Source organism: Monodelphis domestica, chromosome 3 (assembly GCF_027887165.1).
Source record: "Monodelphis domestica isolate mMonDom1 chromosome 3, mMonDom1.pri, whole genome shotgun sequence".
Lineage (NCBI taxonomy): Eukaryota > Metazoa > Chordata > Mammalia > Didelphimorphia > Didelphidae > Monodelphis > Monodelphis domestica.
In genome coordinates this window covers 227,983,500-228,055,588 of record NC_077229.1, presented here as the reverse complement: position 1 = coordinate 228,055,588, position 72,089 = coordinate 227,983,500, and the positions used below count along the sequence as shown (strand labels likewise).

Genomic DNA, 72,089 nt, shown 5'->3' with positions numbered 1-72,089 from the left:
TGTAAAAACATAGTTTTTTGTAAAGTTTAAGTGAAGAAAAAAAAATAAGTTCATTTAATCCAAACAACAGTCATCGATCTGGGGTATCTAGAAAGCCAGGCCTAGGGATGGGAGGTCTTGTGTTAAAATCTGTCCACAGTCAATTCGTAGCTATGTGTCCCTGGGCAAGTCACTCAAATTCAGTTGCATGGTCTTTGCTGCTCTTCAGCCATAAAAGTGATATTTATATTGATTATAATACAGAAGGAATGGGTTAAAAAATAGAGCCAAATGGAGATTTAAAATGAAATTCGAAATACTACTTGGTTGTAGATACACAAAAGATACAAGTACTTCTTAATTATGTGCAAGACAGTGATAACAAAAAAAAAATTCCCAAATTTCTCTTAGGAAAAATTATATTGTTAAATCATGTATTAAGAAACTAGGAAAAGATAGGATTAATGAAGAAAAGATGAATTTTAAAATTATAAAGCCAACAAACAACTAAAACCAAATATAAAATAAGTACAAAAGGGAAACTATTAAAATTAGAGGAGAAATAAGCATTTAGAAACATAAAATACTAGAGAAATGACAAATAAAACTTAAAGTTGTTGGAAAAGAAAAAAAAATTGATAAACATTTAGTCAACCTAAAGAGAAAAAAAAGAATTGACAAAATAAATGATACAGGTAAAATCACAACAAAACAATAACAAATTTGGAAAAAAAATTAGAACAGTAGAAAGAAATTTATGTCTTCAAATATGAACATTTCCAAACTAACATTAGATTAAATAGGTATCTTAAGAAATTCAATATAATATTCAGTAGAATTAACTGTGTAGGAGTAAGAAAATGGAACAGATTCTGTTGTTGATTTACTAACAGGAGAATTCTATCAAACTTTTAACAAATAATTTGTAGAAAATATTATACTAATATTCTATCCTAGACTCCTTTTATGAAACAGAAACAGTGTTAACATATAAACCCAGGAAATGTAAAACAAAGAATTATAGACATATAATTAAAATATTTTCAAAAATGTTAAATAAAAATTTCAAGAATACAGCAATTCACTAAAGAAACAATTAATTATGACCAAACTAGATTTATAATATAGATACCAGATTAAGCATATTTTTGGGGCAACAAAGTATATAATTGCTCATAATAAAAAAAGAGATTCAAGACCACACAAAGAGATTAACTGAATACATGTGCCGGGAAGATGAGGGTAGGAATGGATCTTTAACAATGTATAAATGTGCTCAAAATCCTAAAAGGATCAGTTATAGAAGTTTAAACATCTTCAAAATAACACCTAGAAGTAAAATCAAACATAATTTATAATGAGGATCTAATGAAAATTTCCCAATAAATGTGGGGTAAAACAAGGCTGTTCACTATCACCTCTGTTATTTGATGAAGTTTTAGAAATTTTAGTAATGACAATGCAAGATGAATAATTAAAAGAAATAAAGGTAGCCAAGAACAGTACATACAAATTTCCTATTTAAAGATGATATGAAGGTTTGGAAAACGTAGAGATGCATCAAAGAAACTACTTGAGACTTTTCAGCAAGATTGCAGGCTATAATAAATCCATAAATATTGTATTTCTATATAATGATAAAATCTTAAAAATTATTGAAATTAAAATTTCATTCAAAATGCAAAAAAATGGAGATCGGTAAGCTAAAACACACAAAACAATTCGATAGATTGAATTATAATAGAATTTGAATATAATTTTTAAAGAAATAAAAAGAAAACAACCATCTTGAGTAGGCATAGGATTACTTAATATTCATGTATGGGATAAACTAATACAATTAAAAGTGACTACTACCAGAGTGAATGTACTTTTCATACCATGCCAATCAAATTTACAATGAGAAAATATACATTGGATATAATATTTAACAATCCATTTGGAGAAACAAAAAAATTAGACTATCAAAGGAAATTATGAAAACACAAGAATAAAGAAGGAATATCAATTCTAGACCTCAAATTATATTATAAAGATGTAGTCTTCAAAACCACTTGATAGTAGCTTTAAAAACAGAGGTAATAGCAAATTGGCTCATGTGACAGTGAAGGAAAGTAATAAATATTGGAGGGGATGTGGCAAAGTTGGGAAATTAATACATTGCTAGTGATTTTGTGAATTGATCCAACCATTTTGGATGGCAGTTTTTAACTACTCCAAAAGGGCACTAAAAGACTGCCTGTACTTTGATCCAGCCAAGCCATTGCTGTGTTTATATCCCAAAGAAATCATAAGGAGAAAGACTTGTACAAAAACTATTTATGGCCACACTCTTTGTGGTGGCAAAAAATTGGAAAATGAGGGGATGCCCTTTGATTGGGGAATGGCTGAACAAATTGTGGTATATGTTGGTGATGGAATACTACTGTGCTAAAAGGAATAATAAAGTGGAGGAATTCCATGTGAACTGGAACAACCTCCAGGAATTGATGCAGAGTGAAAGGAGCAGAAGCAGAAGAACATTATACAAAGAGACTTATTCACTGTGGTACAATTGAACGTAATGGACTTCTCCACTAGTAGCAATGCAATGATCCAGAAGTATTCGGAGGGACTTATGAGAAAGAACACTATCCACATTCAGAGGAAGATCTGTGAGAATAAAAACTCAGAAGAAGAACAAGTGCCTGATCACATGAGTTGATGGGGATATGATTGGGGATATAGACTCTAAATGATTATCCTAGTGCAAATATCAATAAAATAGGTCTTGATCAATGACACATGTAAAGCCCAGTGGAATTGCATGTCAGCCACAGGAGGGGGTTGGGAGGAGGGGAGGGAAAGAACATGAATCTTGTAACCATGGAAAAATACTCTAAATTACTTAATTAAATATAATTTTCCAAAAAACAGTAAAAAATAGAGGTAGCATAATGGAACATACCAGAAAATTAGAAACAATGAAATAGTAACAGTGGCTGATAAATTGAAAAACATAAAACTATTTAAAAAGGAACTCCCTCTTTGAAAAGAACTACTTCAAAAACTGGAATGCAGTTAGGCAGAAAATAGGTTTAGATCAGTAACTTATATAAATTTCCAGAATAAATTCAAAATGGAACATAACATTAGAAAATAAGAAGAAAATCAGATTATATATCTTTCATAGCTGGGTAAGAAAAATATTCTTAAGCAAAAAAAGAGATAGAGGTAATTATAAAAGAAAATAGTTAATTTTGATTATGCAAAATTGAAAAAATATGCAAATATAATTAATCCACTTATAATAGGGGAAAAAGTAAAATTGGACAAAAATATTTGTATCTCATTTCTCAGAAAAGAAGTTGTTATTCAAGATTAGTGAACTAATAGACCAAGATATATAAATAGATAGTTAAATGCATACATACCTACATAGAGAGAGAGATATATCTGAATTTGTTCATATCCTTTGACCATTTAAAGATTGGGGAATGGCTATATATTGAAAAATAGATATACACTAAATGATTGGTAGATTAATAAATATGAGAAGAAAGTAAACAAGTATGTAGTAAATTCCTACTATGTTTCAGACACTGTGCTAAAACACTTGCACAAATATTGTCTCATTTTATCCTCGCAAAATTCTCAGGAGATAGGGTCTATTATTATCTCTATTTTGCAATTGAGAAAACTGAGGTTTCATACAGCTCATAAGTTTCTGAGATTGACCTATCCACTGAATAACTCAGATTCTTTATAGATATAAAGATGATAGAGGAGAAAAATGGTATCGATCAGACCAAAAGCCTAGTGAACAAATGGTCAAAGGACATAGACAAATATCATATTAAACATATACATATTTACACATATATGTAAGTACATATATGTGAGCATACATATATATGTTTGGTTTTGCCTACATTTATGTTCCTCTCTCTCTGTCCCTCTCTCTCTCTCTCTCTTTTCCTTCCCTCTTTCTCCCAAAAGCCATTCCCTAATCAATAAGAACTGTGAACTATTAGTCCCATATGAAATAATTTTCCAAATCACTAAAAGAAAGAGAAATAGAAGTAAAAATCACTCTGAAATTTCACCTCACACCCATCAAATTGGCAAACATGGTCAAAAAAGGGAAGAAAATATGATAGAAGTACTATGAGAAGACATACATATTAATGTATTGTTGGTTGGGATATAAACTGGAACAACTATTTAGGAAACTAATCAGAATTATTCATGTTGATTCACTAAAGTAACTGTGTTATTTGATCTAGAGATTCCACTACTAAACATTTGTTTAAGAAATCATTAATAAGAAGAAAGGTTTGACATGCATTAAAATATTTAGAGACTTTTGTTATATTGGAAAATAATAGGAAACCAAGTAAATGCCTATTGATTAATAGGAAGTTGTATTATATAAATGTAATGGAATTATTGTGCCATAAGAAATGATGAATATATGATGAATATAATGAATATAAAGAAGCATGAAAAGACTTATATCAACAGATCCAAAGTACAACAAATAGACGGAAACATAAAAATTCATAACTACAACAGTTTAAGTGAAAAGAACAATAATCACAAAACAACATCAAAAGGAAAATTACAAAATTTCAAAGAACCAGCTTATAGCCCCAAAGACAAGATAAGAGAAGATACCTCCCTCAATTCCTTTGCAGAAGTGTGATATCCATGAGTATGGGATAATGCATGTATTTTAGATTATGTTGATGGATTATTGATCAGTTCTGATAATTTCTCAATTTTTAAAATTTTTGTATGGCTCTGTGGGAAGGGGAAAAATAAGAAAAAAGAGAAAAGCAGTCAATATAAAAATAAGAAATAGCAGTAAAGTTTATTTTTTGAAATGAAAATTATGTTTATAAGAACAATATAGACCATGATTATGATCATAGCTAAGAAAAAGAATTGATGCCTGCTGGTCTCAAAAACCTGTATTTTATAATTTGAACATGAGAACAAAAGATTTACAATCATCCCCCTAACCTGTGTTTTGCTCTAGTTCATGCAGAAAATGCTAGATTAACATTTCCTGGCTGTGACATCTGACAGGCCTGGGCATACAATCAGCTGGATCTTTTAGTCAAAAGAAGAGATAATCCTGAGGTTAAAAAAGACACATATTACATGATCTCTAATGTAGTTATTATGCATCTGATAAATAGGAAACACAATAAACCTGATATGGTCATAATGATAGAAAAATGGAATTCAGTGAGGAACTCAGATCAGTCCCTTCTTTAGATGAATAAAAATTCCCTAACCAGAACTATTAAAAAATGTAATTGACAGCCTTGAGAGGTTGTGGGTTTGCCCTTACTGAAGTTCTTTTAAAAAATGCTAAATAATTACTTGCTAGAAATGCTGAGGGCCACTTCTTTTTCAGGTAAGACATGGCACTGAAGACATGTCTGGTTCTGAAATTCTGAGAACTTTATTATTAATGAAATTGCAATGAACTTCCTTTGAAGTCTTTTGTGAGGGAAAGAGTGTTTGAGGTTATGTCTTCTGAGCTAAAAATTGATTCAAAAGAGTAAACATTATAATTCTTATTGAAGGATGATTTGGAGATCATTTTAAAGGCACAATAGTATATATTTAGAAAACTGAAAAAGAATGTTATTTTACACTTTGGGAACTCTTTTTTTTTTTAAAGTTAACCAATAAAGAAAACAATAAATGAGGGGAAAGCTATAGGGAAGCTGGGTCCAGACAAGGAATTTAAAAATATTTTTGATGATTTTATTTAAAATATAATTACTTTCTTTTGTAATTATACACACACATATATGTCTACTTTTGAGAAATATTATTCTGAGGAAGCATCCATAGATTACCAGACTACCAGAAGGGTGAATGACACAAAATTTTATAAGGACCCCTTTTGTAATGGCAAATTTCCTTACATCAAACTAAAATTTGTCTTTCAATAATTTCTCCTCATTATTTCTAGTTCTCCCTATGTTGATAAATAGAATCAGTTTAATATCTCTTTCATGTAATAGACTTTTAAATATTTGAAGACAGCTACCTTGTAATCCCCTTAGATTCCATGGTAAACATCCCTACTTTCTTTAACCAAGCTCCAAGTTCACAGGATTGTCAGTATGCACACCAGCATGTCAATGCCATTCTTTAAATTAGGTGCCCAGAACTAAAGACCCCAGATGCAGGCTGATTAGGGCTGAATATTGCAGGAATACAAAAGAATAACCAAGTGTTGAAGCAATTTGGCCCTGTTTCTTTCCTCTTGCTCAGTGTTTGTCCTATATCATTTTCCAGGTTTACTGTCTGATCAAGTTATATGTATTGACTTAATATTATCTATAAAATATTTGATATAATTATAATAACTCATTCTTCATATTTTTTCTTGCATAGAGCTCTAGGTTAATTTTTTAATGATCATAAATTCCTTTCAGGAGTTGCTGTCTTAACTTTGATTTCAGTGAAATCAGAATAATTCCATCCACAATATGGGAAAACTGAAGATTCTTAAATTTTGTTTTTTTCTTTTTTTTTCTTTCTTAGCTTTTCTCTTCCTTTTTCTTTGTTAGGTTCTTTCTTTCTTTCCTTCCTTTTTCTTTCCTTCTTTCTTCCTTTCTTCCTTCTTTTTTCTTCCTTCCTGCCTTCTTTTTCTTCCTTCCTTCTTTCCATCTTTTTTCTTCCTTCCTTTCTTCTTTTTCTTCCCTCCCTCCTTTCCCTGCCTTCCTTCCTTCCTTCCTTCCTTCCTTCCTTCCTTCCTTCCTTCCTTCCTTCCTTCCTTCCTTCCTTTCTTTCTTTCTTTCTTTCTTTCTTTCTTTCTTTCTTTCTTTCTTTCTTTCTTTCTTTCTTTCTTTCTTTCTTTCTTTCTTTCTTTCTTTCTTTCTTTCTTTCTTTCTTTCTTTCTTTCTTTCTTTCTTCCTTCCTTCCTTCCTTCCTTCCTCTCTCCCTTCCTTCCTTCCTCTCTCCCTCCCTTCCTTCCTCTCTCTCTCCCTCCCTCCCTCTCTTCCCTCCCTTCCTTCCTTCTTTCCTTCCTTCCTTCCTTCCTTCCTTCCTTCCTTCCTTCCTTCCTTCCTTCCTTCCTTCCTTCCTTCCTTCCTTCCTTCCTTCCTTCCTTCCTTCCTTCCTTCCTTCTCTCTCACATCTCTTCAAGATTTTGAAATTCTTCTATGTGAATGGTAGCAAGAGGGACTAGATTTTTTTCTGCTTAGGACCAGAGGTCTAAACTAGGAATTATTTGGGAAGGGAGATTAGATTTTGTAAAGAGGAAAATTTCATAAGGAAAAGCTTCCTAAGAATTGAAGTCATTATATGAAAAACAATAATAATAATTAACATTTATATAGAGCACTGAGGTTTTTACAGCAACATGCTTTATAAATATCATCTCATTTTATCCTCACACTAACCATGGGAGGTAGACCCTATAATTATCCCTATTTTGTAGTTGAGGTTATTAAGGAAAAGTGATTGAATGGCTTTTTCAGACTTATAGAGCTAGATTGAACTTTAGAAGGAACTTAAAGAAACTTAGGGAGATAAATAAGGAGAGCAGAGAAAGGAGAGAATATTATAAATTACATATAACTATTTTTAAAACAAATCTATATTTTTAACATTAGTTATAATATTTTCAGTTGTTCATACACAATCTCGCTACTGGAGACTATACATATAAACACACAGACAGACAGACATAATCTAGCTGCTGAAGACTATATACATCACACATACACACAGTATGTTAGAGACTATATATACACAGACACACATGTTTGTATTTGGTTCTGTGTGTGTTTACCAACTTATAGTATTGTCAACTAACAAAATAAAACAGGGTTATAGAACTGCTTGGTGACAATTTTTAATTTTAATCTTTATGCTAATAATTTATTGTGCTTGACCTCTTGGAATATGGAATTGTAAAAGAAGTTCAGTCTAATGTGAATTCTGAAATTCCAGTAGCAGTCCTAGGAATGTGTTGAGTATTAAGCATTGTTTTTGGTCATGAGAGCTTACAGTTTTATTTGATTTTAATATTTTCAGAGCACTTTATATATTATCTCATTTGATACAACAATTTTGGGTGAAAGGTAATAATGCTATCCCTCTTTGGAAGATTAGGAAACTGAGGCTTAGAGAACTATATGCCTTGACTAGGTTCATATAAACAGTTAATGTGTGTGAGGTAGGATTTGAAATACCCAAACCCACCCATTTTATAGATCTTTATATGAAAGATATTCTTTCTATCACTCAGATTGTTAATTGAGTCTATTCTCTACCACCACACAGAGTTAGCCACTAGCCAAGTTTTTGAATTCTATCTCCATAAAATTTCTTACATCTATTCCTTTCTTGCTGTTCATGCAGCCATCTCCCAGGTTCATACCCTCATCACCTCTGGTCCATACTGTACCATTGCAATCACCTGATAATTGATCTCTCCACCTCAGGTCACTCCCTCTCCAATCTGTCTTCCACACTGCTGCCAAAATGATTCTCTTAAAGCACAGGTCTGACCATGTCACTGCCCAGCTCAATAAGTGCCAGGGGCTCATGACTGCTTCTGTTAAGTACAAACACCTCTCTCTCTCTCGCTCACATTTAAAATTATTCAAATCTTGAGTCCATACTACATCTCTGGACTTCTTATATGACTATCCCTCACATACTCTATGGTTCAGTTTAAGAGATCTATTGAATCTCTCTTTCATTTCTTAGGCTGGCACCCATGCCCTGCTTCCACATAGCTGTCTCTTAGAAAATGAGTTTCCTTTAAAGCTAAATTGAACTACCACTTTATACATAAAGCTGTCTTTACTCCCTGCTATGGGGAGCTAGTTGGCATAGTCGGTAGAGTGGTGGGCTTGGAGAAAGGAATATCTGAGTTCAAATCTAGATTCATTCACTTACTAGCTGTATAACAACGGGCAAGTGACTAAATTCTGTTTGCCTTAGTTTCTTCATCTTCAAAATGATCTGAGAAAACGCTTTGGTATCTTTTCCAAGAAAAGTTCAAAAGGGGTCATGAAGACACAAGTAATCAAGAAGAAAAAAATCCCCTCTAATTATTGTCTCCTGAAAATTTACCTTGTATTTCTTGAATTTGAAATGCTTTGTAAACCTTAAACTATTATATAAAAGCTTCTTTGCTATTATTAAAAGTCATATTAGAATAACAAAAATGATAAACATATGGATGCATAATTTGTTGTCTTTCCAGGTAAAATGTAAGGTTCTTCAGGGCAAAATATGTATCATTTTGTTTGTTTAGCCCAGTACCTTGCATATTTTTATTGTTCAATATTTCAGTCATGTTTGACTCTTTGTGACAACTAGGACTATTGTCCATGGGGTTTGTTTGGCAATGATACTGGTACATAGTAGGAGGTTAATAAATTTTGACAGTTTGATTGATTGAACTCAGTTCTTCTTCCTCTAGCTCCAACACATTAATTATCATATATACCATGCTTCTTCTCAAGAGCAGTGCCTGAAAGGATGTACTCCTTGCTGGTCAGAAAGTGTCTGAAAACTCAATTATCTAGGGTCTTATCTAACTAGACTTTATTTTTTAGATTGCAGTTGCCCATCCCAACGTGCTTCTCTCAGATAAAGCTTTATCCATCAAGACACATTCAAGTAGAGGAGTTTCTCTGTGAAGCAACTCCATGGCTAGCTCTAGATGGCTTCATAAAAACTAAATCCATTGGATATAGTCCCTTTCTATGGCCAGAGGTTGCCTTCAACTTTTATTTTTGCCATCACTTTGATTTGTTTTGTAAGAACCTCTTGTGACAGATGAGAGGCGAATAGCCAGCTCATCCCAAAAGGTGACACATTTGGTCTGATCTTGGCCATTGTAGCTGCCCTCATTCCACTGACTTTCTGTCCAGCCTGCTCACTTATTGTTAGTTTGATTTTTAAAAATAAGAACCAAACATGTAATTGTGATCTATAGAGCAAAAGCAATCATTTTTAAAGAGTTTATTGTATGGGCACAATTATCTCCATACTAATATTTGTAGACTTTGCAGTGGCTAGATAGTAACTAATTTCTCTAATTTTATAACAAACATATCTAGAAACAAAATCATACTTTTTCTCAAATCATTTTAAAGAGTTTATTCTATGGGCACAATTATCTCCATACTAATATTTGTAGACTTTGCAGTGGCTAGATAGTAACTAATTTCTCTAATTTTGTAACAAACATATCTAGAAACAAAATCATATTTTTTCTCAAATAAAAATATCCACTGGTGATAGCATCTGTATATAAGTTCCTCAGGTATCTTTTCTCATATGTGCAAAATGGCACCCTAAAAACATTCTTCTTCATATGTTTTGATAGAGATTAAATAATGAAATAAAGGAATTAGTAAATAAATGAACGATTAAATAAAGGAAAGGCTTACCCTGGAAGTTTTGTTTATACATCCATATATACATAATGCACACATTTTTCTGTGCATTATAGTTTGTTTAGATTGTGCATGTGACTCTGATGTCCATGCTGCATCATCACAAGGTATCTTACAAGGTCTCAGTCACAGAAATTAATGAAGCAAACCAGTTTCCCACACAATGTAGTATTGTTTGCACAACTCCAGCATCCTTCCTCCCAGTGTTCCCTAAATGCCTGCATGGTGGGTATGGTTAACAAGGCTCACCAGCTGGCATATCTGTACAGACATAATTGCACATGAATGGCAGGGGGAAAGCAGGAGTGGAGGAAGAAATAAAATAGATAACAAGCAAAGGGAAAAAGTAGCACTGTAAACAAGCAGCATATTTTTTTCTCTCCACAGAGTAAGCTTTTGTGACTGGAGGCAGTATCTGTGTACAGCTTGACTCCTAATCCATATCACAAACAGCTTCCAGATGCCTCGATCTCCAACTCTTTTCTGGCATTCCTGCCCTTCACAGATGCCTCTCTATGAGGGGGGTCTATAAGGAAAATTGGGTATATTTTACTAATCATTCATTTCCAATCGTCCTGAAGGGGAACTTTTATTAATAAACTCTTTTCATCTGTTTCTTTGATTAGGAAGAAGATAATCACTTTGTCATGTCAAGGCAAGGAAAAGATTGCTGGGGGTCATTTGGGGGATGTGTATGGTGTGTGCCCATGTGTAGGTATGTTGGGGAGGGGGTGGGAATCTCTCTTTCCATTTTAACATGTGCTTGAGTGGAAGGAAACAAAAAATGTAAAACAATGTGAACACTAAATGGTTCCAGTTGAAGCTGAGCAGAGGAGTATGGTTTGAATAGCAAATTTAGAGAATATTGGCCTTGTAAGGCAAGCAGAACTAATTCTTCTGATTCCAGCTACTTCACTGGCAGCAGTCATTTGAGCTAGACCTGCTTGCTCAGTGATTGGCAAGTATTCTCTATCAGAAATGATGAAAAAGTCAGAGTGCTTCCTCTGGATTTAAAAGGTCACCAGGCATTCACTGTTGGAAAATTCACTTCACAGTTGGAAAAAACAAAAACAAAAGTCAAGAAAAGCCTGCTTGCTCATTACTAAAATTCCAATGTTAATAGAAAAGCTCCATTTTTTTTGTTTTTATTGTTGAATGCCCACCACTCAACACAGGGCATGGTTCTTAAGATTTTTTTTGAATCTGGCCTCTGCTTGAACATCTCCAGTATTGGAGAATTTATTACAAACATCTTTAAAAAGACACATATAAACAAGCAAGCAAGCAAACAATATATAAGCAATAAATACATAAATAAATAAAGTAAATGAACTGAAAGGAAAAGTTCATTGGAGGAGCAGGAGAAGAGTAGGTTTGGAATGAGTTTGGTTTACTGCATATCATTAGTTTGTGAGCTCCTCGAAGGCAAGCTCTATCTATTCCCCCTTTTCATTTCCTCCACCTTTAGCACAGTGTTTGTCACATAGTAGGTGCTTAACAAATGGTTATTGATTGATTAATAATATCTGCTGCTCCAGAGGAGAACACTTGTACACTGTGGAAACTCAGTGAATGAAAGAATAACTATCTTTAATTAGCTTTATTCACTTTACATTATGATAATTTATTAATCGATGAATAAATATCTAATAGTAAAAGCTAACACACATCATACAATGTATACATACACACACCATCTTAAGGTTTAGGCAGCACTTTACATGCATTATCTTATGTCATTTCAATGAATCAAATGTTCAGTCATCATGAATACAGGTTAATTGAATTCCAGCTATGTATCTGATTGAACTATAGTGCCTTTGAGATGTCTCTATTTGAAGAGACTGACTGTGGACATAAAAAGCTAAATAATGATACAAGAAGTATAAGTATATAGTACAGAATGAATAAAAATGTACATATCTGATCATTAAGAATTTCAGTTATTCATAGAAGCAATCACCCTGTGGACTAGCCAGAAAAGTTAAGACTTAGGGACTTTGAAGAAAATACAATGTTAATAAAATCATAGAAAGCATTTTAAGCACAGGATGAGAAGAGATGTGGAAATATAAATTCTCATGACAGTAAAAAGATGAATAGATCTCTTTGACAAGGAGAGTAACAGGGATTTAGTTTGGACAGACAATAAAGGTCATTTATATATATTCTATATGCACATAAAGGTATATAATTGTTTTCTCTGTCAGAATAAGAGCTTAAATCTTTGAATTCCATCACTTAGAACAGTGTCTGACACTGTACTAGCACAAAAGGCATTTAAAAATGCTTGTTGATTGAATGATTGGTTAATCAAAGGGCCTTCAGTAATCAAAGGAAGATTTTTACATTGATACCACATTCCCAGAGGAAAAAAGAAACAAGTGTCCCTGTATATAGTAGCCTATTGACTATATCTCATAAGTTCAGCCACAGGGTTTTAGTGCCTATGCAAAATTTCAGAATAATTCCCAAGATGTTACATCATTTTTAAAGTACCTATGGCGCTGGGGGTGTTCTATTTCTGGGTTGTAGGAAACTTGCCATTTATTAAGGTCTTGTTTTTAGCTCAATACCTAATGCACAATTCTTAAGTCATTTATTAAAGGCTATTGATAATTTGGGCAGCTAAGTATCATACTGGATAGAGTGTTGAGTCTCTATTCAGCAATATGTGTCTTCTTGACTTCAAATCCAGCCTTGGACATTTAGTAGGTTTTTGACCCTAGATAAGTCATTTATCCTTAAGGCGGCCCGCGGACCAGTGGTTGCTCAGCCCTGTGGGCAGCAGGGACATTCGGCAGCATCCTGGGTGACTGAGCAGCCCTCTCTAGGACAGCACTGCTCACCCTAATCAAGGGAGGGTACTAGAAAAGGTGTCCCAAACATTGCCTGCCCTACAAACACCCGGTCAGCATACTGCGGCTGGGGGATCATCCCTTTAAGTGGTCGAAATCAAAAGAAACAAAATACAAAGAAACTCCTCCTAGGAGCATGGAACATCAGGACATTACTTGACAGAGAGAATACCCCAAGACCTGAGAGAAGAACAGCTCTAATCGGTAAAGAACTGGCGCGATATAACATCGACATCTCAGCCTTAAGTGAAACACGCCTACCAGAAGAGGGATCACTCAGTGAACCCACCACTGTATACACCTTCTTCTGGAAAGGCAGAGCCTCAAATGAAGACAGAATCCACGGTGTTGGCCTGGCCATCAAGACCAGTTTGCTCAAACAGCTGCCAGACTTGCCTGTGGACATCAGCGAGAGGCTCATGAAGATCCGTTTGCCTCTCAGCAAAGACCGGTATGCCACAATCATAAGCTCATATGCCCCAACACTGACCAGCACAGAGGAGACCATCGAGCAGTTCTACTCTGACCTGAGTGCCGTCCTACACTCAGTGCCCACAAATGACAAGCTGATACTACTGGGAGACTTCAATGCCCGTGTTGTCCAGGACCATGAAAGATAGAAAGGAGTGCTCAGCAAACACGGCGTGGGCAAAATGAACAACAACGGCCTACTGCTACTCAGCAAATGCTCAGAGTTTGAACTCACCATCATGAACACTGTGTTCAGAATGGCGAACAAATATAAAACAACATGGATGCACCCACGATCAAAACAGTGGCATATTATTGACTACATCATTGTACACCGGGGAGATATCCAGGATGTAAAGATCACCAGAGCCATGAGAGGAGCTGAATGTTGGACAGACCACCAATTGGTTAGAGCGACTCTTCATATGCGCATAGCACCTCGCCATCCAAAACGCACCCAGACAGTTTGCGCATTTTACAACATGAATCGTCTTAGAGCTACATCTTATTTGCAAACATTCCAGTCCTGCCTGGACGACAAGCTGTCTGCCAAGGGACCACTCACTGGAAGCTCAACCGAGAAATGGAACCAGTTCAGAGATACAGTGAAGGAAACATCAAAGGCAGTTCTAGGCCCCAAACAACACAACCACCAGGACTGGTTCGAAGAGAACAACACTGCTATTGAAGACCTATTGAGCAAAAAGAACAAAGCCTTTATGGAGTGGCAAAATAACCCAAACTCTGCTCCTAAAAAGGACAGATTCAAGTCTCTCCAAGCCATGGCACACTGTGAGATCAGGAAGATGCAAGACCGATGGTGGGGAAAAAAAGGCAGAAGAAATACAGTGCTTTGCTGATACAAAATACTACAAACAATTTTTCAGTGCCCTCAAGACTGTCTATGGGCCATTAAAACCCACCACCACTCCCTTGCTATCCTCTCATGGTGACACTCTCATAAAAGATAAAAAAAGGCATCAGCAACAGGTGGAAAAAACACTTCAGTCAGCTTCTCAACCGACCCTCTTCAGTCGAACAAAGCACCCTTGACCAGATCCCCCAAAACCATACCATTGAACAATATGACGTCCCTCCTTCAATAGAGGAAGTCCAAAAAGCCATTAAACAAATGAGTGCAGGCAAGGCACCCGGTAAAGACTGGATCCCAACCGAGGTGTACAAGGCCTTAAATGGAAAGGCACTCCAGGCATTCCACATAGTGCTGACCAGCATATGGGAAGAGGAAGACATGCCCCCAGAACTCAGAGATGGCTCCATCATAGCCCTATACAAGAACAAAGGCACACGAGCAGCCTGTGACAACTACAGAGGCATCTCACTACTCTCCACTCCTGGAAAGATCCTCGCCCGTGTTATACTCAACAGACTACTGTCATCTGTTTTAGAGCAGAACCTGCCTGAATCACAATGTGGCTTCCGACAAGATTGTAACACCATCGACATGGTCTTCACGGTGAGGCAAATGCAGGAAAAATGCCTTGAGCAGAACCTGAGTCTCTACATTGTCTTCATAGACCTGACAAAGGCGTTTGACACAGTGAACAGGGACACATTATGGGTGATCCTCAGCAAGCTCGGTTGCCTGGCAAAATTCGTCAAACTGATCCAGCTCTTCCATGTCAACATGACAGGGGAAGTCCTATCTGGTGGAGAGACTTCCAATTGCTTCAACATCTCCAATGGCATGAAACAAGGCTGTGTCCTCACTCTAGTGCTATTCAACCTATACTTCACCCAAGTATTATGACATGCTGTGATGGATCTAGACCTGGGTGTCTACATCAAATACCGGCTGGATGGCTCATTATTTGACCTTCGCCGCCTGACCGCAAAAACAAAGACAATAGAGAGATTCGTCCTGGAAGCTCTCTTTGCAGATGACTGTGCTCTCATGGCCCACCAAGAAAATCATCTCCAAACCATTGTGGACAGGTTCGCCACCGCAACAAAACTGTTTGGCCTGACTATCAGCCTCAGCAAAACAGAGGGGCTGTTCCAACCTGTACCAGGGAGGCCAACGAACCAGCCATGCATTACAATCGAGGGCACGCAGCTTTCTAACGTCAACACTTTCAAGTACCTGGGCAGCACCATCGCCAACGACGGGTCCCTAGACCACGAGATCAATGCCAGGATCCAAAAGGCCAGCCAGGCACTCGGGCGACTGCGCTGCAAAGTCCTCCAACACAGAGGTGTAAGCACTGCGATGAAGCTCAAAGTGTACAACGCAGTGGTCCTCAGCTCGCTCCCGTACGGCTGTGAGACATGGACACTGTACAGGAAGCACATGAAACAGCTGGAGCAATTCCACCAACACTCCCTCCGGTCAATCATGAGGATCCGATGGCAGGACCGAATCACCAGCCAGGAAGTCTTCGACAGAGCCAACTCCACCAGCATCGAAGTCCTGGTCCTCAGAACCCAGCTACGATGGTCTGGACACGTCATCCGCATGGACCCACAGCGAATACCAAGACAGGTATTCTATGGTGAACTGTCAGCTGGACTCAGGAAACAAGGCCGACCAAAGAAAAGATTCAAGGATCAGCTAAAGTCCAACTTGAAGTGGGCTGGCATGACACCAAAGCAACTAGAACTTGCTGCCTCTGACAGAAGCAGCTGGCGAATCCACATTCACCAGGCCGCCGCCACCTTTGAAGATGAGCGACGTCGACGTCTTGCCGCTGCGCGTGAACGCCGACACCAGGCCACAACCGCACCTCCCGTAACAACTGGCGTCCCATGCTCCATGTGCCACACACTGTGCGCCTCAGCCTTTGGACTCCAAAGCCACATGAGGGTACACCGCAGATGAAACTGCACAAAGACAAGAGTCATTCTCGGTCACCGAGAGACTACTACTACATCATTTATAAAGTGAGCTGGAGAAGGAAAGGGCAAACCATTCCAGTAACTTTGAAAGAAAAATCCCAAATCCGGTTATAAAAGGTCAGACAAAACTTAAAATAATTCAATAACAAAAACAATTGGTGAATGTGGGTGTTACCCTTCCCAGGTGAAGAGTTTTCATTTTCACACATCATCTTTAAGCATTACCTTAGGCCAAAGTTATGACTACAAGACTTGAAATTATAGATATGATGAAACAAGAATTTTGAAGACGCAATTGTGCCACATAAGTGGCTTTTTACTAAGCCTTCATAAACACTACTCCCAATAATTAAGGCCATGGCTTTGCTATTGGGTTTCAAATTATACCTTTTGCAGCTTTGAGAATGACCTTCCATCACTTTGTTTCATCTTAGCTTTCCCATGTGTCAGATGACAGTGGTAGAATGATCTATGTTTTAGGACATTTGTGTACACTGTAGAAATTCCACATACTTATGGAATTAAGAGGCATATAGATAAAGTACTGGTCAGAATTAATTGACCTGCCTTCAAATACTGCTCCATACTAACTTCTGGTGTTTAGATTTTTCAGTAATATCTAAATCTCTGTGATCTTATTTGGGTTTTCTTTGCAAATAACATGGAGTAGTAAACAGGATTAGGAGACTTGGCCAGTCACACAGTTAGTAAGTGTCTGAGATCATATTTGAATTTACAAAGCTGAGTCTTCCTGACTCTAGTCCCAGTATTTTAACCATTAGACCAGATAGCCACTCCTTTTACAAGGTATACCACTATGGGTGGGGCACTCAACATCTCCTGGTCTCCTCATCCATAAATGGCAATGATATTAATCATGCTACCTGCTTCTGAGACATGCTATGAGGAGAGAATTTCATATCTTCAAAATATTATACAAATTTAAGTTCTTATTAAAAACCTTCATTCATTTGATATTGGAGTAATTATAAGTAAAAGCTTTTATTGATAATGCAGTAATAGGTTGTAATTACAATGTTAGTTAGGCCACAGAAATAGAATCCTTACCTATTGGCTTGTCAGTATTTTGAAAATATGCCTGCCATTTTCCTTTTAAAAAATTTTCCTCTAAATTATGCAAATTACATTATTTTTATTAATAATTTTTGATCCACATTAAAATACTCTGGGGGTTTTTCAGTCTCTGAAAAACTGTATATTTGCTTTTCACAACTAGATCTAGAATTTTTATAACTTTAGTAGGTCTATGACATCTTTGGGGTCAGAATTCAACAAGAACATAGAAATAGAAAGAGAAATCCCATTTAAAATAATTGTGGACAATATAAAATATTTGGAATTCTACCTTGCAAGATAGAAAAACTATATGATAACAAGTACAAAATACTTTTCACACAAATAAACTCAGTTTTTAAAAACTGGAAAAACATCAATAGCTCAAGGGTATTGCCAAACCAATATAATAAAAATGACAATTCATCCTAAATTAATTTAATTATTCAGTGTCATACCAACTAGATTATGAAAAAAAATACCAAAATTCATCTGGAAGAAAAAAAGACCTAGAATATCAACGGAAAATGAAAAAAAATGAAAAAAGATGGTTCAGCTGTACCAAAATGCAAACTATATTATAAAGCAGCAACTATCCAGACAATATGATACTAGCTAAGAAATAAAGTGGAAGACAAATGGAAGATTTTAGTTAGGCATTCAACACACAATGGTAAATGACTATAGTAAACTAATGTTTGACCAACCCAAAGATGCAAGAAATCACTATTTGATAAAAATTGGTGGGAAAAAAATTGAAAGTTGTATGGCAAAAAATGGGCAGAGACGAACATCTTGTCTCACATACCAAGATATAATAAAAATGGATCAATGATTTAGAAATAAAGATTGATTCCATAAACAAGTGAAGGAAGCACAAAATCATTTACCTGTCAGACCTATGGAGTAGGAAAGAATTTAGGTCAAAATAAGATATATAGAACATCATGAAATATAAAATAGTAACTTTGGCTACATTAAATTAAAAAGTTTCTGTACAAGCAAAAACAATGCAACCCATATAAAAAGGCAAAGAACAAACTGGGAGAAAATTCTTTATAGCAAGTTTCTGATGAAGGCTTTATTTCTCAAATATAAAGATATCTGAGTCAAATCTACAAGAATATAATACATTTCCCAAATGACAAATGGTCAGAAGATATAAACAATAAAGTCTCAGATGAAAAAAGCTCCAAATTGAAAAATGCACATTAGAACAAGTTCTTTAGCATTGTCTCACATGCATCAAACTGACTAATATAAAAAAGCAATGATAATATTAGAGGAATTTTGAAAAATTAGGACCCTAACACTGCTAGTGGAGCTGGGAACTCATAAAACAATTCTGGAGAGCAATCTGGAACCATGCCCAAAGGGCCATCTAATTATAAGCCATCAATGCCTCTACTAGTTCTGTATCCCAAGTGGATTAAATGTAAGGAAAAGAACCTACTTGTATAGAAATGTTTATAGCAGCTCTTTGTCATTGAACTATAACCTGAAGAGATATCCATCAATTAGGTAATGGCTGAACAAGTTGTAATATATGCCTGTAATGGAATACTATTTTGTTATAATAAATAACAAACAAGAAGAACACAAAAAAATTCATCTGGAAATATTTATATGAAGTGATGCAAAGTGAAGTGAGCAGAACCTGGAGAATGTTGTACATAGTAACAACAATAATGTATGATGTTCAACTATGAATGACAACTATTATCAATAAAGCAAGGATCCAGGACAACTCTAAGAGACATGATAAAAAAAAAGGCTATACACAATATAGAAGGAAAAGAGAGAGTATGAATTCAAAATTGAAACATACCATTCCTTTATTTCTTTCATGACTTTTTCTGTAGTAAATGCAATATGTATCTTCTTTCTTTACATGATGAACATGGAAATATGCATTATATGATAATATATGTACACCCTACATCATGTTACCTTCTTGAGGAAGTAATATTATGGGAGGGAGGGAGAGAACATGGATAGCAAAGTATGAGAAAATGAATATTGAAAAGTTATATTGATACATAATCTTGAAAAAATAAAATTTATCATAATTTTAAAGAGGAATTGACAAACTGTAAATAATATATTCCTTCTTTCAATATAAATATTAACATTTTATACATGCACAAATGCTTACCTGTTGCTTATTTACTTTATCATCATCTTATGTAAAGAAATATTAAGCTAAAGATCTTGAAGTTTGACAAAGGAAAAATATATAAGAATTTTTCTAAGCATTGAAAGAGAAAAAAGAAAGAAACACATAAAGATATGCAGAGATGGAGGGATACGCAGAGACACAGATTTAGACAAAGGTAAAGGTGGAGATGGAGATAACCGGAAAAAGACAAATACTGAGAAAAAGAGACAAAGTATACAGTTTTGTGATAAAAATGTTTGTCAGCATTTTTAAAAGATTGTTTTCTCTCATTCCTATTTCAGTATCATGATAAAGTGACTTGGTAGAGGAAACTTTGGTGGTCTATCAGATCACTTCCTTTAATGTTTATGTTTGAGGATTATCTTTTGACATGAGGTGCCCCAATAGCAGCTTGTCTTCAATTAATTTAAAAGAAAATTAGAAATTCGTTTTTGAAGAAATTAGAATAGATGTAGTAAGGAGAATAGAGGAGCAAAGAAGGATGAATAAATCATCTTTTGAATGATTTTATTGTAAAATGTTAGTACTAAAATGTACTAGAAATGAAGTCTGACAATTTACCTGTGTACATCTCACCAATGTAATTGCTTATGTGAAATTGGGGGAGTTGTCTCTCTGGGTTGCAGTTTCCTTATCTGAAAAAGGAAGGGATAATCTAGATGGCTTTTAGGCTTCCTGGAAGCTCTTAATCTATGGTCTTATGAAATAAGGATCATTTTACAGATGAGACAAATAACAGCAGAGCAGTTAAAAGCCTTGCATAGGATCAAGGAAAGAGGCAACACTACCATCATTCGTGGAATCATGAGTTCTCAGTCCACTGATCTTTATATGTTCTCCACTTTAAAAAGAATGCTTTTTGATACTCTTTCTTATATTTATATCACATTTCAGTGATATAATCAGGTGACCCCCCCAATAGAACTATAACTTGTAACTGAGTATTACAATGAAGCAAGAGAAATCAATACATTAACCACACTCTACACCTATACTCTACCACTTTTTTCCCAAGATGATGCAGACTCTATTGTCAGTACATTTAGAGGCTCTGGATAGTTGGGCTAGGTTGAGATTTAAGAGGGTTTAATTACAAAAGTTATTAAATCTTCCTTAATACTGATTTGGCTTTCTGCCTCTGAATGTTGGCCTCACCTTAATTCATGTGTCATGGGTTAATTTTGTATTGCATATTGAATCTGCATATGTTTCAAAATAAAGTCAACCTCAAAGCTTTACAGCAATTTTCAGTCCAAAAGTTTACTTGGAGGAATAATGACTTGAACCTAGTTGGATTTTCCAAAAGAAAAATGGTACCTGATTAAAAATTATCCAAAGTAAATGTAAAGGAAAACATTTTTTATTTAAAAATTAAAAGGTTAGGCAATATTTCCTTTATCTTCATTTTTCTTTTTTTTTTCCAAAGGGGTTTTATGGAGGATTGTAGTAAAAATAGAAAATTATCTTCTGTGGTACTGTGGATTGCTCTGACCTAAAATCAGGAAGATTTGTGTTCAAATCTTACCTCAGACACTTTCTAGCTGTGTGACCCTATGTTAAAAAACATAACCTCTGTTCGACTCAGTTTTCTCATCTGTAAAATACGGACAAATAGCACTTATTTCCAAGGTTGTCTTGAGGATCAACTGAGATAAATGTAAAGCACTGCAATATAGTATAGTACAAACTATATAAATGTTAGCAATTATTATCTAGATTTACATACATGTCATCAAATTCTTCAGTTAGATGTTGTATGTTTTGGTTTTGGTTTTGATCAGATCTGATATTTCATCCATGTAGGGAGCTCCCAGTGAGGAATTCCTTCTATAAATGCAAATCAGCACCTTTAGAGATTTTGGAACATCATTGTAGAGAGGTGACAGTGTTTCTATGCTGAACTAACCCTTTAAAGATAGAATCAGCAAACATTCACTTTATCCATTTTCATACTACCTTTCTCTGATTTGTTCAAACCCATGTACTCCCAATGGATACTCAAACATTAGAGACCTCTTCTATGTTAAATATAATGACTTGAAAAACAATGTCTACCAATAAACTTTGAATGAGCAAAGCAAGAAATTTAGACAACCCTTCAATCATACTTACCCTGATAATAAAAGTGGAATAATGATGTAACCTAGAAAAATGTGGCTTTCTCATGCTCCAAATGTGGAAACCTTGCCTATATGTAAATAGTTAGGTCCTAAATATTTCCCTAAGAGCTAGTTACTCAAGTGAAAGGGTTATCAATGACCCAAAATGACCCTAAATCGTCATTCAGGACCAAGAAATGCATTAACTCCAACTTCAGTTTAGAAGAATTAAAAAAAAAATCCTTGCCCAAAAAGGAATTAGTTCTGGCCATCAAAAGAAATTCTCTAACATCTTAATTTCTAATAAATACCTTTTATTGGATTATTATTTTATTCTTTCTTCTCGTGTTTGTGGTAAACAGTTTTTTTTATTAATAATGACCTTCTTTAAAATTGAAGAAACATGTTTTTTTGGTTCTCCAAATTGAATAGGATCCAGTTACAGGAAAATGGCCACATTAAAAGCAAATGACAAACTTTCTATATATGAAAAAGCAGTGAATATATATGTAATCCCCTACTTTTAAAAACACATTGCAAACAACCTATACATAGAATGGCAACTACTTTCTTCCTTTTTCCAATAGAAACCCAATTATTGTTATCATAGGGATTTGACTTGATTGATGCTACTGATAAATTATAAATTTGGAATCTTCAAAGTTTACCTCCTCTTCCCTCTGAGAGTTTCTGCTTCTATGAAAATCATAATAATCTAAATTCTTCCCTTTTCCCTCTCCTACCTGAACTCCCACTCATCTTCATCCTTTGCCCACATTCCTTTTCTTTTCTGTTTTCTTCCCTGTTTCCTATTGATCTCACTGGGAGAATAGATCTCCTTGAAATAAATCATATTAAATATAAATATAATTCACATAATATAAGATTTCCCCCATCCTCTCCTTGGCTAAGTTCTCTTCATCTTGGGAGCTTTCTCAGCTGGGGAATTCTAAATTTCTAAGAATCTGCTTAGAAAAAAAAAGCCACTTTGTATTTATATTTATCAAAAGCAATACTTTGGGGCAGCTAAGTGGCTTAATGGATAGAGAGTCAAGTCTAGAGGCAGGGTATCCTGGGCTCAAATGTAGCCTCTGTAATAGTGGAATTGACAGAGGGGGCCTCAAAATGCTAGGAACAGGAAACCAGCTGCTGGAAGGGGCTGATTAATGTGTAGCCACTTCCTCCTTTCCCACTAAGCTTAATGGAGTCTGGACCTTACCAAGATGGTGTCAACCCCTCCCAACTTTCTGATGTATGAACTTTGAAAATCTTCCCTCCTATTACAAACTTCAGAGACAGTCTTTGGTATACTAAATGGCTAATTTATTTCTTGGGAAAGAAAGATAAAAGGGGAAAAGGTAGGACAGAGGGACTGGGGAGACCCTACCCCTATCTTTTCTATAGCTATATTTGATGGGAGATCAAACTGTCTTTCAAGGGTTAAATGGTGATTCAGGATGATCTTCAATAACAAAGCAGAAACACTTTTCTTCAGCAACAGCCAGGTAGGAAAAGATATATGGAAAACCAACTCTGCTCCCTAACTCTGGTCAGTCTCTGGTGAGAGAGTGAGTCAGTGAGAGAAGTGAGAGAGTGACCAGACCTACTTCTGGCCAACAGTTTTTTCTCCTTTGAATCTTCTTTGGAATTCCATGGAATTATCTTCCCCTGCTGGTTCATGACTGTTGCATCTGCTTCTCTTGGGTCCATTTTCATTACCTTTCAGGGTTTTTTTTTTTGCTTTTTTTTTTACCCTGCTTTTTGCCATTTTTCCTTGAATACACTTCAGATACTTCAAGTTGTGTGATCCTGAGCATGTCACTTAACTCCCATGCTTAGCCCTTACTGATATTCTGTCTTGGGGGGGGGGGGGAACAAAACACTTGGAACTGATTCTAAGACAGATGTAACTATTTTTAAAAAATTAAAAAAATAATATTTATAAAATAAATTTTTACATTTTGTCAGAAAAAAGACCCTTACCCCCTTAGTGATTTTAGTGATAGTGATAGGTTTAAGATAATCAGTATTGTGATTCTAAAGCGATTAGTATAAATCCATTATAATCTTAATACATTCAGTAGAATTCATGATTTTTATAAGGATTTCTAACTAAAGCATAAAGACTGCTTTTGAAGGGATATCTAATCCCTCTCTAAGTTTGTACTTCCTTTATCATTAGATGTTGACTATCTGAATCTCATGTCCCAACATGGCGCAAATATCATGCATCCTTCCCTGTTTGAAAATAGCCACCCTTCTCCTAGATCAGATGAGAGAAAAGTAATGGTCATTTGACATGACCTTTAGACTAATATGGGATTTCCGAAATGAACTAACCAATCAGCTTTGTAATTGCATAACTGTTTCTAAATAAGGTCTATTTGATGTTATGTCTTGTGATATGTCATCAACCTTGTATGGAAATATTCATTTTGTTATATAAACCAGGTCTCAGCCTCTGGGTGTTATCTCTTGCCTGGCCCGACAATGTAATACATGCAAAGGAATGCTTTTATTGAAGGACTTGGCCCTCTTCCAATAAAATCTAATTTACTTCCTTGACTTGGAGAAATTTGGCTTTTTGACTTTATTTACCTAAATTGTCTATATGGAGTCTGTGGGTTTTCTATTTCACAAAAATTTAATTATTTGATTCTTTCCACAGAATCTGGCTTATTTATACCACAAATTTAAAAACCAAAAGAGAAAATAAGGACTAGTTAGTACAACCCCTTCATTTGTGGAAAATTAGACCAAAGGATTAAATTGTCTGCTCAAGTATCAGAACTCAGAATCAAACCTAGGACCTTTATTTCCAAATATGGGGTCCTCATCACTATACAATACTGCCACTTCTGTCCATAAATGTATTGTTTTGTTTTGTTTTCTTTTCTTTTTCCTGGAAATTTAGTTATTATTTCTTTCACTCCAATCATTGGTAAAATGCAGAATGAAATTCAGGAACACTTTAGGAACATAGACAGATCTCTTTGTTCCTTCGCTATCAATCTCTTTCCAAATCAACATCAATTCATTAATCACTGACTTTGCAGTTTGTTGTTAACATAGTTCAGATATTGCCTAATTAAGCTATCTTTTAGCTCACATCTCTTCTTAACCACAAATATATTTGGAGGGGTTTCATTAAATCTTTACTGAAATTAAGGTATTGTACATCCACTAAATTTTCTAGTGTGGTCCACCTAATATTCCTATCATAAAAAGAAAATAGTTTTATTGTTCATGATTTGTTTTTAATTAATCATCAAACTTGTATTATCTCATAGTTTTCTGATAAACCCTTGTTATCAAAATAGTTTGTTTATGAAACATATGTTTGTTTCACAGTTTGTCTTTTTATAATTTCTGGTAGAATTTTCTGAAGGCCAAGGGTTTGAAAAAAAAAAGTCTGCCTTATTCTCCCTTTTAAAAATCAAGACAGCAATTGCTTTTTTTTAAGTCCTTTGTCACCTTTCCCTTATTCCACAATTCTTCAAAGATCACTGACCATGGTTCAGCAATTAGAACCCTCAGTTCTTTCAGGATACAGAGACATAGTTAATCAAGGCTAGGCTTCATGAACTCAGTGTGGGTTGCTAGGTACTCTTAATATCTTCTCATTTATCTTGGGTTTCAATCCCCTGTTAACCAATTTTTGTCCTATACATTCTAGTTATTAGATCATTCTCCTTAGTAGAGAAAACAGAAAGACAATGGGAAAGAAATGCCATACATAATCTGACATATATCCAAGACTTTTAAAGGTCAGTTTTTGAAGAGTTCATAAAAATAATACAAAGCATTCCATGGCTAAAGGTTCTACATAAAAAGTAAATTCAAGGGAAATATATTGTCTGCTTCATTTCTATTATCTATTGACATATCAATTGATATGTCAACATAAGCAAGGGTCCAACCTTTTATTTTAAGTTAATTTTGTATTTAGTATAGCTTCAAAAGTCAATTTCTTGCATTTAGCTTTCATTGAATATCTCATTTCAATCTTTTATATATACATTCCTGAAACAATTTTATTTAATTATATCACCCCTTTTGCAATTATCTTGGTACAACTATGTCATCCAAATTATATTTTATCGACCACCAATTTGTTTTATCTTCCTTATAACAATTCTGCCTAAATAATACTTTGCCATGACCCCTAATAGGTCATTCTTTCTACAAGTTCCAAAATTACAGTATAAAAACTTTACCTTCAGAAAAGCACTTTGGAGTATGCCTCCATTCTGGAGCACTACCTTCTTCCTTCTGAATGCAGTACATTCTCTTCTCCAACAGGAGCACACCTTCCTGATGGAGAATGACATTTCCTGCTGAACAGACCAATGTCTCTCTACTCCCCAAATTTAGTGCTGTTGTTTCAAAAGTTATCCTATATTTTAGTTTATATACTTGAGTTATAAGTTGGGTCCTTTATTCCTCTCTTCCATTTCCCCTCTTCTTTATTAATTTCAATAAAATTTTGCATTGAACTGATAAACATTGCTTTACTTATTCTCAGCATCTAAATTCATCGAGAGATTGTTTTCCCCAACTTCTCTGACTGACCCATGGAGTTTTCCTTTGACATACATTGGACACCCAGACAAGGACTTAACCTACTGACAGGCACACCTACACTTGCGGAGCATGGTGCTGTTACAGAAAACAGGGGTCAAAAGGGGAGCCCTTAGAGCTCCCAGGAAGGACACCTTTATTTTAGAGAACTGTCACGAACAATTGACTTGACAAAAAGAGTCTCAAAAGACATGATCTTATTTTTTAGTGAAATCTGACCTTAGAGGATGGAGAGAGGAATAGCTATGGTAGGTAGGAGGAGGGATAAAAATATTTGGCTCAGCTTCTGAGGTGAGTATTTTAACAAGTCAATTAAAGAAGTATAAAATAATTTCCCCTAATCAGTGAGGACCTAATTGAATTATGTAACATAGATTTGTAGTGGATCTGATCAGCACAGTTTCAAGATTTTTTACAGTATTATTCAGAAGTAAATGTGTAGAAGATAATTCTGTGCATGGTGGGCATAGACTAAACCCGAGACTTTGTAGGCTAAGATCAATGACCACAAAATAGCATAATAAACTCATGAGAAAATGAGTGTCCAGTGAAGCTGGTTCACCAAAGAGTCAAGTTAGGGAGGTGAGGATAGTATTGCCAGTATATGCCTGATGACCTGGGAAAAAAGTGGTGTCAAGAGACTAGAGATTAGTTTATGATAAAAACAAAGAATAAGTATTAGTATTTTAAGGTAGAGGAACAAGTCATGGCAATAGATTGTGATCAGCTATGGGAATTTTTGACTTCATGAGCATTTGGTATCATGGACAGGTCAAGAGTATGACCATCTCTGTTGGTAGCTGAGGTAGGTTGAAAGAGGTCATGAGGATTTGTTAGTTCATAGGAAAATTTTGGATCAGAGTTCAATATAAAATGTTTAATGTGATTTTATTTAATATCTAACAATTGATATATGTGTATATATCAATACAAAGCAACAAAAATTAATTAGGTAATCATATCACGTGAGAATTTATGCCATCATTACATGGTTTGGTACCTCTCTTTTTGTACATTCTCCAAAAAAGGATGTAAGGATTGCTGAGCATTCAACTTCATTTCTTTATCTACCAGATCTTGGCTACTCAGTTTAATGGACTTATTTTTATAGAATCTGCCCTGCTTCATGGGCAGATAGAGTGTGACCCTTTGAGTGTTGAGTGAAAAAAAGGAATATAAGTTAGCTTCACATTGTATAATTTTTCTCTAATAGTATTTTGTATCTGTCCCAGATATTGTTAGTACACTGAAGAAACCCAGGGCAAGCCATCTCCCACAAAATGTAATGAGAAAAAGTCCATTTGCCTTCATCACAGACTAGATAGTGCTTATAGCAATCAGAGAAGACCCAATCCATCTAGGGAGCAAATCAAAGAGGGCAAGATTCCAGAACTTCTTCCCTCTTAAATCCATACTACTTGGGCTTGCTTTAATCAACAAAGGGCTTAGTCCACCAGTGGAGTCGATTGAGGTGGGCATCTCACCAGGTTAGCATTCCACTTTGTGAACACACTAATTAGAACATTAAAACTGTTTAAAATTCTATCCCCACAGCTATCCATCCATCATATTTTACCCTCCCTGTTTTCTCCTCATCCTGACCAGCTTTGTTTCTCTTCAGATCAGCTCTATATTATTAAATAGTTTTCCAATTCCCTTCTGTTATGCCACTTCACACCCTATTTATTTTTTGTGAAAGCTATTTTTACCTCTTTGCCCACATAGAAAATTGTCTTTTCCCAGAGATAACCATGTTCTTATTATTGTAAGTATCAACTGTGTAAAAAACATAACACTTTCAAAACTGAAAACACTTTTCAAATATTAACTATTACCATTAATATGACTGGTAGTACTACCAACCTTTAGGTTATTCTCACTTTCTTCAACAATTTCAGTAACTGGAGCATGTGATATTATGTGTTTTCCTTTCTACCTCGTTCTTTACAATCATGCTAAAGGATTTCAGAATCTACATTGATAGTCATTTTCAGCATTATAACCTTCTTCAGTGCCAATGACTTCTATAATCTTTATCATTGCTCCCACTAGAAGAATAACCATACCTTACACCTCCCTACTACCTCCAAAATTCTTTACATTATAATTACTAATAGCAGATTCATCTTTTTCCACTTATCTGACTTCCTTCCTCATAGGAAAGCTATGATTTGCCCCTATTATGGCCTCTAGATCTTCAATTACTACATAATTTCCCAGACTTCCTTGACTCTTTTCCCAGGCTTGACTTTGCAGACAGCTAATGTTTCCAAAGCTATTGTCCTAAGACCACCAATTTAACTTACATTCTGCTGTTATTGTCCTGTTAATCCTACACCTAAAGTTATCACAGTGGGTCCAATTTCCCTTGATCTAGTACTGCTTTTCTGGGGAAAGTCTCATTCAAGCTGATTTTAGTCACAATGAGCTATGGAATCATTGAATATGCTTTGCAAAAACTCAGCTAGTCCCACTAAATACTAAGTATTGCTTTGTTACTCATTAATTCCCTGTCTCTTTCCTTACAGTGATAGTTCACAATATCACCTCTCCTCTAGAATATTTGATTTCACTCAGTTTCCTTTCTTGGACCTCCTGAGAATATTATTATGCTACTATCCCTCTTCTGAATATTCATATTCTTTTTACTTTAGAGAAACACCACTTACTGATCAGCCATCTTATCACTATGAAAAGAGATTTCTCTTTGATTAAACTTTTCCATTTCAGAAACCCTCTCTCCACCTTCAACCCAACTTTGCAGTTCTGGAGTCATAGAGAAATCAACATGTCATTCTACTAGAAATATATAAGCATCATATAGACATTAACCATTATTATCATTCCCTGGTGGACTATAGTTGGACCTTCTAACATGCCAAATAAAAATATCTCATCCTGGATATTAATGTATCAGATTACTTTGCAGTTTTCCCAGAAATTTTTGTATAATAGTGAGTTTTTCCTTTAATCGCTTGGATCTTCAGGTTTACCAAACACTAGGCTACTGTGTATTTGCTTCTGTATATAATATACTTAACCTAATCCAGTGGTAAGTCGCCTTTTTTCTTATCAATTGCCAATTTTTTAAAGTTTAATAATTTGTAACTTAGTTTGAACTTAGATAATACTAGGCTATTTTCCCTTCATATTTTTTCCCATTGATTTTCTTGACAGCCTTGATGTTTTGTTCTTCCAAATGAATTTTATTACATTTTCTAGAGCTATAAAATATATTTTGGTAGTTCCATTTATATGTCAATGAATAAGTAAATTTGGTAGTAATATAATTTTTGTCTTATTAACTCAGCCTACTAAAGAGCAATTAATATTTCTCCAATTACTTAAATCTATATTTGTATGAGAAATGTTTTATAGTTGTGTTCATGTAATTCCTATCTTTGTCACTGCAGGTAGAACCCCACATATATTAGATTGTCTGCAAATATTCTAGATGGAATTTCTCCTTTTAGTTCTTCCTACTGAGATTTTTCATTAATATGCATGTGTATAAATTCTGATTTTCCTGTGGAATTATTTTATATCCCTCAACTTTACTAAAGTTGTTAATTATTTTAGCTAGTATATTAGTTGATTTTCTAGGTTTCTCTAAGTATAACATTTTATCAAATCCAGAGAGTGACAATTTTGTTTCCTCATTGCCTATTCTTAATCCCTCAATTTCTTCTTGTTGTTTTATTGCTATAGTTAGCATTTCTAGAACAATATTGAATAATTGTGGTAATAATGGACATCCTTGCTTCACCCGCGATCTTACTGAGGATTGTAGTTTATCCTCATTATAGGTAATGCTTGCTCATGGTTTTAAATAGATACTAGTTATCAGTTTAAGAAAGGTTCCATTAATCCCTATGTTTGTAATGTTTTAAGAGCAATAATTATTGTATATCTTCAAAACATTTTCCACATCTTTTGATACGATCATATGATTGCTTTTGCTTTTGTCATTGATATGGTCAGTAATACGTATAGTTTTCCTAATATTGAACCCGTCATGTGTTTCTCATATAAAATGAATCTGGCTATAGTATATAATCTGAGATATTGCTGCTATCTTAACATTAGAAGAAAGGAATTTAGCTGAGACAAAGCAATACAGGGAAGCCAGTATTAAGTGAAGATGATGAGGAAAACCATTCTAGACATGGGGAACAGTAAGAAAAATTATCTAGAAATGGAGTGTCTTTTTTTGTGGAAGATCAAAGAAACCAAAGTCATTGGATTGAGAGTATGTGTGTGGAGAGTGAAGTGTAAAAAGAATATCAAGTTAAGAAGGTACTAGATCATAAAGAGTTTTTTCCTAGTGGCAAAAGGAGTAACATTTTTATTGAGTAGAGGGGTGACATGATTGAACCTGAGATTTAGGAAAATCTCTTTGGTGACTAAATGGGGGACAGACTAAGAAGGGGAAAAACTTGAGGCAGGCAGATATATCGGTAATCAAGGTATGAATGTGAATATATGATAGTTTCAGAGGATAGAAAAAGGGTCATATTAGATCTTGCAAAGTTGAAATTGATAGAACTTGGCAAGAGCTTAGATATAAGGGATGAGAGAAAGAAGTCAAGGATATATATATATATATATATATATATATATATATTACAATAACAGCCTTCTAACTCTATATTCTATTTACACACAAACACACATACAAACATTTAATGAATAGAAATGAAGAAACTATATATTTATATTTATATACACATATAAGCATACATATACATTTATATATACACATGTATATGCAAATAAATATATATATTATATATATATATATACACACTGGAGGGGGGAGGCAGAGAGACGGAGACAGAAAATGAGACAGAGAAAGAGACAGAGACAGAGAGACATTCAATGGGAAGAAAATTATTAGGCTAGTCATTGAACCTCAAGAATGAGCCTGATTAAAGGTTCAAGATTTGAGTTTTCATGAAATATGCCTGGACACAAGCTAATTATATAAGGAAGGTAATAAAGGAAGGCAACATGTGCTGTTGGGGGTTTGTGATGGCAAAATGATGAAGAGAATGTGGAGCATCATGGGGGTGACTATGATTGACCCAACTATTAAGAGCCAGAGATGAGTGAAATCAAATATGGCTTGAGGATATGGAACAAGAGTAACAAAGGGATAACTGCATGGTTTGGCCTCCCCCTCATGATTATGTTTTTTAGATTTTACCTCACATGGATATTTGAGGAACAACATACATATGTAACACTTGACAAAGACCAGAAAAACTTTTACTAAGTAAAAATAATTACTATAATATAATGATTGCAGTGTAATCCATGTATTTGAATATCATTGTCATATCTTCATATAACAAGATTATAAAACATTTAATGCTATTTGTTTTGTGCTTCCTATGTGATTATTTTCTTTTTTACTTTTCTTATTGGATCTATTCAGAAGACTCACACTCTTGATCAGACTCATCCTAATGAAATCAGCGACAATGGTAACAGTTTTCCCCACTAACCATCACAGTCATTACCTATTCTAACAGAATGCAATGCAGCTTGAAAGAATTGCTAAAAAATAAATGAGGTAAGTGTAGTATTTTTAGATATGAAAATGATGCAGGTAAGCACAAGTAACCTTGATAAGTATCTTAATCACTGAACAATGATCCTTGAAGCCAGTTTTGGAAAGAGTTCACAGACTAAAGAAGTTGATTTCTAATTAGATGTGAATTATACTGTTTTCTATATTATGTTTAATTAAAGAATGAGCAAATAGTTGTGACAACTGGCAAGATGGTTATTTTGTACCATCGCGGGCTCAGCTACAGCTACAAAAGGGGCATGCAATCAGCAATTGTCTTTAAAAAGAGCAGTTAGAATAAAATGATTAGTTTCATCAATTTAGACCTATTTTCTTAAACAAATAGAACTACTAGAATAGCTTTGTCTGTTCAGATTGGAAGACCTTTTATATTTGAAAGAGAGGACTATTTAGATACCATCCGTTCATCTTAAGGGGGGTAAATTGCCTCATTTCACATGATTAACATTTATTACATTGGCCATGGCATTTACAAAGTTACTGGTCTCTTATCAGTCAATAATTTGCCTGATTTTAGTGTCCTGATAAAAATACACATAATATCCACATACCTATATTTGTAAGCATAGTTCCCTCTGCATATATATGCATATATATGTTACTTGATCAGATATTTTTAAAAAGCTATTGACAATCATTAAAAAGGCATTTTATTTAAATACAAATTATTGGCAATTTCTGGAAATCAGAAAAATGTCATTCAATATGTAAATGGAAGGAGGGGGTAAGGTGGATGTTTGTTTATTCTTCAAATTGACCTTATTCAAATAATTGGAAGGTATAATTATAGTAGTGTTTTGCATAACAATCAGTAAGTTCTCTCTAAGGTAAATATAAGGAAATAAAAGACTTGAAACATATTGCTAGAAATATTTGAATTTCACACCAAAAGTTACTTAATCCAGATACAGCAGTGCTTTATGTGAATAAATAAAAATAAAATGTTTCAAAGAGGATCATTATTATCTTCATCAAAATGGTTTCAGTGCTATAGCTCAAAATTTGACTGCCACACAAAATATCATAAATCTTCTCTTTTCCCAAAAGATTACACAAATTCTAACTTTTAAGGAATAAGGATAAGGATGACAACTAGGATGTCATTCAGAGAACTCTTAGAAAAACTTCCTCATTCATTAAAGTCAGTCAGTCAACAAACATTTATTAAGCATTTTCTATATTTCAGACACTATTCTAAGAGCTCAGGACAAAAAGAGAGGAAAATTGAGCCCTTGAACTCAAAGACCTTACATTTTAATGGTGATGACATGCAAATAACAGTCTATACATGATGAGGTTTGCCTAGATCAAAAAGAGATTAAATAATTTGCCTGTGATCACATAAAAAGGATGTATCAGAAGGATGAATGAATGGAACCTCGATCTTCTTACCTGCAAAGTCTGTTTTCTCCAATAAATGAGAATATATATGTGGAAACATTACTTAGGTACACAGAAAGTCATTTTGCTTTGCTTTCACTTCATATGGCATTTACAGAAAATGTACAATCTAATTAATTTGATTGCTGCTTTGGTAAAGCATTCATTTTAATTGCTCTGAATGTTTTACTATTTTAATATACCAAGAACTTTTAACAGTATGTCTGCTATTATGATGATTAAGATTATCTTAATGTATTATCATATATTATCTCAGGTGCAATTCAGAAAGAATTGTTAATAATTTCCCAATCTCAGTTTACAGAAATTTTGATTTTTTTAATTTTCATGATTTATTGCCATAAGAAATTATCAGTTTTCTATTTAGTCTATGAATTAAATGTATAAACATATTTAGCCACATAAAAATGAAACAAAACATATATTGATATCTTCCCTATACAATATTTTACTGCATTTGAAAGTAAATGTACATGATAGAATATAAGTCGATTATTATTTTCATAGAAATATACATATATTTCCATATGTGATTTATGTACATATTTATACAAGATTTATTTAGGAAGGTCTTGAAAAAATTCATTCCTAGGTATTTGGTACAAATATTAATGCAAACAAATTTTAAAAGAAGTATATCAGATTAATTTGTTAATGGATGTGACATTTTCTATATTGATTGAAATTTTAAAAATGTTTTTCTAGGAATTTTGTTAATGTATTTCTCTCTCCAATAAAAATAATTCATTTTATAACATATTTATATTAAATTATATAAGTCTAATCAATAAATAATTTCTCTTTCTAAAATATTTAAGAAGGACATTTACCAATAATTATATAAATTTATTTAGAAAAAATATAAATTATAATATATACTTTCTGCAAAAATTCCTTTTGCTGAATATTCAAGTTACAATTTTAAATCCAATACTTTTACATCACCCCAATCTATTTGAAATAATTCTACACATGAATTCAACAACTATTTTAGAAAATATAGATATTGATAAATTTATAGCAATTACACCCTATGCCTCTCTTTAAAATATCAACCGGTATAGTCATAACTCCTTCTGAACTATAATAAAAAGAGTGATATTTTTCAATTGAATTGCCCAGTATCGAAGCACTTCATAAAAATGAGCATCCCAGTCATGCTAATGTTTGTATTAGTGATATATTTTAATTAGTTTTTCTGAAATATGTAGGTTATATCTAGAGAATGCCAAAACATCTGGATAAAAGTGAGAATATATTTAAGGGTTCAGCTGGCTATTTAGGGACATCCAGATGTCTTGCACTGAATAAATCAAACATCTGGATGATTTACTGACTTTTTCTTTTGCATTTCCTCTGGATGCTTTATTAATGTTTATACAAGTCATAAAGTACAGTGTCATTGTCACAAAAGTAAAAAGTCACTGTCAGAATGCCCTATATTATATCAGTAGAATTGTTTTCTCCTTGAAATATTCACTTTAGACTTCTGGTCAAGATGGCGGCATAGAAGCAGCGAAAGTTCAGACCTTGGAAACCCTTCCTTACGGATCGTAAACAGAGTGTTCCTAGGACACCGAAATTCAAGCTGAACAACAGGATAGACCTGGGGAACCCTCCTCCTGGACCTGGATCAAAAGGTACCACACCCCAAAAGTCAGAACCCTAGATCACTCGGATCTAAGGGGTAGGCAGAAGGAAGGTCCCAGGACCCATTCCCTGCAACCCAGAGTGCTGAGCGCACGGCAGCAGCGGGAACCTCAGGGCTCTGAGGACTCACCTTGAAAGCAACCTGAGCCAGTCTCTGGGGCGCCCAACACAGATGGCAGGGAAACATAGAGAGAAGGGGGAAGCCTGGAGCCCCCTGGCTGGGTCCTTCTATCTGAATATCAAGGGAGGTCCCAGCTTTAGGGCACCAGCTGAACCCAATCCCATCAGGAGCCCTCAGAGCTACTGAAAGGACAGAAAACTCAGGGCTGGCAAAGGGGTTGCTCCGAAGGGCTTACTTTGAAGGTAACCCGGGCCAGTTTCTGGGCATTCAACACAGACTGTGGAGGAGGAGGTTGTTTTTTTTCTTCTTCCTTTTTTTGGCTCCGAGATCACTCTGCCCACACCACCTGAACCTAATCCCATCAGGAGCCCTCAGAGCTTCTGAAAGAACAAAAACCTCAGGGCTAGTGAAGGGCTTACCTTGAAAACAACCCAGGCCAGTCTCCAGGCATTCAACACTGATTGTGGAGGAGGAGGTTTTTTGCTTCAGGGCTCATTTGGCCCAAACCAAGTGAACCTAATCCCATCAGGAACCCTCAGAGCCCAGGCAAGCCAGGACCCCTCCCCCTTTAGAGAGCAGGGTCTTCTGAAAAAAACAGAAACCTAGAGGCCAAGTCAAGATGGCAGCCTAGAAGGAGCATAGACCTGGCAGCCTGGCCAGAGCTTTAGAGATCCTCCATATCTGCTCCAGCCGTCCAGGAAGTTTAAAACCCAGAGTAAACCCAGCCCAACTAACCTGAACTCAATCCCATCAAAATTCTCCAGAACACAGGGAAGCCCAGGCTCCCCATCCATCCTCATTGACTACTGGACTTTAAGCCAATCAAAAGCCTCCAGAGGACAGGAAAACTCAAACCCCCAACAATCCTCCCCCAGAGATTACACCAAGAGATCTTCTGTTAAAGCTCCAAGAGGGGAGATAGATAGAAGTCCCCAAAAAACAAAAAAAATGAGAGGAACAAGAGCACAGACAAATACGGGGAGTAAAGAAGGGGTGAATTTGAACAAACAACAGAATCAGAAGAAAGAAACTACAATAGACAGCTACTACTCAGCAAATGAAACAGAGGGGGAGAGATCAGCAAACGATAAACCAGAAATCCCAGCAAATTGGATACAGGCTGTGGAAGAACTCAAAACACAATTAAGAGAGGCTGAAGACAATTGGAAAAAGAACTTAAAAATTAAGATAAGTCATCTGGAAACAGAGGCACCTGAACTAAAACAAGAAAATAGTGTCCTGAAAGCTAAAATCATCCAGCTGGAAAATGAGGCAAAGGAGATGAAAGATGTGGTAAAGGAGATGAAAGACGAGGCAAAGGAGATGAAAGACGATCTTCAAAGAAACTCAGACCAGAAGGAAAAAGACAACCAAAAAGCCAGAGATGAAATCCAATCTTTAAGAACCAAAGTAAAACAACTAGAATCAAGTGACCTCACAAGGCAGCAGGAAACTATAAAACAAAACAAAAAGAATGAAAAAATTGAGGGAATTGTGAAGCATCTCATTCACAAAACAGATGATTTAGAAAAACATTCAAGAAGAGACAATTTAAGGATAATTAGACTACCAGAAGACCACGACAAAAGAAAAAACCTGGACATAATACTAGAGGAAATGATCCAGGAAAACTGTCCAGAGATCCTAGAACAAGAGGGGAAAGTGGAGATTGAAAGAATCCACAGATCACCCCCTGTATTTAATCCCCAACTGACAACACCAAGAAATGTTATAGCCAAATTCAAAGACAATCAGATGAAAGAACAGATATTACAAGCTGCCAAGAAGAAGCCATTCAGAAAACATGGAAACACAGTGAGAATAACACAGGATCTGGCTGCATCCACATGAAGGACCGAAAGGCATGGAATACGATATTCTAGAAAGCAAGGGAACTAGGTCTACAGCCAAGAATAAAATACCCATCAAAACTGACTATATTCTTACAGGGGGAAAGTATGGTCATTTACACAACAGAAGAGTTCCAAGCATTCATAAATAAAAGACCAGACCTGAACAGAAAATTTGAAGTCTAACCACAGAACTCAAGAGAATCATCAAAAGGTAATTAAAAAAGAGGGGAAAAAACAACAACAACAACAACAAAATTTTTTTAAGAGACTCAATAAGTTAAAATGATATGTATCCCTATAAGAAAAGAGGTCATTGGCAACTCTTAAAAACTGTTGCTATCACCTGAGAAGCTAGAAGAACTACACTCAGAGGGAACAGTGACAAACTGTATAGGATGAAAGGACAAGACATAAATAGGTATATAGATATATGCATGCATAAATACATATACATGTGTATGTATATATATGTATATATATATACATGACTAAAGCTAAAAAAAGAAAAGAGGTTATGACTAAAAGAAATGGGAAAAGAAACAAATGGAGGTAAATTTATATGTCACAAAGAAGCTCATGGCTGGAGGGGGGAGAACACAGATACACTGGAAGGGTAAAGAGGTTGGAGATAGGGAATACTCAACTCTTACGTACTTTGAAACTGACCCAAAGAGGGAAGAACAATCCAATCCATTGAGGAAGAGAATAGATTTGCGCCCTATAGGGGAGTAGAAGGGTAAAAAACAGGCTGGTGGGGAGGGAAGCAGTACAAGGGAGGGAGAGGGTGGGGGGAAATTTTAAAAAGACTACAGGGGAAAATAAGGGAGGGAATAAGAAGGGAGGGGGGTAGAAAGGGAAGTACAAGGGGGACTGATTTAAAGTAAATCACTGGACTAAAAGGTAGAGCTAAAGAAGAAAGGTTAGAATTAGGGAAGGATACCAAAATGCCAGGGAGTCCACAAGTGACAGTCATAACTTTGAACGTGAATGGGATGAACTCACCCATAAAACGTAGACGAATAGCAGAATGGATTAGAATCCAAAACCCTACCATATGTTGTCTTCAAGAAACACACAGGAGGCGGGTTGACACCCACAAGGTCAGAATTAAAGGATGGAGTAAGACCTTCTGGGCCTCAACTGACAGAAAGAAGGCAGGAGTGGTAATCATGATATCTGATAAAGCCAAAGCAAAAATTGACCTGATCAAAAGGGATAGGGAAGGTAATTATATTTTGTTAAAAGGGACTTTAGATAATGAGGAAATATCACTAATCAACATGTATGTACCAAATAATATAGCACCCAAATTTCTAATGGAGAACTAGGAGAATTGAAGGAAGAAATAGACAGTAAAACCATATTAGTGGGAGACTTGAACCAACCATTATCAAATTTAGATAAATCAAACCAAAAAATAAACAAGAAATAGGTAAAAGAGGTGAATGAAATCTTAGAAAAAATAGAATTAATAGACACATGGAGAAAAATAAATAGGGATAAAAAGGAATACACCTCAGTACCACATGGCACATTCACAAAGATTGACCATATATTAGGTCACAGAAACATGGCACACAAATGCAGAAAAGCAGAAATAATAAATGCAGCCTTTTCAGACCATAAGGCAATAAAAATAATGATCAGTAAAGGTACATGGAAAACCAAATCAAAAACTAATTGGAAATTAAACAATATGATACTCCAAAATCATTTAGTTAGAGAAGAAATCATAGAAACAATTAATAATTTCATCGAGGAAAATGACAATGGCGAGACATCCTTTCAAACCTTTTGGGATGCAGCCAAAGCGGTAATTAGAGGTAAATTCATATCCCTGAGTGCATATATTAACAAACTAGGGAGAGCAGAGATCAATCAATTGGAAATGCAAATAAAAAAACTCGAAAGCGACCGAATTAAAAAACCCCAGCAGAAAACCAAACTAGAAATCCTAAAAATTAAAGAAGAAATTAATAAAATCGAAAGTGATAGAACTATTGATTTAATAAATAAGACTAGAAGCTGGTACTTTGGAAAAAACAAACAAAATAGACAAAGTACTGGTCAATCTAATTAAAAAAAGGAAGGAAGAAAAGCAAATTAAAAGCATCAAAGATGAAAAGGGGGACATCACCTCCGATGAAGAGGAAATTAAGGCAATCATTAAAAATTACTTTGCCCAGTTATATGGCAATAAATACACCAATTTAGGGGATATGGATGAATATATTCAAAAATACAAACTGCCTAGACTAACAGAAGAAAAAATAGAATTCTTAAATAATCCCATATCAGAAAATGAAATCCGGCAGGCCATCAAAGAACTTCCTAAGAAAAAATCCCCAGGGCCTGATGGATTCACCAGTGAATTCTATCAAACATTCAGAGAACAGTTAATCCCAATACTATACAAACTATTTGACATAATAAGCAGAGAGCGAGTTCAACCAAACTCCTTTTATGACACAAACATGGTACTGATTTCAAAACCAGACAGGTCAAAAACAGAGAAAGAAAACTATAGACCAATCTCCCTAATGAATATAGATGCAAAAATCTTAAATAGGATACTAGCAAAAAGACTCCAGCAAGTGATCAGAAGAGTCATTCACCATGATCAAGTAGGATTTATACCAGGGATACAGGGCTGGTTAAATATTAGGAAAACCATCCACATAATTGACCACATCAGCAAGCAAACCAACAAGAACCACATGATTATCTCAATAGACACAGAAAAAGCCTTTGATAAAATACAACTCCCATTCCTATTAAAAACACCGGAAAGTATAGGAATAGAAGGGTCGTTCCTAAAAATAATAAACAGTATATATCTAAAACCATCAGCTAATATCATCTGCAATGGGGATAGACTAGATGCATTCCCAATAAGATCAGGAGTGAAACAAGGATGCCCATTATCACCTCTACTATTTGACATTGTACTAGAAACACTAGCAGTAGCAATTAGAGAGGAGGAAGAAATTGAAGGCATCAAAATAGGCAAGGAGGAGACCAAGTTATCACTCTTTGCAGATGACATGATGGTCTACTTAAGGAATCCTAAAGATTCAACCAAAAAGCTAATTGAAATAATCAACAACTTTAGCAAAGTTTCAGGATACAAAATAAACCCACATAAGTCATCAGCTTTTCTATATATCTCCAACACAGCTCAGCAGCAAAAACTAGAAAGAGAAATCCCATTCAAAATCACCTTAGACAAAATAAAATACCTAGGAATCTATCTCCCGAGACAAACACAGGAACTATATGAACACAACTACAAAACACTTGCCACACAACTAAAACTAGACTTGAGCAATTGGAAAACCATTAACTGCTCATGGATAGGATGAGCCAATATAATAAAAATGACCATCCTACCCAAACTTATTTATCTATTTAGTGCCATACCCATAGAACTCCCAAAAAATTTCTTTACTGATTTAGAAAAAAACATAAAAAAGTTCATTTGGAATAACAAAAGATCAAGGATATCCAGGAAAATAATGAAAAAAAACACAAATGAGGGGGGCCTTGCAGTCCCAGACCTCAAACTATATTACAAAGCAGCATTCATCAAAACAATTTGGTGCTGGCTAAGAGACAGAAAGGAGGATCAGTGGAATAGACTGGGGGCAAGTGACCTCAGCAAGACAGTATATGATAAACCCAAAGATCCCAGCTTTTGGGACAAAAATCCAGTATTCAATAAAAACTGCTTGGAAAATTGGAAGACAGTGTGGGAGAGATTAGGTTTGGATCAACACCTCACACCCTACACCAAGATAAATTCAAAATGGGTGAATGACTTAAACATAAAGAAGGAAACCATAAGTAAATTGGGTAAACACAGAATAGTATACATGTCAGATCTTTGGGAGGGCAAAGACTTTAAAACCAAGCAAGACATAGAAAGAATCACAAAAAGTAAAATAAATAATTTCGACTGTATCAAATTAAAAAGCTTTTGTACAAACAAAACCAATATAACTACAATCAGAAGGGAAACAACAAATTGGGAAAAAAATCTTCATAGAAACCTCTGACAAAGGTTTAATTACTCAAATTTATAAAAAGCTAAATCAATTTTACAAAAAATCAAGCCATTCTCCAGTTGATAAATGGGCAGGGGACATGGATAGGCAGTTTTCAGATAAAGAAATCAAAACTATTAATAAGCACATGAAGAAGTATTCTAAATCTCTTATAATCAGAGAGATGCAAATCAAAACAACTCTGAGGTATCACCTCACACCTAGCAGATTGGCTAACATGATAGCAAAGGAAAGTAATGAATGCTGGAGGGGATGTGGCAAAATAGGGATATTAATTCATGATGGTGGAGTTGTGAACTGATCCAACCATTCTGGAGGGCAATTTGGAACTATGCCCAAAGGGCGATAAAATACTGTCTGCCCTTTGATCCAGCTATAGCACTGCTGGGTTTGTACCCCAAAGAGATAATGGGGAAAAAGACATGTACAAGAATATTCATAGCTGTGCTCTTTGTGGTGGCCAAAAATTGGAAAACGAGGGGATGCTCATCAATTGGGGAATGGCTGAACGAATTGTGGTATATGTTAGTGATGGAATACTATTGTGCTAAAAGGAATAATAAAGTGGAGAAGTTCCATGGAGACTGGAACGACCTCCAGGAAGTGATGCAGAGCAAGAGGAGCAGAACCAGGAAAACATTGTACACAGAGACTAATACACTGTGGTATAATCGAACGTAATCGACTTCTCCATTATTGGTGGTGTAATGTCCCTGAACAATCTGCAGGCATCTAGGAGAAAAAACACTATCCATAAGCAGAGGACAAACTGAGGGAGTAGAAACACAGAGGAAAAGCAACTGCCTGACTACAGCGGTTGAGGGGACATGACAGAGGAGAGACTCTAAATGAACACTCTAATGCAAATATTAACAACATGGCAATGGGTTCGAATCAAGAACACATGTGATACCCAGTGGAATCACGCATCGGCTATGGGGGTTGAGGGGGAGGAAAAGAAAATGATCTTAGTCTTTAATGAATAATGCATGGAAATGATCAAATTAAATATTATAAAACTAAAAAAAAGAAATATTCACTTTAACATAGCAAATGCATATGTATAGTACCCTACATGTATGTTTATCTATATTTAAAGTTACTTCTGAGTTTGTTAAACTATTGAGATAGTAAGTACCCCTTGCTAAGCCATAGGTAGTAATTCCAGAACTTAGCCCAGTGGCATGTATTTGGTTGGAGCATTATTAGAATGCTCATAACTATTGTGGGGAGAAATGATGAATTGAATAGAAACCTAGAAATCAGTTGAAAGTGACTGGGCTCATTCAGTGGTAGTAAATACCTTCTCGACTGCCAGTATTTCCCAACAAAGGTTGCACTGTTAGAACTAATGGTAAATTCTTGGTGTGAATATATGTTCTTTCATGTTTGCACAATAGCATTAACTGTGAAGTTCTCATCAAAAAAGAAAACTTGTCTTTGGAAAGTGTGATTACTCCACACAATTGATTCAACTCTAAACATCTGAAACCGTATATGAAACGACAGCTGCATTTGGGTAAATACATCAAATATACAGAAATATATAAAACTTAATCATGGCATTTATAGTGTGGCCGTTAAGCTGCAAATTGCATTGGGAAACATGTTAAAAAAATGGGAGTCACCTTAACAGTCTTCCCACCCTGCTCCTTTACATTAAGCTGAAACTAATTCTGCATCAGCATGAAATGAATTGGATTTGGTTCATAACCAGGACTCCATTATTATTTAGGTCTTTCCCAGATGCGTGCATACAGACTTGTGCAAGTCAATCACAAATCATGTTTGTTAATGGACTTACTCAGAGGAGAGATATTCTTGCCAGATAGCTACATAGCTAGGAAAACAAACTGACTTAACCCAACTAAATTACTTAACCAAATTTAATTAGATTAGTATGGCATTCATATCTCATTTAATATTATTTTTTATGATGAAAAAAAGAAAGTCTCAGATACACGAGAAGGATTCAAAATAATGCAGGTTACTGTTTATTTCACATGTGTGTATTTATTTGTTTTGTTAAGTTCAAGAAGTAGAGTTAAACTTATATGTAAACTGCAGAAATTTGTATAGAATATGGCTTCACACACCTCTGTCTGTTAACAGGACTGTCATATTTCCTCTAGAGATGTAGAAGAAATTCTAGCCTTAAATCATCCAGTGTGTATATAGAGAGGATGGGAAGAGAACAGGACTCAGAATGCTATAGAACCAGCAGCATTCTAATGATTAAGACTCATGATAGAAAACCTCCTCTGAGCCTCAGTTTCCAAACTTATAAAATGCAAATATTACTATTTTCCTTAATTCATTAAGTTTATTTTCAGTTGTCAATTATTTTATAAATATGAACCTAAATCTAAGAAGAATTTAAAGGATAAAGGGAGAGCTAAAAATAAATAAAAGCAAAAGGTTTCAGTGTAAAAAAAATTATTAGAGAATTATAACATATTCCTTAGGAACCTGATCCAATCCAATCCATGAATATTGAGGGAAGAAGACAATTATGATTATAAAATGTTTTCATATTGGGTTTCAGTTATCAGAAAGTTTGCTGATATGAGGAGAAGATCTTGTCTATACTATGTACTAGAAACTTTTACTGAGTCTACAGTTATGGATATTCAAAGAATAATCTGGTTCTTCTTAGGGTGAAATAGAGGCAGCTTACTGACTTAATAAATACACCTATTAACAGAAATATAATTATAAAATTTTATATAATAAAATAAATTATATATAATATATAAATTATATATATAATAAATTATAATATATATGACAGAAATATAATTATAAAATATAATTATAAAAATAAACTTAAGGAATTAAGTATGACCCTGGAAAAGTCACTTAGCCCTGTTTGCTTCAGTTTCTTTATCTGTAAAAGAAGCTGGAAAAGAAAATGGCAAACTACTTTGGTATCTTTACCAAGAAAACCCCCAAATGGGGTCAAAATAGTAGACAAAACTTTAAGAACTGAACAAGAACAAGAAATAGCAAGGCTTATATAAATTGTTGAAATTAGCTTAGAAGCCCACTAGTCCAGTTATCTCATTCTGCAGATGAGGACCTGAGTCCAGAAACTTCCAGTGATTCATTCAGCCTTAAATAATTGCTAAGAGTCTGAGGCAGGATTTTAACTAAGGTTTTCCTTACTCCATATAAGTATCTGCAACAGATAAGTAGCCACAGGAAATTCTGTTAATAGGTATATTTCAAAGGTGAAGTAGAGTTGGTGTAAGCGAATCCAACCTTCAAATGATTATTTCTGCAATTTAAATTCACACTTAAAAATATTACAATGTAATAGAGCATACTTGCATAATTTCCACAAAAATCTTCTATGTTCTTGAATAAAATAAATGGACAATGTAGATATGATAACCTTGGTCTGATCATTAATTAAAAAATCCATCCAGTCAATCAATAGGCATTTATTCCAAGCATTATGCTAAACACTGTGGGTCCACAAAGAGGCCAAAAATATTGTAAGCTCTAGAGGAGGGTACATTCTAATTTCTTTAACAAATATGTATGAACTTCTAAACTCACAAAAGGTACTTTCAAGGTTCTGTAGGATGTACCTTCTCATGGTTCTCTACTTATTTCTGTAATCTTTCTGTAATCTTCTTTTCAAGGTATTCATTCTTCTCCTGCATCTTAAATCTACATTTCCTCCAAGATATTGTCCTCCATTTTGTTCTCATTTCCCTCTAAATTATCCCCAATGTTGGTTATCTCATCCATAGCCACAATTTTATTTATTGCTTTTCTGTAGAGAATTCCAATGCCATGCTTCCATGGATCTTCTAGATATGTCTGCCTCATTGCCCTCTAGTCCTTTAGCTCAACACATCTCCTAATAAACTAACATTTGAATTCCCCAAATTTTATTTTCCTCTTAAGTTTTGTTATATCATTCCCTCACTCATAATGATTGATTTATAACTGAAAGTGACCTAGGAATCACCTAATCTTATCCCATCACTTTATAGATAAGAAAAAGGAGGCACATGAAGGTTGCATGGTTCATTACAGGACAAACAAGGATGTAATTCAACATCTCCTGATACCCAAACCATGACCCTCCCAGAATTTTTTATCCTATATTTGTCTTTATTATTTATCTCCATTAAAACACATACACACACACACAAAGAAATTTGCTTAGTCTTATTGAGTTTACCTCAGTATTATCTTTCATATCTATCAGTTTAGTTTTCTATTTTCTTTGGGACAGTTGAGGCACTTATCTTTTCTCATTTAAATGCTTCTAAAATCCTTTTAATTGATGTATCTGTCCATCACTTGATTCTTTCCCAATTCCAGTCTACCCTTTACAATTCTAGATTTATCTTCCTAATGTATCAATATTATAACACATCCTTCTTCTCAGAAACCTTCAGGAGCTCCATATTGTCCACAGAATAAAATAAAGTCCCTTGAGCCCTTTATTCAAAACATTCCCAATTTTACTTCCTCCTACTCTATCAATATTGCTTCATATACTCTATGTTCCTCCTAATTAAAATTACTAAAGAGTAGTTAATCCTCATCCTGAAGACTCCCAACTTCTTTATTCCTCTATCCCAAATTACTATAAGAAATATAAAATTCTCTCTTTTCATTCTAGCATCAGTCCCTCCTCTTTTAAGGCTCAATTCAGATCACATTTTTTTTTCCAGGAAGCATTTCTACCTCTTTCTATTCAATGCAAAAGTGTCTTCTCCTTCCTCAACTTCCTTATAGCACTTCTTGGTCTCCCCATCTGCACTCATTACATTCTCTCTTGATTGAGTTTATTGTACTTAGGACCTTCTATTTGATTGTAAACTCCAGGAATGGGATCCGTGCCATATCTGCTTATCCATTTTGTCTAACACAGTGCCTTGGACGTCTTTCTGAATTTAATTTGTTGAAAATCAAAGAGTAAGACAGTTTCACACCTCATGAACTTACATTCTAGTATGGGATCTAAGGAGTGTTCATAAATCACTGTAAATTAGAATGTGCCAGCACAAAATAAGAGGTATACTGGGTTGTGGTATTTCAGGTAAGGAAAAGGGGGGAAACAATAATTGTTTATTAAGTGCCTACTATGTGTCAGAAACTGTATTTTTAAAAATAATATTTAATTTGATTCTCACTATAACCCTAAAAGATACATGCTATTGTTATCTCCATTTTATAGTTGAGGAAAACTTAGTCAGGCAGAGGTCAAGTTACTTGTCTAGAATCATAGACAACTAATGAATGTCTAAATTCAGGTTTAAATTTGACTCTAGAGTTAGTACACTATCCACTGTACCACCTAATTATAGGAGGAATTGTGGGGATGAGTGGGAGGAAATTTAAACAGAGATAACTTATAGGAGGCATTTCCATTTGAATTGTATCTCAAGAAAAAGGGCAGCAATCAGATTAAAGGACTGAAAATTGTATGGCACCTCAGACATCATCTAGTCTGACCACTTTATTTTGAAGTACATAACTAAGAAACATCAGTGCTGGGACTCTGCCTCAGATTGTCTGAATCCAAATCTCAGAATAGTTCTGTTTCAACTTTTTTAGATCTCTGAGGCATAATTCACAGGGAAAGAAAGGTCAGGTGCTGGGAAAAATCTTAGTAAAATCTTAATTTTTTTTAAAAGAGCATGTTAATTTGTACTTTCATTCATTCAACAAATCAAGAGAATAAATAGAGAAGGGAGCCAAGATGACTTAAAGTCTCATCATAAAGCATATTAATACCATCAAAATCATAGCTACCAAATTTACTTTGAACCTGTTTTGACAGTTATCACCTTATTAACATATTTAGTAAACCTAAAAACTGAATTGCTGTCTCACAGAATTTGGGTTATAATGCTATTGCTGTCTGGTGATAAAGCTCTAACTCCCTCCTTTGAGCACCCACCATTTTTTTTTCCTTAGAGCAAAATACCTGCCATCATCTGAACTTTGTTTCAGGTATCTTACCTCACAAATATCCTAAATTTATATATTTTGAAAAAAACAGTCTATGGGACAATATGGACAAATTGATTATCATGACCCATTTCAGAGAATGTTCTACAAATAAAGGGGCCTTGACTACAAACTATAAAATAACATAACTCTTTGTATATGTGGGGGAAAAGGCAGGAGAAAGAGAGAAAGTGAGATAGAGAGAGAAACAGAGGCAAGAGACAGAGAAAAGAGGTAGGGAGAAAGAGAGAGAGAGAGAGAGAGAGAGAGAGAGAGAGAGAGAGAGAGAGAGAGAGAGAGAGAGAGAGAGAGAGAGAGAGAGAGAGAGAGAGAGAGAGGAAAAATTCCCCAACAAAAACAGTGCACATCATGCAGAAATTGCCTTGGCATGCAGGTCATTGGTGATTTCATTTGTAAGTAATGTTTTGATTGTCACAGATTATATGTTGCTCTCATCCCCCTGACATTTGTTGTACAGCGGGATTGATTTTTGTGCTCCAGTATGAAAAGGTCACTTTGATCAATGCAGTGTAATTGGCACTAAATTAGGATCATATCAGGTTATTTTGCTATTTAATGATGAAATATTAAAGAATAGCATGGGTAGATTGCAGGCACTAAAGTGCACTTTAAACCTGCTGTAATGATGTTTTATTTTGTAAGAAAAATGGAGAGAAAAACAACTAAAGTGCAGAAAATGACTGTGATGTATTGGAAGAGTGGCCTGGAATTATATATTTTCACTTGAGATAGACTGAAAGCCCCAGACACAAAACGCCAGACCCAGCAGTCAGTCCTGCATCTGTTATACAGAACGAAGCCTTATAAGGAAGTCTAATGATGATTGTGCTCATTACGTGCTAGTTAGAAGTGTTAAGCCTTTTCATTCTGCATATGGTAATTATGTTTAAAAACATTTGGGTGTTCTGCATCCATTTATTAGACAAACCTCAGCTTTTGAAAATCTGCAACTTGGTTATGGTCCCCCAGGTTCGAATGCTTTTCTGCTTTCAGAGATTATTTTAAGGACTCTGCCTGGTTTTCAGGGTTGCGTCGGCAAGTAATTATAAGCATCATAAGCAGCGTTAAATACTGTGTGTTATTTTCTCCATTGTAAATAGAAGCATTCTCCCATTATTCTGAAATGTTGTTGAACAAGAGAAAGCTGCATAAGATTATACTTTTAAATGCAGCTAATGTTGCAGGAAATTTGTTTGGGGCTCCACTACCATTAACTATATTATCTAGCTGCAGCATGAACTTAAAAGGCTATTAAAAGATGTTAACCTTTTTAACTGCGAGAAATATGGTACTACAAATATTGATAAAATAATCCTGTATATTTTTTGGTAGGGAAAGAAGGGAGAAGACGGCACATGTGTGCCACGACAATGACATAATAAAGTACAGAGCTAATGAGAGCTCAGAGATCAGGACTCACTTTTGACAAGCACACTTGGGTAATAGAGGAGGAATGAGGGTGAATCACAGCTTACTCTCTGGCATACTTTCCTTACTCACAGAAACTTTGCTTCAAACTAGATAGATAGATAGATAGATAGATAAATAGATAGATAGATAGATAGATGATGTAAAGATAAAGCAGTAAATAAAAATGGGTAAATGAATGAATGAATTACAGAATGAACAAAAAATAGATAAATGAAATAATATATCAATGAGTAAATAGGTAGAGACAGAGAGAGATAAATAAAACAAATCATTTGCCCTAAAATGTTGAGGCTGAGAAAGAAAAAACCTGGAAGCAGGAATGATGGTTTAAAAAGGGAAAGGGAACAGGGAAATGGCACCTAGAAAGAGGAATGTCCATGATAAAACATTAGTTAATCTATTTTTTATTTCCTGAAATCCCAGACATATCTAGAATTTTCCTGGAAGAAAAAAATGTTTTGTAAAGTTTGTGGTATACTAATTGTTAAAGTTCCACTAATATTCTCCACTAGGGATGAATTGCCCACTGGTCTCTGTTTATTATAAGTCTTCTAAAAGTTAAACTTCTTATTTTAACACTTGTTTACCATTATAAGTATTTTAAAAATCACAGAGGATTCAGTGGAAATCATGTTTTACATGCTCCATGCCTAGGATCTATTTCAATGTTTGTACATTGAGGAAAAGATTTCACCTTTTAATTAAGAGGAATTCTATCTTTTATCTGATGTCCTTTTCAAGCCCCATCTCTAGCATATCTGACCAATCATTTTTAATTCATTCAAAAATATTTATGAAATGCTTACAATATAATGTACATATTTCTCTGCTTATCTCTCTCATACTACTCTGACTCTTCTTTTAACCATCTACTACACAAATAAAATCATTAATAGTTTTAGAAAGTTTGGCATTAATTATCACTTAGTATAAATGGTTTTGTCATTCATTGAATGACATTTACTTAGAGTAAATATGTTTTAACATATAAGAAATGTCTTTGAATATGACATTTTCATTTCTCAATTTGTCATTCAATATGTTTTCTTTGAATTTAGATAGACTTTTTTTGGATTGAGGATAAAATAAATAGTATTTCTTTTGCTAAGACTTGATTATAAACAACTTTTTAATTGGATAATTTTCTGTGACCAATGGGTTATTAATGTAGATAGAATTAAAAACATCAAAATCCAGGGGTGGCACATTTCCACACATGTTCTAATACTTCTGGTAGAGTTTTTTTAGGGTTTCAATATCTATTTTCCCAATTTTGACTCAAGACATATGAAATGAAAAATAAAGGATGAAGAGTTTTGAATCAGAGTCAAAATAATGGGAACATTATTACATAATTTCAACTGGGCCAGAACAGATAGAAAGCAATACTGTTGTACCTCTCTAATTAATTCACAATACCACTAACCCTAGTGACTTTTCAAAAGATTTCCATACCTCTTTCAACCTCCCATGGTTTTTCCCCTTCAATCATCTTACCTGAGAAGCTTACTTTATATTTTGTTGAAAAAAAATGAGGTCATATAAAGAGAATGTCCTTATCTATCTTGTTCCTCATCTTACATTACTCAGTTGCCATTTCCACTATTCCCTCCTTCACCTCTGTATCACTTGAAGAGATGACTTCTTGCCACGACAAACCCCTCTACATGCACAAATGATCTCATTCTATCCTATCTTCTCCAGTAGATTGTTCTCTCTATCATCCCCACTCTCTAAATTATCCTTGATCTCTCATTCTACACGCTACTTCCCTACTGCCTACAAAATACCCACATCTTCCATCCTCAGAAAACCCTCATTTGATGTGTCTATGTTCACTAACTTCCCATTTCTTTCTTCCCTTTCATTGCTAAATTCTTTGCAAAGGCAAATATAATAGATATGCATATATGAATATGTATATGTGCATATACACTACATAGATGCATACACATATGTGTGTTTTTCTGTGTGTGTGTATATATATATATTGATATTGATATTGATATTGATATTGATATTGATATTTACATTTTCTTTCCTCTTACTCTTTTAACTTTTTGTGATCTGGCTTCTGACCTCATCATTGAAAGTGTTCTCACCAATCACCAAATCAAATAGGTTTTGTCTGTTTTCACCCTTCTTGATCTCTTCTCAGTCTTTTGTGATCAAACCCTTCTCTCCTTGATGCGCTCTGCTCCTTAGGTTTTCATGACTCTCTTAGTTCTCTTATCTCTTTAATGACTCCCCAGTTTTCTTTGCCGAGTCTTCATATATATATCATCTATATTTACATAACCATGATTATTCCCAGACTCTGTCTTTGGCATACTTTTTTTTTCTTCTAGAATATTTGTCCTGGTCAGTCTTATTGGACACCATAGATTAAATTATCATTTCCATTTTGCTGAATGTCTGATCTACTTATCCAATCTGATTCTTCCTATTGACCTCTATTGTCTCATATCCAACTTGTCAGTAGGATATCAAACCGGATGTCCTGTGGATATTGTAAGATCAACAAGTCAAAATTCATCTCATTTTTTCTTCTTTAATTTCCCCTCTTCAGAATGTCCTATATATTGTCATACTAGCCATAAGTCTCCCAGACTCATAACTTAGTTGTCAGACTCAACCCTTCATTCTCTCTTGTTCTTCCATATCCAATCAGATGCCAATTCCTATAGATTCAACATTTGTAATACCTGTTAAATGAATCTTAGGTGGTGTAGTAGATAGAATGTTGGGAGTGAAATAAAGAATTTATTTCAAATATGACCTCAAATACTTAAATATATATGATAGATAAGTCATTTAGCTTTGTTTGCTCAATTTCCTCAAATGTAAAATGTGGATAATAATAGCACCTGCATCTCATTATCATTGTACCAAATTAGATATTTGTTCAGTGCTTTAGTACAGTGATGTTAAATAGTAGATATCATAAAAACTATAGTTAATATTATCGTTATTATTACTTTTATCTGGCACAGCCATCATGTCATGCCCAGGCTTGGTGTCTTTGCCTCAAGTCTTTCCATAAGCTACTTTATGTTGTCAAATTAATTTTCTTAAAGAACAGGACTAATCATGTAACCTTGTCCCTCTTTGCCCAATTAAGTAAGTTCCACTGGCTCTATATTATTTTAGAATTGAGGATAAAATCTTCTTTTTGACTTCCTAAGGTCTTAATAGACTTGATTCTTCCTATTTTTCTAGTCTTCTTACATCTAATTCCTTTCCACAAGCCTTTATCATTTCTCAAACATTTTCCAACTCCAGGCATATTTAGTGGCTAGAACTATTTATTTCCCCATTTCTACTTCCTATCTTCCTTCAAGAACCAAGCAGAAATTCTACCTTCTATAAGAAGCCATTCCTAATCCCTGTAAATGCTAATGTTTTTCCTCTGTGACTATCTCCAGGTTTCTCTTTATATCTTTTTTGAACATAATGTTTGCATATTTCTGTCCCATTATTTTATAAGATTCTTTGAAAGCAATGACTGTATTTTTTGTTCTTGTTGTTTTTATTTGTACCCATAGAATATAGCAAAGTGTTTGGAATATAGTATGTCCTTAATAAATTTATATGGATTTGAACAGGTGGAAGACTACTAAGTGTTTGATCAAGAATAAAAAAAAAACAACTTTCAATTATTTATTCCATTGAGTCTCATTGCATCTCATAGGAAAGGATAGTCTTCTTTTGCTATTATTCAGGTTCACAGCACTGGAGTCATCCTAGGCTCTTTCTCTTTTGCTTATCCCTACATCTATTGAGTTATAAAAGTCTTTTGCTTCTGCATTCACAGCCCATCTTGTAAGTCTCTTCATCTAACCAATCACATGACCACTTCCCTCTGACCACCTGATTTAAATACTTATCATTTCATTCTTGACTATATTAATAATTTCCCAATTTTCATGCCTCTAGACTCTCTCCTTTCTAATCTATCCTCCTCATCAGAAATGTGAAATGCAAGGCTATAAAGCTTAAAAAACTACCATGTCATGGTGTTCCCAACCAACAAGGCTATCAATAGTCATGTGAAAAATGCTTACATCACTCCTGACTAAAGAATTGAAAACTAAAGGGACTCTAAGACACAATCCCATACCTATCAAATTAATTATTATGATAGAAAAAGAAAATAAATGTTGGAGCAAGTATGGGAAGTTTGGGACACTAGTGCACTGTGGTAGTACTGTGTACACTCTTTTATCCTGCAGTACCACTGCTTAGTCTGAGCCCTGAAGAACATTTTTTAAAAGGACCCATTTTTACAAATATAGTTATAGCTGCTCTTTTTATGCTACCAAAAAATTGAACATTGAGGAGATGATCATGAACTGAAGAAAGGCTGAACAAATTTATAATTGTGATGAATTACTGTTTTGCTAAAGGAAATGATGAGAAGGATGATTAAAAAACTGGAAAGACCCACATGAACTGAGGTGAAGTGAAGTGAGAAGAACCAGAACTTTACATATAGTCACAGTAATACTCTATAATGAATAATTGTGAATGACTTACCTATTCTTAGCAATATAGCAATCCAAGAAAATCTGCAAGTACTCTTGAAAAATGCCATCCAACTCCAAAGTAAGAATTGAGGAAGTCTTAATGCAAACCAAAACTTATTATATTTCAATTTTTTCTTATTTTTATTTGAGTGACTAATGACTAATATGGAAAAGCATTTTACATTATCACACATGCAAAATCTGTATCAGATTGCTTGTTTTCTCAGGGAGAGGGAAGGGGGACAAGGGAGGGGAGACTTTGGCTCATTTTTTTTAAAAAAGGTTAAAGTTGTTTTTACATATAAAGGAGGAAAAACACTATATTTCTAAAGGCAATTAGAAAATATACAACAAAGTCAATAAAAATACACTAGAACATATAAAATGTTATTTTGTGGTTTTCTCATTTTTGCTCACAGGGATTCTTAAACATAATGTATTGGTCTTGTTTTTATTTGGCTTTGACACCACTATTCCATACAGTCAACAAAATAATATTAAGGTATGATCACTTTCAAAAATTTAATTCATCAGGACAAAATAGTTGCTCTTTCTTCAATTAGCCAGGGTTTTTTTTTAGGCCTTCTCTATTCTCTGGATCCTACATGCCATTTTTTAATGGTTTTGACTGAATATATTAATTAGTGATCTCCAAGGATTTTATTACTAAATCCCAAAGTGAATTATGCAAGTTAATGGAATTTTGGTAGTTTGTTGTTATAATAGAGGAAGATTTAAGGATGAGAGAAAAGGCGAAAGAGAGAGGCAGATAGAGCTCTAGCTATCTCAGAGCCAGGTAGAAATTCTATGCCCCAGTCAGGGGAAAGGAGTCTCAAGATGATGGACCTTTCTCAGAGGTTTACACCTCCAGAAAGGTCCAAAAGAAACTAAATCAGCATTTCACTCACCATGGTGACCATCTAAAAGGAAAGCAGGCTGAGGTCCCCTGCATGAGCTCCTCCAGGGGTCCAGGTCCACAGCCAAGTGTCTTGACTCCAATTCTGAGTTTCTGTCTTCCAGTCTCTCCTCAAGTGTCTGTCTTCACTCCATCTCTGAGTGACTCTTCTAGTCTCTCCTCCAAGTGACTCTTCTTCACTCCAAGCCTGAGTCACTAATTGATTCCAGTCCAACTCTGAGTGACTGAATCAATTCAATCTATCTATCCCTCCATGTGCCTCTGTTTCCTCTATTTAAAGATTTTTTTTGCTTGTGTCACCTTCCCTAAATTTTACGTCTACCAATCACAGCAAATGCTCCTCTCTAGGACTGTCCACTTAATTTATGAAATGGGTATTCACTCCTTTTGTAGTTAGTTAACACCTTTTTGTGGTTAGTTAACATTGTTTTTGGTTAGTTAATACTTTTTTGTAATTAAAATGGGTAGATCTATTTTAAATACCGAATTAACACTTTGGGGATTAAAATCTAAAAATAGATAGGTGATTATAATTTAATCTTCACAATAAAGGAAGAGCTAAGTACCTTCATTGTTCAATCATGAGATAGCTAAATCCAATCTTCACAATCCCCCCCTGATGATCATTGGGAGACTAATTTCCCCATTGATCATTTAACATAATCATCTTGTAGTCCTAAAACCTTCTATCTACAGATGTATACAATATTTCAGTTTCAAAGAGGAAATTACAATAGTTAGAGAGAAATAGAAAAGAGAGAAAGCAAGACCAATGCTTTTCTAGGCACATTGACAAAAATCCAAATTAGGGTGCAGTCCCCTTTGGCATAAAAGTGTACATTTACAATAAATCTTCAATACCCTTTTGTTCAATAGATTACACCCAAAAGTTCATTCTGGATCTTCTCAATACAGTGTAGGTTTATGCAAGCATCTTTTTTCAAAGATTTCATTCTCTGGATTCAAGGAGTTAGAAAACTTCTTTTCCAGAAATTCTTCTCAAACAAAATTTTAAATCTTGGATTTTTTTTTGTAAAACTACAATACAATCCCCCCTGAAGATTGTGTTTATCAACACCTGGATCAACTCAAAGTGAGTGAGTTATGGGTGTGTGAGTGAATTATCAAAAGAAAAAACCAAAAACATAAAAGAAAAACTAAATAGAAAAAATAAGCTTTTGAGAGAAATAAAAAAGTCAAAATTAGAATTGAAATATCAAAAAAATATGTATATAAAATTTCTGTATTAAAAATGAATAAATTCATTACAGACCCTTGTTATTAGGGTCCAATTAAAGTACATTTCGGTCCTACAAATATGTAGGAAAAAATTTCAGTAATTTTGTATTTACCCGTTATAAGTCAGGACTACAGGAAGTTGCCATAATATAAGAGAGGGAAAAAAAAGAAACAAGATTTTTATGTAAAAAGGGAAGTGTCATTTCATGGTCTGATCATTTCATCACTTCTCAGGGATAGGGGAATCAGAATAATCAATTGTTAGGTAATTTCATAGAAAGAACTTTACAAGGAGTATAGTTCAAGGAGACTTGCATCTTAACATATGTCTAATGCTGTAACCTCAAGTCTCAGAGTAGGATCAAGTCCTTACATATTGGCGTAGAAGTTCGTCAGTCCCACATGGAGTGGTTTCATTTTGGCCCGTACGCTCTTTTGGCATTTTTCAGTTTAAATCTGTGCTTCTATGGCACTATGTAGATAAAGTCTGTGCTCCTTTTTTTTTATCCCATTTCCTAGAATTAGACACAATCATAAATCATAGTCCCATAGCATTTATCAATAAATGGCAGGTTTCCATAGTCTAAAGCTTTTAGGTATGCATTTATATGCTAAGCAAATGGATATCTGAGTTTATTGCAAAAATAAAAAATAGTTAAAAGAAAATATTTTCAATGCAATTACATGTGCTTCAAATGCAAAAAAAATGAGAGAAAGAAAAAATAAAATACTGTATGGCACAAATAAAGTGTAATAAAATAATATAGATCCTTCAATACAGAAGTCATCATAATCAATAGTTAAATACAATCAATATAATTATCTATTTTCAAAAGCAGGTACTTGTTTTACATGGCTACAATGAATTCATGAATCCCTCTCCCCAATTTTAATAGCTGTTGGAGTGTATACATCTGTAGTTAGAATGGTTTAGGACTAGAAAATGATTATTATGTTAAATGATCAATGGGGAAATTAGTCTCCCAATGATCATCAGGGAGGATTATGAAGATTGGATTTGGCTATCTCCTGAATGAACAATGAAGGTTCTTAGCCCTTTATTGTGAAGATTAAATTATAATCTCCTATCTATGTTTAGATTTTAATTCCCAAAGTGTTAACTCAGTATTTAAAGTAGATCTACCCATTTTAATTACAAAAAGTGTTAACTAACCAAAAAGAATGTTAACTAACCACAAAAAAAGGTGCTAACTAACTACAAAAGGAGTGAATACCCATTTCATACATTAAGTGGACAGTCCTAGAGAGGAGCATTTGCTGTGATTGGTAGACGTAAAATTTAGGGAAGGTAACACAAGTGAAAAAAATCTTTAAATAGAGGAAACAGAGGCATATGGAGGGATAGATAGATTGAATTGATTCAGTCACTCAGAGTTGGACTGGAATCAATTAGTGACTCAGGCTTGGAGTGAAGAAGAGTCACTTGGAGGAGAGACTAGAAGAGTCACTCAGAGATGGAGTGAAGACAGACACTTGAGGAGAGACTGGAAATCAGATACTCAGAATTGGAGTCAGGACTGTGGACCTGGACCCCTGGAGGAGCTCATGCAGGGGACCTCAGCCTGCTTTCCTTTTAGATGGTCACCATGGTGAGTGAAATGCTGATTTAGTTTCTTTTGGACCTTTCTGGAGGTGTAAACCTCTGAGAAAGGTCCATCATCTTGACACTCCTTTCCCCTGGCTGGGGCTTAGAATTTCTACCTGGCTCTGAGGAAGCCATAGGCTTCCCTCTCTCTCTCTTCCCTTTTCTTCTTCCTTAAGATCTTCCCTCTATTGGAAATAAACTACCAGTAATTCTATTTACTTTAGTAAATTCATTTTGGGGATTTAGTAATTAAATCCCTGGTGACCACCAATTAAATATTAAGCCCAACCAAAATAAATTTTAACAGCATGCAATGGCTCAAGTGCAAATGATAATCAGAGTGGGTCCCTGTTTCCACTAAAATAAAATATAATCTCATCTATTATTTGCTCTCAATCTAACTTTCCAGACTATATTATATTTTTTCTATTTCATTATTACTACATTACAGTAAAACTCTGCAAACTCATTACCCCAATTCCTATCTTCAAAGAAACTATGGATCATGACAGAAAGGATAGATACTCACTTCTGTTTCTACAAGTACTGCTGTTCCTTCAAGGATCATCTTAAATGGCATTTCTCTTTTGAAGCCTTCACAAACATATTCAACTGCAAATGTGGAATGTTGTGAAAGAATATTTTTTTAACCAAGGAAATTTTTGACTTTGTCTTTGCATTATTCCAGGATATATTATAGTAGAACAATGTCTTGCATTGAACATATGGTTTATAAATATTTGTTGTATTGCTGGGAATTCCATGTCCCATTTTATAGTATTGGGAAAGTACAAATAAAAAGTAGAGAAAGAAGTTAAGTAATATAATTTTTGTCAGAAAAGTAAGAAAAGTTCAGCATGTACATTAAAATACAATTATTGATTTCATATCTAGTATAACCATTTCATTCTCAAGTTTTCTAAATTAATTTAATGCCAAAACTTCTTTGAAACTTGTAGAGCTCACCGAACCTGAGAAAAAAATAATTATATTATGAATAAGTAATTAAGTAACTTCAGGAATTGAAATAATATTCTAAACAGGAAAAAAACAGAAACAAAATTCTTGAACAATTATGATTCCATTCATATATACAGTCTATTGCATTAATTTATTAGTGAATTTGTTTTTGGCACACTGTATATATATGGTCAAGAAACTGCTATCAGTAACTCGCTAGTGCCAGTCAGTCAACAAAGTTTTATTAGCTCCTCTTATGTGCCAGTCACTTAACCTCTCTTTGCCTTAATCCACTGGAAAAGGAAACGGCAAACCACTTCAATATCTTTGCCAAGAACACTTGGAGGATAGCATTAGCCTGCTGTGGTCAACAAAGTCATGATGAGTCAGATGTGACCAAACAACAATTTAACATGCACTATGCTAAGTACTGGGAATACAAAAAGAGGCAAAAGTCATCCCTACCTTCAAGAAGCTCATAATGTAATAGGGGCCAACAACAAGAAAATAAATACATACAAACAAGCTGTATACAGAATAAATAGAAAATATTTAACTGTGGAAAGGCACTAAAGTTAAAAGATATTGGGAAAGGCATCCTGTTGAAGGTGGGATTTTAGTTAGAACAGAAACCTGGCCAGTGAAGCCAGGAGGAAAATAGAAGATGTGGAGAGCATTCTAGATATTGATAAACTTCCAGAAAACAAAATGCCCAGAGTCAAGAGATGGAATGTCTTGTTCATGGAACAACAAGAAAGTTTGTTTCACTGGATTTAAGAATATGTAGTGAGTGTAAAGTATAAAAAGACTGAAACGATTGAAGGGGGGGTAGATTATCATTGGTTTTGAACTCCAAACAGGAGGTTTATATATGCCATTGCTACTGCTGCCCATTTCATTATTTTGGCTGTTCTCACTCTTATACACTCTGGAATAAGGTCACCTACCTAGAGAATCAGAGTGTTAGGACAGCAATGCTGAAGAAATTACTGCCAAAATCAGACTGGAGTGCAATTTCTTTAACAGATGTTTCTAACATCAAGCATCTGTTTGAAACTTCCCAACTTAAATCCTTGCTCCTTTTTAAAGGATGGAGAGGAGAAGCAAAGAGGCCTCTTTTCAGCAATTATTAGATTCACAGTTCAATGTTACCATCACTATTCAGCTTTTAGAAATTTCTTACGGAAATCTTTTTTTAAAAAGTTGAATGAGCATTTTAAGCATCTATTTTTTATGTCAGGCATTGTGCTAGGTACTGAGAGGAAAAGACAAAAAACAAATGATCTCTATCCTCAAAGTGTTTATAATCAACTCCATCATATGTATATCCTAGGTCATAGTTGAAGAGGTACTTTAAAAAATTTCTGTGGCACATTTCTAATCTATAGCCATATTTTCTTCATAATATACATTTGTCCATCTACCTACCTATCAATCTACCTATCTACTATCTATCTATCTATCTATCTATCTATCTATCTATCTATCTATCTATCTATCTATCCATCTATCTATCCATCTATCCATCTATCCATCTATCCATCTATATAAACACATACCCCTGCATATATATGCTATATATGTATATATTTATATATGAATGCTGATATTTTCTAAGAATGAATAAGAATGTATAAACATCTTTATACATGCACCTGTATATAAATGCATAGAAATAACTTGTAAAAATAAATTAATTTTGTTTTATTTTTATAGAGAATGAAGTTCAATTAAATGATGAGACTATTGAAGTCTGAGGCCACTTTGAAAGACTTCAGAACTCTAAAAATGCAATAGCCAATGATGACTCCAAAGCATCAAAGATGAAGACAAAATCCCCATTCCAACAGAAAGGTTAAAGATATAAAATTCCAAATGTATCTTACATTTTGGGACATGACCAACATAAAGCTTTTTGCTCATATTTTTTGATTGATATGGTTTTCTTTTTTTTTTAATTATTTAGTTGGGGTAGAAGGGGTGGGAGAGAAAATAAATTGTTAATCAGGATGATTATACAGGTATCCATTCCACATTGGTGAGGGGTTAGGAATTCAAGACCCTTGATGCCCCTGAAATCTGGAAAATTTGAGTAAAACTTTTGGCCTTCCTTCACAAAAGTGAAGTCTGAAATTATTCTTTTCCTTTTATAGGGTATTTATAGTACCTTATATGCATTTGTGAATATAATTTTATTCATATATATTTTATGCTTCTCTGAGTTTCTAAACATTTTCTGTATCATCTGTTGGCCATTGCCTGTCATCTGTGGCTTCTGTAAAAGTTCCCCCAAATTCCCATTTAATTTCGTATGCAAACCAGCAGTATAGCAAAATTTTGATAGTGAAAGTCACTATATGGAAGGAATACCTGTATTGTATATATGCATATGTGTGTGTGTAATACATACTCTCAGGCTCTCAAAATATATTATTTATCATAATATAACATATATGTGTTCATTAGAACACACATATAAATTATTGTTTATCAAAATATATACATATTCATAATCCATATTTTGGAAACTAATGCATAAATGTAGATGTATCTATATTTTCCTGCATATCTCCTAGCATAAAAAAAGTATAGAATGTCTGAACTTTAAGGAACCTCAGAGGCTTTCCAATTAAAACCTGTCATTTTACAAATGAGGAAATTGAAGGTATATACTCCTTTCTATTCCCAAAGCACATCTTTTAAGAGCCTGTGAAATGTTCTTTCTGGTTTTGCTCCAACTCTCAGTTCTTATTCTTTTCATTTTCCACCTCTGCCTCCCTGATAATTTAGTTTCTTGTTCTGTCCCTATCTTCGTCTGATCAGTCTCTAACCCACCTTTTGAGGTTTGAGCCTTCATCTCACTCTCTAGATCCAAATTATGTCCCATTTTTAGCTAATCACCTGCTTCCTGGATCCCATTTCCCTTGGCCCTTCTTAGGTTTTAGACTCAGATTCCTTGGAATAACAGGCTCCATTAAGCATAAAGTATTATATATTAATAAATATTTATTATTAGCACAAATAATAATTATTATGCATTATTCTCATAAAATTGTATATCCTAGGTTATAATCACAAAATGGAACCCCACACAACATGCAAATAATAAAGGCTTAGTTTTATCTATGGCATATCTAGTAAGATTATTATAAACTTAAAGCTTTATATAGTAAAATGTCCTAAAATGACTTACCTTTATTATGTTTCTTACTCCTTTTCTTTAATTTAGTATCATCAAAGAATTTCAGTGTATTTTACATGGAAAATATTTTTCATTCTTTTGTTGGTTTATCTGTTTGTTTTTAGTGTCAGTATTAGTGTATTTCCCAGTATTTTCAAGGTTGAAGCAAAAAATAAACTAAGGGACTAAACAAATATATGCTTTGAGGTCTTTGGATGGAATCTACAAAGTAAATGTTCAACATTATAATTATAGTATTATAAGGCATATTCTCTACGATCTCCTGACAATTGTAGGTGACTCATTTGGAGTCATAAGCAAATTAGAAACACATAGCAATTTTTTTAAAGTAGAAATTCTGCTCTTGTTTATAGCCTAAATAATTCCCAGGGTTTTAACATAGCACTCATACAAATGATTTTTTAAAAAGAAATACTTTCTAACTTCTACAGAAAATAAGGCTTTATTAAGATTAGGAGTCTCACTGGTGATAATGCAATATTGGAAATTTAACATTTGTGAAAAACATTCCTTAACATTTGTGAAATTACATTCCTTAAATTAAATTGATTCCTTTTTATTAAGAAATATTCTTTTATTAGGAATTTACCCCATAGATTTTTAAAAAATGTTATGCATCATGTAGGTTGATTATATGTGCTTCCAAATTTAAAAAAAATATAAATCAAGTATTAACCATTTAAAAAGAATTTTGGTAACTTTTGGCTAAAATCAGACAATACTCATTTATTAATTACCTACCACAGGGGCAAGACCTGGAGAATATAAAGATAAGAGTAAAGCAGTCTAGCCCTAATGGAGTGTATAATCTAGCCAGGAGAGCTATAATGTAGACTATATAACACAGGGATCGTGGCTGGATGATTATTTTATTAGTATGGGGTGAAAAAATTTCCTCTAGCAATTTAAGCCCTTATGATACCTGGAACTTGTATTCTTGGACTTTCTCCTAAAACATTAAGAGGTTAAGTGATTTGTCAATGATCACAGCACTAATATGTGGCAGACAATGAACTGACCCCAGGTTTCAGGGCATAACGCCTTTAAATTACTTAGAGAGGGGTGAGATAACTGTCTAGACTGATCCTTCCCCACCCACCACATGAAAACATATTGAACATGCATTAGTTAAGCAGATATTTGAAATAGGTGTGAATGAGATTTGACTACCATCTTGAAAATAGGTACATCAATGTGTTCAGAATGAATGAGGAAACATGAATGCCTCATGAAATATGAAACCAATTAAGAACCAAGAGTTTCAAATGATTGGTGAACTAAGATATTGAATTCTAATCACATCCCAGAAAAATAAACTAGTTCAGGATATAAAAGAGAGTGAGAAAAAAGAGAGCACACTGACCTCCCCATCATTACCTTGAACCTTGAACCTTGACTGGTGGAAGTCCTAGTGAACTTCAGAAGATTAAATGATTTGTACATTTTTAAATAAAGTTTTCATTAATGTTATTTTTTACATCATCAAATTTCTTCTAGACTACATTCCCTTCAAAGAGAACAAATTAATATAATAAATTTTATTTTTTTAAATGAAAAAGAGGATAAAATGAAAACATGAGTACAACTGAACATTACATAGAAAAGTCTGAAAAGATGTGCAGTGTCTCAGCTCTTGGACCTCCTACTTTTACAAAGGGGAAGGCTTATGATATGTCTTCTCATATCTCTTAAACCATGCTTGTTGCAGAGGTAGTTGATGGCCCAGTGGTGGAAGATGGCAGATCAATGGACAGAATATTAGGCTTGGAATGAAGAAGACTTGATTTCAAATCTGACCTCAAAGACATTTACTAACTGTGTGACCCTGGGCAATTCAAATAACCCCTGTTTGCCTCAATTTCCTCAACTGTAAAATAGGAAAGATAATAGCATCTTCCTCATAGGGTTTTTGTGAGGATCAAATGAGATAGTACCAGTAAAAACTTAGGACAGTATCTGGCATCTATATTGTGAATTTTACATTTACTCACCCTGCTTAGTCTAACAAACAGGAATGTAAACACCCCTACTTAAGTTTAAAGTGTTGAGGAGGATGGCCTATTACAGACATGTGCTAGCAACTGACAAATAGGAAACAACTGAAAGATGCCCTGGGCTGTCTTAAGTCAAGCTTAAGCTACCATTGGTACATTTGAGATGCAGGAAGTGATATAAAAAAAGTCTACATATTTGAGTCACTTCCTCTTGCCAGGCTCTCTTTGGTGGCAGAAACATTGAACTCTGGCTCTCTTTTCACGGCAGGGATGTGACTGGTGGCAGCATGCTGGGCATCTTGGCATCTTGGCATGCCTGCAACTCTTGACCGGGTTTGGCAGTGAGTGCCCTTGGTGTGGTGACTGGGAGAAGCTCAATAGTGTGGGTCAGGTGAGGCGTCTTCCCTGAGCTCTCTCAGAATTTAGGCTGATTCCTTTTCTTCCTTTACCTTTCCTAAATGCTATCCTCCTAGGAGGTCCCTCATCTCAGAGGAGGCCTCATGGCTGGAAGCTGAGCTAGGTTTTTTTTTTTTTTTTTAACCCTTACCTTCTGTCTTGGAGTCAATGCTGTGTATTGACTCCAAGAGAGAAGAGTGGTAAGGGCTAGGCAATGGGGGTCAAGTGACTTGCCCAGGGTCACACAGCTAGGAAGTGGCTGAGGCCAGATTTGAACCTAGGACCTCCAGTCTCTAGGCCTGGTTCTCAATCCACTGAGCTACCCAGCTGCCCCCTGAGCTAGTTCTAATATTGGAAGAGGCCTCGTGGCTAAGGTCTCTGAACTTCCCTTAGCTGAGCCTAGTCTAGACATTTCTTCTACCCCTTTTTCTCTCTCTTCTTCTTAATTCCTTCCCTCTATATTAATTAAACCACCATAAAAATCCCCAAACTAACTTGAGTAATTTTATTGGGATTTGAATTAATCCCTGGAGACCCTAAGTATAATATTAGTCAAAAAAAAACCCTAAATTTACCCCTTATAATATCTATATCTATATCTTTCTGGTACATTATATAAGTGTTTATACCTTCCTTCCTCCTATATTTATGTCTAATTGGTTTTGTGTGCATGGTGTTCTTTCCATTTTCATTGTTGCAGTAATTAATAATGTATTTGGGGGACATGGTGTGTACTTAATTCATTCTGTATCTATTCAAACAAATATTTCCATTCTTCTCTGAATTCATCAAATTCATCAGTAATTACATAATAATATTCCTTGGCATTTATAAACCTCATTTTGTGTAGTCATTCTCTAATCTATGGGCATTTACTTTATTGTCAATTATTTGATATAACAAAGAGTACTATTATAACTATTTTGGCATATTTGGAAATTTTTTTTTTCTTAATGACCTCTTTTGGATTGAAGAATTTTAGTGAAATATCTGGGTCAAAGGGCATAGAAATTCTAGTCACTTCTTTTCACAACTCTAATTTGCCTTCCAAAAGTTTCATATTGGTTCACAGTTCCACCAACATTGAACTAGTGTTCTTATCTTGGACATCTTCCAATATTGACTATTTCTATTTTGTTGTCTTTCCATTTGCTGGATATGAGGTAAAAACTCAGTGTTGAATATCTTTTATTTTTGGTGTTTAGGTAAATTTTTTTATCTGGCTTTTAACTACCTAAAATTATACAATGATTTGTTTACATATTTTGAATACAACTATCGAAGAATTGATGTATATATTGACAATAGCTATGTTAACTATTTGTATATATTGATTGATACCAGCAAATTTTAATTTAAAATTTTGTCTCATTCTCCTGCTTATCTTCTTATAGTAGTTACATTAATTTTACATGGAAGCTTTTATATTTCATATAATCAAAATTATTATATTGTTTATTGTCTCTATTCTTTATTTTATTAATAATAGTTTACTCTCAACAGCTGTGAATAATGTATGATTTGCCTCTCCTATATTTTATTGTATGATCTATAATATTAAGGTCGCATATTCATTGAGTATATATTGTGGAATATGATGCTAGGTATTGGTCTAAGCCCAGTTTTTCCAGGCTACTTTCCAGTTTTTTTTTTCAGTATTTGTTTTTTATCATTAGGTAGTTCATTCCTGAGTAATTTAACAAGTACCTTATGGTTCTTATGATTACTCCTTTATAACATAATTTAATTTTGGAGGTATTAATCTCCCTTGTCCATATGTATCTTCATTATTTTATTAAATATCCAAAATATTTTATTTTTAAATGAATTTTGTTATTAAGTTCTATAAAGCACCTGACTTTGGGCCCAAGTGCAGCTGAACCAAATGTAATTGGGAACTACTTAACAAAATAAATAAAAATACACTGAAGCAGATAATATTAAATTTTAAGTTAATTCGATATGTACAGAGTGGCTTATATTTAGATATAAGGATTTGCAACTCCTATTTCGATTTGAGCTTGAGACAACTGTTATAAAATATCTTCTTTTACAATTAAAATGGAATATCTTCAAAACAGTAAATAGGATTTAAATTTTTCATTGACTTTCTACTAATACTTTCAAGAGAAAGGGAGTTTATGGTAATAGTTGAATTGGAAACTGAAGTTAAACTAAACATGATGAGGGAAGGCAGATTTAAGATTATATAAAAGGCACTTCAGAAAAACTTCCATTTTATATTTTTAAAAATATTGAATTTTGGAGATTTAGTTGGATCTTTCTGCATTTTCACTGTCCAAATAACCCTTGACTTAGTTTAAGAAAAGAAATCTAAATCTTGCTGTCTATGTGGGAATATCATGAGTACTCAAGCATAGAACTTCTAGGAGTTCTGTTTCAGCTGGTGTTAGCCACATGTGCGAAGAACAATCCTACTTTCCTCTGACTCTGTAGGTTCTTATGGAAAAGTATTTTAGAGACTATTGGGGAAATTGCTTTGTAGCAGTTATACCACTCTGATTAATAATTCTTTTCTAAAAGTCTGAAGGCCTAATTGATATCAAGTTTATAGTCACACTGATAGGTCTTTGTTAGCTATAGTAGTGGAAAATATCCCACCAATCTCCTCAGGGATACATTTTGACTCTATAGGAAAAGTGACATCAAAGCCTTGGGGACCCAACTTGCCAGCAGAAATCAAGATAATTAATAAAAATATCCTTAATAAAGAATTCTCCCTTTCCATTTTTTATATATGAAGAAACTAAGATTTAAGGAAGTTAAATAAATTACAAAGGTCATATAGATTGTTTGGCCTCTCTTTTCTAAAAGAACCAATAACATCATGGGGTGATACCTTGTTTTGCACTGTGTATTAGATATTTTCACATGTGAATTGAATTTAAGTGAGTGAGAGTTGCACAAAGTCTTCAGCCTCACTCTCTCTTTCAGTCATAGAGTCCAGTTGCAAGGCAAAAGTCAAGATGACAAATATAATAATAGCATTTATACATCCCCTACTATTTATACACCCCCTTAGCACCAGACATGGGCTAAGTGCTTTACAAATATTTTCTAATTTGATCCTCATTATTCAGGAAAACAAGGCAAAGGTTTTGACCTGCACAGGATCATGCTGCTTGTTGAGTGTCTGAGGCTAAATTTGAACTTCAGTATTCTGGACTCCATGTTTACTTGCCATTGTTAAAAGGGAGAATGGTTAGAAGGTAATTTTTCTGAAAAAGACCTGGAAGTTTTACTGGACTGTAAGCACTGTATGAATCAACAGTTTGATTTGACAGCCAAGAAAACTAATGCTATCTAAGGCTACATTAAATGAGGCATAGTCAAACTATCAAAAATTTATTTCATAGAGCTAGAAAAAAATAGTAAAATTCATCTGGAAGATGAAAAAGTTAAAGATTTTAAGGGAATTAATAAAAATACATGAAGAAAGATAGCCTAGCTATAAAAGATAACGAAGAGTATAATAAAAGCAGTAATAATTAAAACAAACTAGTTCTGGCTGAAAAGAAAATATTGGATCAATGGAATAGATCAGGTACATATAACATAGTAATGAATGACTATAGTAATCTAGTATTTCATAAGCCCAAGTATCTAAGCTTTTAGAATAATTTACTATATAACAAAAACCGCTAAGAAAACTGGAAAACATTATGGTAGAAACTACGTACAAGCTAACATCTCATATATTATCAAGATAAAGTAAAAATGAATACATGATTTAGAAACAAATGGTGATATCATAAGCAATTTAGTAAAGTACAGAATGATGTACATCAAAGATTTATGGATGAGGAAAGCATTTATGACAACAAAGCATAAAGAACATTATTAGATATAAAATTAATAATTTTGATTTCATTAAAAAGGTTTGGCGTAAGTAAAACAAATAAAATCTATATTAGAAGGGAAACCAAAAAAATGGAAAAAAATTATGGGAAATGATCTTAACAAAGGCATTACTTGTCAGATACATAGGAAACTGAGTCAAATTTTTAAGAATACAAATCATTTCCCAATTGGTAAATAGTCAAAGAATATTAAGAGATAGTTCCCAGAATAAGAAATTGAAAATATCTATAATCATATTAAAATGTTCCAAATTGCTGTTGACTATAAAAATTCAAAATAAAACTACTCTCAGATTCTATGCCTATCAGATTGGTCAATATGACAGAAAAGGAAAATTATAAATATTAGAGAGGATATGGGAGAATGTGGACTCTAATATACTGTTGAGTGGAGTTGTGAACTGAGAGAAGTATTCTGGTGAGTAATTTGGAGCCATCCTCAAAGGGCTACAAAATTGTGTATACCTAGTTTGTATCCCAAATTTGTATCCCAAGTGATCAAAGCAATAGAAAAAAGCAGCTATATGTACAAAAATATTTATAGGCAGCTTTTTTTTGTGATGACAAAAATTGAAAATGGGTAATGTCCTTAAATTGGAGAATGGCTAAATAAATTGTGGGATATTATTGTAATGGAATACTATTTTGCCATAAGAAATAATGAACAGGACAATCACAAAAACAACAACAACAAACCTGGAAATAATTATATCAAATGATGGAAAGGGAAGTGAACAGAACCAAAAGCACATCATACATAGTAACTGTAATAATGCATGAAACTGACTGTGAGTGACTTAACTATTATTAAAAATGCAAAGCTCTAAGAAAACTTTAAAGACCTTATTATGAAAAATGTAATGAATTTGACAAAAACTGCTGGGAAAATTATAAAACAGTATGGGAAAGATTAGGTTTAGAGCAATATCTTACACCTTACACCAAGATAAATTCAGAATGGGTAGATGACTTAAATATAAACAAGGAAACTAAAAGTAAATTAGGTGAACATAGAAGAGTATACCTGACAGATCTATGGGAAAGAACTAACTTTAGAACCAAGCAAGAGATAGAGAATATTACAAAATGTAAAATGAATAAATTTCATTACATTAAATTAAAAAGGTTTTGTATAAATAAAACCAATGCAACCAAAATTAGAAGGGAAGTAACAAATTGGGAAACATTATTTATAACAAAAACCTTTGACAAAGGTCTAATTTCTCAGATTTATAAGGAGCTAAATCAATTGTACAAAAAAGCAATCCATTCCTCAATTGATAAATGGACAAGGTATATGAATAGGCAATTTTCAGATAAAGAAATCAAAACTATCAATAATCACATGAAAAAAATGTTCTAAATCTCTTATAACTAGAGAAATACAAAACAAAACAACTTTAGGTACCACCTCACACCTAGCAGGTTGGCTAATATAACAGCAAAGGAAAGTGATAAATGTTGGAGGGGATGTGGCAAAATCAGGACACTAATGCATTCTTGGTGAAGTTGTGAATTGATCCAACCATTCTGGAAGGCAATTTGGAATTATGTCCAAAGGACTTTAAAGACTGCCTGCATTTGATCCAGCCAAGCCACTGCTGGGTTTGTACCACAAAGAGATAATAAAGAAAAAGACATGTACAAAATTATTTATAGCCTCGCTCTTTGTGGTGACAAAAAAATTGAAAAATGAGGGGATATCCATTAATTGGGGAATGACTGAACAAATTGTGGTATTTGTTGGTGATTGAATACTATTGTGCTCAAAGGAATAATGAACTTGAGGCAATCCATGTGAAGTGGAATGATCTCCAGGAATTGCAAAGTGAAAGAAGCAGAACCAGGACAACCTTATTCACAGTGACTGATACAATGTGGCACAATGGAATGGAATGGACTTCTCTACTAGCAGCAATGCAATGATCCAGGACAATTCTGAGGTGCTTATAAGAAAGAATGTTTTTCATATCCAGAGAAAGAACTGTGGAAGTAGATACCCAGAAAAAAAAAAACAAAGAAAAAACATTTGTTTGATCACATTTTTTGGTGGGGATATGTTTGGGAATATAGACTCTAAAGGATCACTCTATTATAAATATTAATAATATGGAAAAAGGTCTTGATCAATGATACAAGTAAAACCCAGTGGAATTGTTTGCTGGCTATAGGAGGGGGAAGGTGAGAGGGGAAGGAAAGAACATGAATCATGTAACCATATTCTATATGCTAAAATTATTCTAATTTTCTAGATTATTCTAAATATTCTAAATTTATTAATTAAATAAATATTAAGAAACACAATTAAAATGTATTCCTCCACCATAGAAAAAACAAATTGAATCTAAATGCAGATTAGAACATACATTTTGGTACTTCATGATTTGTTTCTTTAATGTGCCATATGCATCTTCTTTCCCAGTATGAGAAATATGGAAATTGCATGATATCACATGTATCTAAGGAGCCTAAGGAATTGTCAGTAGAATAGAAGAACTTGGAGAGAACAGTGTCATTAAAAATTATCTGGGAACAAAGGGTGAATAATAGTGTCAAAAACAGCAAAGAAGTCAAGAAGGCTGAGGACTGAAAAAATACCATTAAATATCACAATTAAATGATCAATGGTAACTTTGAAGGGAACAGTTTCATTTGAATGTTCAATTCAAAAATGAAATTACAGATGATTAAAAATCAACTAAGAGCATAGAAAGTGGAGGTATTGGTATATGTAGCTTTCTTAAGCAGTTTATACCAGAGGAAAAAGAGAGCTGGGATTTAAAATCAGTTCCTTTTTTCCAGGGCCAGTGATTTTTCCACTATATGTTCCTGATGGAATGAGAATGAAATGGAAGAGATAGACACTAGAGATATTTTAGGGGTAGAATCAATAGTACTTAGCAATTGATTGGATGCAAAGAAAAATAGTAAGGCTAAAGTAAAAGATGACTCCAAAGTAATGAGCCTGGTGACTTAAAAGATGGTGGTGCCACCAACATAAAAAATCTACAGGGTGGATCAAATTTTAGGGAAAATATGAGTTTAGCTTGTGCTTTAGATACTGAGAGAGACATTTTGGGAGAAACTGTTTAGTAGGTAATTAAAGATATAGTATTAGAAGCCTAAGAAGATATTAGTGGTGAATATACAGATAATGCATAGGAGTAGATGCCTAGATAATTATTGTAATGTGGAATCACTGAGAGAGACAAGAAACAGAAAGAAACAGAGAAATGAAAAAAAGATTATGAGAAAGTCAGAGGGGAGACAGAGGGGGGGAAAGAGAGGGGGAGAGAGTGGGGGAAGAGAGAGAGAGAGAGAGAGAGAGAGAGAGAGAGAGAGAGAGAGAGAGAGAGAGAGAGAGAGAGAGAGAGAGAGAGAGAATCAATATTTTTTTAAGTCCCATACTTGACTATGGCATTGCTTTGCTTCAGTACCTTAAATGGTTCTTCATTCCTTCAAGGATAAACTATAATAATCTTGCTGCTTGACTTTTAAGACCCTCCATAGTCAGATTCTCACTTACCTTTATAGCTTTATTTCATACTAATCTACATGAAACCAAGTTTCCTGCCACATTAACCTATTGTTTGCTCAACACTGCCTCCTACCTCTCTGCTCAAAGGAGCCAATCTGTTTATAGCCCAGAACCAGTTGCTTGCTGGATGAACTCTAGCAAATCACTGTATTTCCTAAAAAGATTTCTAGAACTGAAGGTTATATACAAGATGTATGTACAGTAGACCTATGACCTTTCTTACTCTGGACACTAAACTTCTAACTGTGTTGTCTAAGATCACATTAACTATTTTGATGATTATTTTATACTTATATTGAAATTGGAGTCTATTAAAATACCTTTGTTTTAGTCACACTAAGACTGTTGACTAAACTAGGAATTTCTGAATGAATAATGAATAATGAACTATGGCAATAAAAACTGTGAATGTGGTCATTTGGGGGAAGCAATTTGGAACTATGCCTCTAGTTACTAAATTCTGCATATTCTTTGATACATTGAAACTATAGGAGGCCTATGCCCCAAAGATACCAAAAAAAGAAAAAAAATTCATACTTGAATATAACCCGAAGATTTGTTCATCTATTGGGAAAGGGCTAAACATATTAGAATATATGAATTAATGGAATATTTTTATGACAAGAAATGACAGAATGGATATTTTTAGGGGAAACTGAGATAACCACTCTGAATCGAAGCAGAATGAAGCAAAAAGAACTAAGAGAACAAAAACTACTAGACAGATGACTGAAAATGAAACATGCCACCCATCACCTTCCAGAAAGCTGATAGACTTAGAATGCAGAAATAAGATATATATTTTTGGTCATAGCCAATGTGGGAAGTTGTTTTGCTGAACTACGCATGAATTTTTTATCAGTCTTTTTTTCTTGGGTTTTACTGTTCAGTTGGTTGTAGAAATAAATACATGGAAAAAATTAAAAATCAAAATGCTTTGTTTTCTTAAATGCCCTACAAAATCCTTTCCAACAGCAAGTATGACTTTGTGGTTCAAATAGTGCCAAAATAATAGGTTTTTTAGTGTTATTTATTATGAGCATAACTGTGGATGAAATATTTGTGGCCAAGAACAAGTGTGATTGGATAAAAAATTCATAAGACAAAAAAAAAACCCTAAGGATTTTAATTTAATTTAATTATTTTTTAGATATAGATCTCTCTATAACCTCCATAATAAGTCATTTTCCAGCATTC

At 34.3% G+C, this 72,089-nt stretch overlaps 1 long non-coding RNA gene across 2 annotated transcripts; it reads left to right on the top strand.

Annotated features, from left to right (window-relative positions):
• Positions 1–23,113: 23,113 nt before the first annotated feature.
• LOC103094075 (uncharacterized) lies at positions 23,114–59,805 on the top strand. Of its 2 annotated transcripts, none has more exons than XR_001628930.2 (3): positions 23,114–23,301; positions 31,962–32,099; positions 59,598–59,805. It is a non-coding gene; the product is annotated as an uncharacterized LOC103094075 (long non-coding RNA). The 2 variants fall into 2 exon arrangements; XR_464955.3 differs by having other exon boundaries at positions 23,115–23,448.
• Positions 59,806–72,089: the final 12,284 nt, after the last annotated feature.